At 42.4% G+C, this 72,089-nt stretch overlaps 1 long non-coding RNA gene and 1 pseudogene across 1 annotated transcript; one reads left to right on the top strand and one right to left on the bottom strand.

Annotated features, from left to right (window-relative positions):
- Positions 1-16,309: 16,309 nt before the first annotated feature.
- On the top strand, positions 16,310-16,825 carry LOC142382938 (uncharacterized). The gene is made up of 3 exons (XR_012769971.1): positions 16,310-16,428; positions 16,590-16,651; positions 16,744-16,825. It is a non-coding gene; the product is annotated as an uncharacterized LOC142382938 (long non-coding RNA).
- A 16,138-nt stretch (positions 16,826-32,963) lies between these two features.
- Positions 32,964-46,372, bottom strand: LOC142383026 (uncharacterized; annotated as a pseudogene).
- Positions 46,373-72,089: the final 25,717 nt, after the last annotated feature.

Consider the following 72,089-nt stretch of genomic DNA (forward strand, 5'->3'; position numbering starts at 1 on the left):
TGCAAATTAAGTCACAGTAGAAAGGTCATTGGTTTTCAGTAATTCTTAACTTTATCATGACAAACTAATCTAGTTCATCATATTCTTCATAGATTTATATACAACCATCAAGAATTAATCATTTAAAAGACATAAACTCATTACATTTATATTGAGCAAACATGTTTCTGTTTCTAAACAAATGCCTAATTTGACTTTTTTGAGTATAACACTTCAATTGTTAGACACCTACTCTGCTTCCCAAGTTACAGCTGCCCTTTTGAGGCCTATTACTGCCAGAAGATGTACAATCTGCTTTGTGGAGCTTGAATAAAAGATATTGACAGGAATAACCCTGCTTACATCTGGCTACAGGTGAGTGAAAGATATATCTTATTACCAGAAACATACAGTTATATATATATAGCACATGCTTTTAAAATACATATGGGTGTAATACTCACACACTAATATTTTTTTGGATCACCTTTAGCTTTCATAATGACACAAAATTTGCCATGGCAATTTGGATAAGCTTAAGCAACGTTACAACATGATTTTCATCTAGGGTTACAATAATTTCATGCCAGAAGCTTGTGTTGATGCTGGGAAAGTCAGACGGCTGCATTATATCTTCTCCACAACATACCAAAGATCCTCATCGAGGTTAAGGTCTGGACTCCATGATAGTCATACCACTGAGGTACAGTACAATGGTACCATTCAATGCCCTTGTTAGAGAAAAACTACATACCATCACAAGTTTGTGCTGTAAACCTAGGTTGGTAGATTTTTGGAGAGTGTATCAAATTTTGCAAATAATTGTGCAGTCAGTCATGCAGTCCTGCACTTGACTCTGTCTCCGATTTATGTTTATATCTATAGATCCAAACAAATATTTCATATAATCCTTGACATAGAGTCTTTGTACTCACAACTTTCATACATCTCTCTTCAAAATCAGCCTTATAGAGGAGACACAAAGCATATAATGTATTGATCCCTCATACAGTTTTCACAGTCATTAGACTACCATTCCCAGCAGAGAATCCATCGGTTTATATATTTTCTTTTTTTCTTTTCCATCAACCATTCCATTTAATATGTTTAAATGATAAAATAAAGAGAAGGCAAATGTCTACCCCAGTGGAAGCTTTGCAGCTCAACTTCACAAATCTCACACCGTTCTTGACATATGTGTAAGAACGGTGTCTCACCCACCACCCCACTAACTGGGTAAGTCTGTTTCTAGCCACAGCAAGGCCAATTCAAAACTCCTGTAACAATTAGATGGCACCCAGCCAAGTGTCATAAGAAACATACAGGTAATGAAAATTCATTTGCCCCCTATAAAGGAATCACTTTTCCCACAATGCACCTGTCACAGAGCCTTAAGTAAGCTGAAGTTCTTTCTTCCTACTGTCTGACACAATAATTGCTTATTAATTCCTTTTCTTTTTTAGTTTTGCACATTGCTTTTGGGAGAATTGTGATGAATCATGCAGTCAAACGTCTTTCCTTAAAAGGAATTAGACTTGATGATGCAGTGGGTAGAGAATGGATGGATATTTGATAGAAAAAGATCTACAGATGTATGAGTTAATTAACTCTACCACCTTAGCTGATGATGTGAAAGGGAGGGGCTGTATTAATTTAAATCAAACCAAATAAACTCCTCTGCTCTTTAATCTGTTGCTGGCTAGTGTCAGTCCATTAAAACCAGCTTATGGCACAATTGGCACGATCATGCTTGACTGTTGTTTTACTGTAGTTTCTGAGTCTTAGGTGGGGCTGGGCAGGTTTCCTGGGAGCCCGGGGCGGAGTCTGGATTCCTCCTGCTTCCACACCTGTTCCTTATCTGCCCTCATCAAGACACTCTTTTAGGAGCTTCAGGAGCAACTAGTCTTTGACAGATTTTCTCACTAGTCTAGTGGTAATTAGACTAGTGACTAGTGTTGTACTGTAAGTTTAACTCCTCTGTCTGGCCTTGCCTTCTTGTTTCCTTTAGCACCGTTTCCTTCATCCACTCTCCAAGTGTGGAGGGGGCGTGGTGCATCAGGTGCAGAGGAGAGGTGGGAAGGGCTCAGAGGACAGTGGGAGGGGAGATGATTGGCACACCTGCACATCGTCGGCTAATCATTCTCCCCTTTATCAGTAGCCTGCTGGTCCAGGCAGGGCAGGACCATGAGATGACCAGAACCAGAGACGGCAGAACGGACGAAAGCCAGAGACACGGAGAAGCCGGCGATCGTCTCCTGCATTCTGCCTTGTAGCCTCGGTCATCGTCAATAAAAGATTAACACTTAAGAAGTGGTCTCTGTGTGTGTGTTGGGAGAACCCACGGTGGCAACCAGAACTGCCACACCAAGCCTTGGATTTCTATGCCTTGACTGGCATCTATTGTTACCCTACTCATGCCAGCCTGTTCCACATACTTGCCTGCTCGCCCTGCCGCTGACTCAGAACATCTGCATATTTTGTGAGAGAAAAGCACCCCAATTCATTTACAATATTTTAAATTAAAATGCCTCTTTCACATAATTCTTTCAGCACACTTCAGTGTTGTATTTTAAACTAGTCTAATGTCCAGGTATCTAAACTCCCAGATATCAGTGGTTCTCCACCTCTTGTGTTCTCCACCTCTCGTGTGCTTTAAGGCAGACTGCAAGAAAGCTGGGAAGAAAATGGCATTCCACTAATTTAGAAAATAAAAAAAATCTTTCTTATTCTGAAAAGATAGTTTAAGACATAAAAAAGGCTCTTTTATAAAGGTAGAACAGCATACTATTCATCATTGAAGAGAATATGAACAATCCCAGGTTTCTTTTCAGCACTGTAGCCAGTCTGACAAAGAGTCCGAGCTCTGTTGAGCCAGGTATTCCTTTAACTCTCAGCAGTGATGATTTCACAAGCTTCTTTAGAAGTATCTTTACAACCTGATATGTTTAGACCGTTTCTGTCAAGTTGATCTCTGAGATACGAAAAATAAATTCATCAAAACCATCCATCCATTTTCTATACCCGCTGAATCCGTCAGTCGGGTCGCGGGGGGGCTGGAGCCTATCCCAGCGGTCATTGGGCGAGAGGCGGGGTACACCCTGGACAGGCCGCCAGTCCATCACAGGGCCACACAGAGACAAACAGCCACACACACTCACTCCTAAGGACAATTTTAGAGACACCAATTAACCTAACATGTCTGTTTTTGGACAGTGGGAGGAAGCCGGAGTACCCGGAGAGAACCCACGGGTACACGGGGAGAAGATGCAAACTCCACCCAGAAAGGCCCCAGCTGGGCGCTGAACCTGGAACCTTCTTGCTGTGAGGCGACAGTGCTAACCACCACACCACCGTGCAGCCCTTCATCAAAACCATTAATCTTTATATTAGACTTTATATTTCAGTCAGGATTCAGAGTGCATCATAGCACAGAAACAGCACTGGTGAAAGTTACCAATGATCTCCTCTTAGCCTCTGATAGCAGACTTGTGTCTGTGCTTGTCCTGTTGGATCTCATAGCTCCATTTGATACGGTCGATCACAGTATTCTGTTACAGAGACTTGAACATGTTATTAGGATTAAAGGAACTTTAATCTGTAGGAAGCAGGAAGAGCAATTTCCGGGCCACATGTCTTAGTGTCTTTGGGCAAGACACTGAATGTGTCCATCGGTGTATGAATGTGTGTGAATGATTAGAACATAAAAAGCACTGTATAGCATGTTGTATGAGTGTTTGAGTCAATGGGTGAATTTGACGTGTAGTGTGAAAGTGCTTTGAGTGGTCAGATTAAGTGCTATACAAGTACAGTCCATTTATAATTAGGTTGGTTTAAGTCATATTTATCTGAGAGATTCCAGTTTGTCCATATTAACAAAAAATACTCAGCTGTACTCATCTATGAAACTAGATGAACCCAATAGGTTGGTCAGACTACAGCATGTCCTAAAGACATAAAGACCTGGATGACTCAGAACTGGCGGATCCCAGGAAACAGGGGTGCCTGTTGCAGCCATTCCTTGGCTGCCCTCTCTGGGGGAGCCTATCTCCCCCGGTCTTCTAAATCCCCATACCCCTCTCCCTTCTGGCTCCTGTACACAGCACACATTCACACACGTAGGGTTTGAGGGCGGGTGTGTTCTGTGGGGGGCAGCGGATGGGTCCAGGTGGTCCCCTTTGCTGCACTCTGCAGCCCCCCGCCCTTGTTTTAATTACACCTTAGACATTACTAATCATGAGACACACACACACACATTAGGTTTTGGGGGGCGATAGCACTGAGTGGTATCTGGTGGGCGGGGCTCTTTGGTTATGTAGGCTGCCCGGAGGGCCACGCTCCCAGTTCCACAAGGTTGCTTGCCCCTCAATTTTAAATGCTCACTATTAGAAAATATCAAAGAGCCAGAGGGGAGAGGGGAGGGGTCTTCCCGCACCCCTGTTGCCTGGTTGCTGCCTGGGGCGGGGGGGCCAGTAGGAGGAGTCGTCCTGCTGGTTTGGGGTCTGTGGTGGCTGGGGGGCTGCTGGCCCCCGGATGTGCCCGCTACGCCACACTCCAGCGGAGGTGGGGGATGTATGTATTTATTTATTTAATTATTATTATTATTATTATTATTATTTTTTTTTGTCTTATATGATTTATGGGGTGACTGCGTCTGGGTCCTGCTGTCCTCTGGCCTGCTTGTGCTGTTCCTGATGGGGGAGGGGGGGGGGGGGGGGGGGGGCATTGCTTCTCCCCGCTGCTCGCGGCCTCACCCACCTGTGGGCACGTCTTGACTCCCGGGGTGCTTGCCCAGGGGCACTGGGGCAGGCGCTGGGGCGGTTAGCTGTCTGGGGCGCCTGGCCCTCTCGGGTGTTGGGCGGGGCCGCTGCCGGGGGGTTTTGGTGGCGCTTGGGCTCGCGGGGGCCGGTTCCGGCGCGCGGCCCATGTCTGGGTGGTGGGGGCCTGGCGAGGCTGGTAGGCTGCCACCTCTGGTCGCCGGGGGGGCTCTGCCCGATGCTTGTGGGGGCTCTGTCTGGGAGCTTCCTCTGCTGTCTTCTGGGGGATGCGTGGTTGTCCCTATGATGGGCTTCCCGGGTTCTGTGCCCCTTTGGGGGCTGTTGGTGGCCTGTGTCTGGGGGCCCTCTCGGCCTGCTTCTGATTGCTGGGGGAGGGGGGGGATTGTGACACTATACACTGATATTTAAGCATGGTTATTATGTGGGACCATCTATGTGTATTGCATGTTCATGCACACACACTCACACTCACACTCACACTCACACTCACACACATTCATTAGCCCAGTAGCATGCTCACTATGCTCACTAAGCAGTTGTTGTACTGTCCTGTGGTTTAAGGTCACCTGTGTATTATATGAGATTGCTGCTGCTTGTGTTTTTTTTGTTTGTGTGTTTGTTCTCTGCTTGTCTGCTTACAGGTGCTCCTGGTGCTTCTAAGGTTGGATTCTCCACAAAAGCCGTGAATCGTCTTCAGTTTTGTTTTTACAGGTGTAGCAGCTGGTTGTCGGATTTTTCATTGTTTTTTATGTTTGTCTGTACTGTTCTCTCTGTGTGTTTTGCTCTTGCGTGAACACAGATAAACAGCCAGCCAAACTCCTTTTTCAAAGAGCCAGGAAGTGAGCGGCTTGCTCCTTTAATATCTTACACATAAGTCAGCATTTCTGACTGCATTGAATTCGGTTTAAAACTAGAAAAGACATATACAAAAAAATGTCTTAATAAACAGCCATGTAAATATCAATAACAACGTATCAACTGCTTAAAATTAACTCAACAAATATTAGCACAGCATTCTAAAAAACAAGGCAAATTAGCTACGAAATTACTTTTATAAAAGTAACAGTATAATTACAAAGTTATAAAGTTATAAGTTATAATTATAAAATACTTCTATAAAGTATAAAAGTACAATAACTTAAAATTCCTTAACACATCTTATCAAACCTGTAAACAATTTGTAACACTTACAACCATTGCTTTCTGGGAGATTAACTGCATAACGGCTGTGAAACTACTATAAACTGCTGTAAACGGCTATAAACGTTTTCTTCGTTGTTACTTCCGGTTCGTCGAGGGATTTTCAAAATAAAGGCGCCAAAAATACATATAAAGAAAGAAAACTGAATCAACATTTCAAAGTGTATTTTAAACATATTCAGGGCAGAACACTCCCCGTCTGGCATTTACTGATGCCACTTAAGACTAAACTGTCTGAACTCTGGCTTTCCTTTGCCAGGAGTAAGACCAACTCAGTGATAGGCCTTAAGAATGTCTTTACTTTGTCATGTGATGTTGTCCTGACCTCAACTTTGCGGACCTTCCCATCACCGCTTGGACTGGTAAATGTGACCAGACCCATTGGCCATTCATTGCGTGGGGAATCACTCTGTTTAAGTAGCACAATGTCTCCGACTTCTAGGTTGCGACATGCTGTGTGCCACTTACGCCTTGGCTGAAGGGTATGGAGGTATTCGGTTCTCCATCGACTCCAAAACTCATTAGCAAGTGCCTGCACCTGTCTCCACTGACACTTGAAAAGATTCTTTTCCTTGAAAATGCCATGTGGAGCAGACACACCTGGTTTTTGGGTCAAGAGCATAGCAGGAGTCAGCAGCATTGGAGAGGAGGGGTCGGAGGAGACCGGGACTAAAGGTCTGGCGTTGATTATAGCACACACCTCTGCCATTAAAGTACAGAGCACATCATGAGTCAGGTGAGTATGCTTGGTTCGTAGCAACATGGAATCGAGTATCCTCCGGGTCACGCCAATCATGCGCTCCCACACTCCTCCCATGTGTGATGCATGCGGGGGATTGAATTCCCATGTGCAACCATTCTCGTGTAAGTACTTTAAAGTGCTGGTTTGCTTTGGATCATCCGGTCTCATGTCCAGTTCAGAACTGGCTCCGATAAAGTTTGTGCCTCGATCTGATCTCAGCTGCTTCGCTGGCCCTCTTACAGCGAAAAACCTTCGGAGGGCATTAATGCAGCTGGCTGCATCCATCGACTCTATGACTTCTACATGCACAGCTCTGGTACTCATGCATGTAAAAAGTATGGCCCAGCGCTTGCTTTGAGCTGCGCCACCTCTGGTGCGTCGGGTGAGAACCTCCCAGGGGCCAAAAACATCTAATCCTACATAGGTGAATGGCGCTGATGAGCTCAGACGCTCTGGAGGGAGGTCGGCCATCTTTTGGACCTCAAGTCTTCCCCTCAGCCTGCGGCAGGTGACACAACGATGAAGGACTGAACTTATCAACCTCTTGCCTGCAACAATCCACAGGCCTGCAGCCCTGATTGCTCCCTCTGTGAATTGTCGCCCTTGGTGTTCAACTTTCATGTGGTAATGATTCACTAGTAGTGTTGTGACATGACTTTGTTTCGGGAGAATGATTGGGTTTCTCACCTCTGGACTGATCGATGCATGTTTCAGACGTCCTCCGATCCGTAAGAGGCCATCATTCATGAAAGGATCGAGGTTCAGGATTGCGCTTGTTCTTGAAATTGCTCTGTCTTCTTGCAGTGCAATGTACTCTTTTGGATAAGCATCTCTTTGAACAGACTCAAGTATAACCCACTTGGCTGCTGTCAGCTCTTCTGGGGTACGAAGTCTGCTGCATCGATGCCATCCTTTACATGTAGCTGGTGTGTCAGATCTGAATGAATGAGTTTGATGGATCAAGAAGGAAACTGCCCTCAGCAAAGACTCCCAAGTGGAGAAGCGTTGGAAACGTCCTGAGGTAAGTTTACATTCATTAATGCAGGTAGCAAGGCTGGTCAGTTGAGGTCTCACATCTGCATCTGTTCCGGGATCCACCAACTTAAAGGTCTCCTGTGTTTCAGCCAGAAATGGTTTGTGAAGGAACTCTGGCCCTGTAAACCACATGCTGTTGGTAAGTTGAGACGCTGGAACAGATCTGGTGGCCAGATCAGCTGGATTTTGACCTGTAGGCACATAATGCCACTGTTGAGGGGAGGTTGTCTTGCGTATTCGGTGAACACGATTGTGTACATACACAAAGAATCGCTTTGTTTCATTGTATATATAGCCTAGGACAACTTTACTGTCACAATAGAACCTCACTGCATCTGGTTTGTGGTCAAGCTCGTCAAGGATCAGTTCAGCCATCTCGACGGCCAGCACAGCTCCACACAGTTCGAGGCGAGGGATGGTGGGCTCTGGTTGAGGAGCCAGCTTAGCCTTCCCGAGCACAAAGCCAACTCTGCACTGCCCATCTGTCATGACAACTCTGAGGTAAGCTACTGCCCCTATTGCCCAGTTTGAAGCATCAGAAAAAAGACATAACTCTGTGTATGTGGCACTGGAGAGAGATCGTTGTATGTATGAGCGTGGAAGATGGAGAGCACTCAGGTCCTTTAATGATTCTTTCCATGTTTCCCATTTGTTTAACTTGTCTGCAGGAAGTTCGGTGTCCCACTCGTGAATGTCGGCAGAAAGTTCTCTGAGCAAGGCTCTCCCTTTGATGGTCACTGGTCCAACCAAGCCCAACGGGTCGAAGAGGCTATTGACAGTGGATAGCACTCCACGACGGGTGAATGGCTTGTCGTTGACTGCCACTTTAAATGTGAAAGTGTCAGAATCTATGTTCCAGCACAAACCAAGACTTCTTTGCACTGGAAGCTCTTCTTTGTCCGGTCCTAGATCTCTCAGGCCTGCAGCCAGATCTTCAGGTGTGAAGGCTTGCATCACTGCGACACTGTTAGAGGCGATTTTATGCAGTTTAAGGTTTGATTCTCCCAACAAAGCTTGAGTGCGCTTGAGCAGATCAATGGCTTCAGTCTCAGACGGGAGGGAGATGAGCCCATCATCCACATAAAAGTGTCGCTCAACAAAGTGGCGAGAGTCAGAGCCATATTTTTGTTCACCTTCTTGGGCAGCTCTCCGGAGGCCATATATAGCAACTGCTGGCGAAGGGCTGTTCCCGAACACGTGTACTCGCATCCTGAGTTCAACCACCTCCTTAGTCAGATCGTTATCCTTGTGCCAGAGGAATCTTAAGTAGTCTCTGTGGTCTTCTCTCACCAGGAATCCATAGAACATCTGTTGGATGTCGGCAGTCAGTGCAACAAGCTCCTTTCTGAATCTAAGCAACACTCCCAGGAGCGAGTTATTTAAGTCAGGGCCTGAAAGCAGGACGTTGTTAAGAGAGATGCCACCTTCTTGTGCGCTCGAATCAAATACGACTCGTATCTGACCTGGCTTTTGGGGGTGGTACACTCCAAAAATGGGTAAGTACCAGCACTCTGAATTCTCAGGAAGAAGGGGAGCTTCTTCAGCATGTCCGTTTAAAAACAGCCTCTCCATAAAGGCAACAAACTGCTCTTTCATTTCAGGATTTTTGCTCAGTGTACGCCGCAAGGAGTGGAGACGGGAGAGGGCTTGAGCACGGTTATTTGGAAGGCGTGGCCTGGGTAACCTGAAAGGTAGGGGGGCGGTCCAGCTGTTCTTTTCATCTCTGTGGAACTCCTTTTCCATGACCTCAAGAAACGTTTCATCCTCGAAAGACAGGGCAGGTTTGTCATCATTCTCTGTTCTCATGAAGACACTGCATCCAAGTTTGTCTTGAGCTGCCACACCGTTGCCAGAACAGCTGGAGAGATGAGTTGAGGTGCCGGGTCTGTGCTCCCCGCCGTAGCTCATCTTTTCTTTGACGCTGATGTGTTTCTGACATGGTGTTAGATAGGATGGACGTCCGTTCTGCAGGACGTTGGTCTTATAGACGGATACAGTGGGTTTGTGAGCACTATCAATACAAACTTCTCCCACAATCACCCAACCTAAATCCAAACGCTGGGCAAAAGGTGCATTGTGGGGCCCACTGATTTGCTGTCTCACCTTGTGGACACGTATGAGGTCTCTCCCTAGTAAGATCAGGATCTGCGCCTCAGGATCAGGCTGTGGGATGTAAGGCGCCACGGGTTTCAGGTGAGCGTGGGAAAGAGCGACCTCTGGTGAGGGGATTTCTGAACGATTGCTCATGATGTCATTACATTCAATGAGTGGCGGTAAGTCTAAACACACATCACCATTTATTGCTTGTACCTGGAAACCGACTGCCTTCCTTCCAGTCATTTCAACAGTGCCGGCGCAAGTTCTCATCAGGTAGGGTGAAGGGGTGCCTTGGATACCAAAGAGCTGGAAAAACTCAGCTCTAGCCAGCGAGCGATTGCTTTGGTCATCAAGGATGGCATACATCTTGACTGAGCGTTCCTTTTGTCCTTGTGGGAAGACTTGAACCAAGCATATCTTTGCACAAGATCGAGCTGGAAGGCCTTCTCCACAGACCTCAGTGCACCTTGACGTAACCTCTGAAAGTGTGTTGTTTTGCTGCTCCGTGTCTGGCTCAGTCACAGATGACACTGCTGGTGAGAGGTGTATGTCTGGATGCATGGCTGTGCAGTGTCGATCACTCTCACACTCGTAGCATTTCAGTTCCACATAACAGTCTTTGGCCATGTGAGTAGCAGAGCAGCACCTAAAACATCGCCTGTGATCTCTTAGCAATCTTTTGCGCTCTGTCAGCGGCTTCATTTTAAAGGCTCTGCACTTTTCCAGAGGATGAGATTTATTGTGAAGTGGGCAGTATTTAGCTGGATCATCACTGTTCTTCTTCTCCATCTCTGCTCTATACATTGAGTTTGAACCTTCTGCTGCTGACAAGTCTGTCTTATGGACAGATATAGTCGTTCTCACACCATCATGCTTTAATATGGGCCTCTCAGTACGTAAATGAGTGCGGCTATTGTTCATCAAGACAAAGCTGGGGTCATTTCTAGCTTTTGCCTCACCGTTGACAAAGTCAGCAAAGAAGGAAAACGGGGGATAACTTACAGCATAATGTTGTTTATATCTTGACCCAGTATACAGCCATTTTTCTTGTAGGTTTAATGGCAGCTTTTCGACGATGGGGTTGATGCCCCGAGGTGTGTCAAGGTAACTGAGTCCAGGTAAATATCCATCGTCTTTGGCTGAGAGCAGCTCCATGAGCAGGTCACTAAGTTCTCTTAGTTTAATGTTCTCCCTTGAAGTGAGACGAGGAAAATTGTCCAACCGCTTGAATAGAGCACTCTCTATCACTTCAGGGGTGGCGTAGCACTCTCTGAGCCTTGTCCAAGACATCTGAAGTGCGGCTTCAGGGTTAGTGACATGTACTGCTCGTATTCTTTTAATGTGTTCAGATGATTCTTTTCCTAACCATTTTACCAGGAGATCTAACTCTTCACCAGCTGTTAGGTGTAAGTCTTGAGTGGCATTAAGGAAGGAAGACTGCCACGCTCTGAAGCTCTCAGGCTGATCATCAAACTTGGTAAGACCTGTGGTTACTAACTCCCTGCGTGCCAGATATTTAGCAAAGTCTATCATGTTAGCAGCTGGAGTAATAGCAGAAGTCTTTGTGCGTCTTGGTGTTGTGGGTGAACCAACATGGCGGTGGATGGGGCTTAATTCAGGGGCCTCCTGCCTTGTCAGTGGCTGTGTCTTTTTGATATGGGGATGGGACAGTGTGTCTGGGGCAGGTGTGTTAGGACTGAAGTAGGTCTGAGCTTGATGGTCCAGATATGCCTCTGTTCGCTGTTGAATAACCAGTGGTGAGACGTCACTCCTGATGACACTGCCTATATCCTCATATTCTGATCGTGCTGCAGCTTCTAAGATCTCAGCCTCTGCGTTAGCAGCAGCAGCTTCTTTTTCAAGTTCTAGTGCTTCTAGGTCCGCTTCTAGTGTAGCTTTTTCCAAATCCAATTTGGCTCTCTGCTTTTTCAATTCCAACTCTTTTTGTCCGTATGTGACTCTGGTGCGTGCTGCTTCAGCTGCGGCTCTGGCTTTAGTGGCAGCGCTAGCCACTGAATGCTTGGAGGAAGATGTGCGCTTTGAGCTGGCTACTGATGCTGCCTTGTCATCCTTTTGTGTTGTCTGGGCTTCCATAACTGCAGCAGAAGAATCCCTCTGATGATATGGTTTTTTACTGTACTGTTCTCTCTGTGTGTTTTGCTCTTGCGTGAACACAGATAAACAGCCAGCCAAACTCCTTTTTTCAAAGAGCCAGGAAGTGAGCGGCTTGCTCCTTTAATATCTTACACATAAGTCAGCATTTCTGACTGCATTGAATTCGGTTTAAAAAACCATTGCTTTGTGGGAGATTAACTGCATAACGGCTGTGAAACTACTATAAACTGCTGTAAACGGCTATAAACGTTTTCTTCGTTGTTACTTCCGGTTCGTCGAGGGATTTTCAAAATAAAGGCGCCAAAAATACATATAAAGAAAGAAAACTGAATCAACATTTCAAAGTGTATTTTAAACATATTCAGGGCAGAACATTGTCTCTTCATGTTTCTGTTCTTTTTTTTCTCTTCTTCGCTTTCCCTCTCTCTCTGTCCCCCGGTCCGGTTCGGCACTATTATCATATCATGTTAAATATTGTAACAAAAATAAATAAATAAAAATGAGGAGTTGATGGGCGTCAAGGGGAGCTTTACATTCATAAAGCTTCCCTTGGCATAGCAAATGTGTTTAGCATAAACGGTATTCAGATTACAATTCTGCTGCCATAATGCTGGACAGGACAAGGGGAAAAAAAAGAACTGTCCGCTTCTAAATTCAGACAAAACTGAAGTCGTTATCTTTGGACCAGAGCACTTCAGGGAGAAATTGTCTCGCTATATATGGAGCCATTTTCAAACGAGATAAATTTTTCGTACTCGCAAATCGTTGCTATGCGCTGGCCTTATCGGCAGCAAGTCTGTGTAGCTCTCAATTTTTTTCGTCGTTTATATGATTATTTGTCATTTTTAATATTTAGTTTTTATCTAAACATTTTTATTATGTTTTATTCATATTTCATGTGCACTGCTACTAGAGCAGTGTACACAAGAGAATAACTGTTGGCACTGTCAAGGATTGGACGCGGAATTAAACATCCAATTTCAACCGAGCTTAAAAAGCTGTACCGTGGATGCAGAGCTGGACCGAAACTAAAGGCAAAGAGGCACAACAGGAGGTGGAGGTACAAACCTTTTCTGCCCTCGGTGATTATGGGAAACGCTAACTCACTACCAAACAAGTGTGATGAGCTAGAGGTGCTTGTGCGGAACCAACGGCTGTATAAGGAGAGCAGTTTGATCTGTCTGTCTGAGTCCTGGCTAAACGACAACACACCAGACTCATGTGTGGGCACACCCGGCTTCACAGCCATACGAGCGGATCGTGACCTGAGTACGAGCGGCGGTAAACGGAAAGGCGGGGGTGTTATACACTTTTTTTAATCAGAGATGGGTTAACCCCCGCAATGTGAGGAGAGGGTTTGTTGTCCAGACATCGAACTACTGTCAGTTGGTTTCCGTGCGTTCTATGCGCCCAGAGAGTTCCCATACAGAGTCGCCATCGTTATTTACATTCCACCGAGGGCGGCACCTACAACAGCGTGTGGCGTCATCCATGCCACTGTTGCTAGGATACAGACCCAGCATCCTGAGGCATTCATTGCAATCACAGGAGATTTCAGCCACGTCTCTCTATCCTCCTGCCTGACTGGCTTTGTACAGTATGTGGACTGTCCAACACGTGGAGAAAGGACATTAGATTTGTTCTATGCTAACGTGAAGGAGGCTTACAGGATAGTGTCTCTTCCACCACTGGGTAGATCTGATCACAGCATGGTCTATCTACAACCCACATACAGACCTTGTGTACAAAGACTTCCTGTTACTTCCAGATCTTTGAGGAAGTGGTCACCGGAGGCGAGTCATGCATTGAGAGACTGCTTTGATGTCACAGACTGGCACTGCATGAAAAGTGGGATTTTCGTCAGTATGCGGCACTGTAGATTGTCGTGAAATTTCAGGTTTACGGCTGTTTACGGCAATTTGCAGGCAATGCAGAAAACTGCCGTGAATTTGCCGGAAATTGACGTGGGCCTGGCTTGGCAGTCATCCCCCTATGACCCCCCTGCTCCTAATTCTAGGGGAGGCTATACAAATGCAAATCAGGGTTGCAGGGGGAGTTATATCCCAGGTGAGATTTTTCTAAAAGGTAAAATCTCTGGTACAAATAGATCAGGCTAAGTATAGCCTAATTATAGACTCTTACATTTTAGCTTGAATTGATTTATTTAATGAAAGTATGCTAGATTAACTACTGTGTATGTCATTAGCAATGGCAAATATTATGTAAAAAAAGATACACAAAATCAGAATTAGCTTTTTTGGCCAGGTTGGCTTAAACAAACAAGGAATTTGACTCTGGTTAATCTTTGCTCTCAAAGTACAACACTCAACAATAACATAAAAAAAGAATAAAAAATACAGAACAGTAAGAATAGAATTAAGGCTACACATAAGAATAAGACGCTACGGGTGGGAATGCAATTGCCTGGAGGGGGAGTGCAGCTGGGAATGTCTGCTTTCTTGTTGTCCCTGTCATCCTAGAGCTCAACCACTGTGCATAGTGGCATGACTACAGTGACCTTTTCTTTGGTCTTACTTAAATGCACAGTGGATGTATTAACATCCAAAATATTAATGAATGCTTTTGGATTTTCTCTCCCAAACTCCATTTTTGAAATAGCGCCTTCTGTGGTCATAATACTGTGAATGAGAGAGTTCATAGTTGCAATGTTCACAGAAGCGCCGAGGTCTTTCCTTCCATCTTGGGACTTCCATCTTTCAACAAACAAGAGTTTCACAGGCACACCTTTTTTATATCATAGACGCGAGCCAGGGCGAGCTTGTCTCGCGAGTCCTTCCGTATAACAATAACCTCGCATGTGATTGGAGGAGCCCGACGAGCCTTCTACTCCTCATCACGTGAGAGGTCATGGCCACGGCTACTTGCACGACTAGCATATACTAGTGATGGCAAAATGAGGCTTTGTGAACCAATAAGGCTTTCCGGCCCAAAGGTTCGCCAAAAGGTTCATTACCCGAAGCCTCATTGAAACGGTCTCTCTAGTGACACCTGCTGTGCAAAAGGAATATATGACAGACTAAATTAACCCTGAGTTAGAGCATCCTGCAATATAAAATAAATAATTGTTGTCACTGTGTCTCAATGAAAATAAATGTGTGAAAACTGCATATATGGAAGTATTATTGAGTGCTATGGTGTTGATCACTCAAATGAAATATATCAATGATGTACACTGACTACAGTGCTTACGGAACTGGGAGTATGAAAGTGCTTATGGGACCGGGAGTCAGGAATAAACTGCAACAGAGCAGTATGGGCAACAAGACAAATATAAGTTATTGGTTTTTATTTTAAAAAATGTGTGTCAATAACGTTGCGGTTTAATATGCCCAGAAGAAAAAAGAGCGACAACAACTACCGATAACTATGTTCTTCTCTCGAAAAAACACACACTGCACCGCGGGCTTTAGAAGAAAAAAATGCTGAGCCAGGATGCAGCGGCTCAGTCAGAAGAGCAATGAAATACACGCGAGTCACTATTTGTCCTACTGTAGCCTACTTTGTATTTTTTTTTCATAATCATTTTTCATTTTCTCCCGTTCTAATCCAATGACTCGGGTCGCGGTGCTGATCTCCGCAATTTGAAGCCTTCAGTTCGTATTGATTCAAATTATTATTTTACAGTAGGCCTACAGTAGTTATTTATAAAAAAAAAATAAAGGTTACTACTTCACGGATTTCGCTTATCACGGGTTCTTTTTGGAACGTAACCCCCACGAAAAACGAGGGTTCACTGTATATCCTATATAACTATTCTAACACTATTCTAACCTAATTACGATATATTCTAATGCAGTATAATAATAATAATAGATGATATGACTGATATAATAACTGAACTTAACCACTAACTCTGATACAACCAACGCACACTCTACCTCTCACCAATACCAAACGCCAACTCAAAACCCTCGAAGTGCCGCAAGGTTCAAACCCTTTTTATGCGATAGTGACGCTCAAAATGAATCAGTGACGTGTACACTGAATCCGAGGCCTCGTTTGTCATCAGTCACGTGATTTTTATGGAAACGATACAAGCCTCGAACCAACGCTTCATCTGGCTCGCCCCTTTTTGCTCGACACATGCTCCGAGGCCTCGCTTCAAACGCCACATCACTAGCATATACACAAACATTATCGTACCTAGCTAGCTCTCAGACCTTCATCCCCAGTTCCTGTGGTTTTGCTGCCTTGTCTACACGCTAGTAAGGATTTTTGCTACAATGGCTGGACGGCGTCTCGCATTTAGCTCTCCCGCCTCAACTCCTCTGGTTGAACGCGACCAACTTCCAGCCAGTCCGCAGACCGACCACAAGAAACTGTTGGTGGCCATCAGCGGACTGTCTCGTCAGTAGAGTCGGGTTGCTACTGGCATGAACGAGCAGTTCAGTGCCGTTAACTCCAGGTTGCTGTCCAGAGGCTAACTCCAAGAAAAGAAGACGGGTGCACAATCCTAAGATTGCGGTAAGAATATGTTTGATGACTGCTAGCTAAGCTAAACGTACTATAAAACCACGCCTTTGTTGGTAGCCCAAGCTAAAAGTAGCCTAGTAGCCTTGCAAAAGAACAACAGAAGCAGTGTAAGTTTCTTTATTAAAGTGTATTTTTTGTCTTGTAATTTATAGGAAGCCGTACGCCGACTTCACAACTCGGAGACCAATACTAGGCGCTACGATCCGGAGCAAGGGTAAGATTGAAATAATATGCTTTCATTCTTCTGTATAAGGACATGGACACGTTAATAGATACCGATCTTAACTGTATAATTTGTTTTCACAGGCTAAACTCTCCTCACAACGAGGCCGTCACCTCTTTTTTTGTCCAGATTTACACGATGCTGATAATGACGAAATTGTGTGTAAGTAACTTCTTTTTTTTTTTTACTGGTTCTCCTTCCTTGCTTGATGTTACTGTGACTTACGTTTGATTTTTATTAATTCCACTCTCATTTAATTTTTTTCCAGTGGCCTGTAAGACGTACTTTGAAAGCATACGCCAGAGTTTCCGATATAACCAGCCAGACTTGCAGAGCAGGCGGAAGCTGCGAAGATTTCAGCTCGGAGTAGGTCGAGAAGAAAGAGGGTAAGACTTTTTTGTTGACTATTTTTCAGATGCATTGATAGATGTGTTGTGTCCATACGCAGTGCATAGCACAGTGCTGATTGCCTTTTATTTATTTATTTTTTTTTTTTTACAGCTGTTGGAAGCGAGACAGAGTGTGCTAGCAGCGACCGAGGTGGAACTCTGGAAGTCCGCTACAGTCGACCTGATGTCCGACGAGGAAGACGGCACTGTTGGCGGGGTGTCTGGATGGATAGTTCGTTCTCCCTCCTTCCGTAGCCAGGACCTCTCCGAACTCTGTACTACATTGCAGTCGCGATTGGAGGGGACTCTGAAGTACAGAGCGACATTTCCTATCATGAAGACCTTGGAGAGACTCCTTGTTCATTGCATGATAATTCAGGTTGCTGAGGCTCTTGACCCCCTCCAGTTTACCTACCAGAAACACATAGGAGTGGAAGACACGATTCTGTACATGCTGGCATATGCTTATCTGGATGTGCCTGGTTCATGTGTGAGAATCATGTTCTTTGACTTCTCCAGTGCCTTCAACACCATACAGCCTCCCATACTGAAAGACAAGCTTCTAGGTATGGGTGTGGCCCCCTCCCAGACATCATGGATTATAGACTACATTTACATTTACATTTACATAACGGCCATTTTGCAGACACTTTTATCCAAAGCGACTTACAATAAGTGTTTTCCCACATCGGTAGACAAAAGAACTTCAGGTCACAATCTATTTGTCTGCCAGACCACAGTATGTCAGGATGGGGAAATGTGTTTCTGGAACACTGGAATGCAGTACTGGTGCTCCACAGGGTACTGTTTTGGCTCCTTTTCTTTTCACCCTGTACACATCGGACTTCAGGTACAACTCAGAGTCCTGCCACATACAGAACTATTCTGATGATATGGCTGTTGTGGCCTGTGTGCGCGGTGGACAGGAGAAGGAGTACAGGGACCTTGTGGAGGCCTTTAATGACTGGACCAAAAAGAACTGTTAGCTCCTGAACACTACCACGACCAAAGAGCTGGTGGTGGACTTCAGGAGATCTAAAACTCCATACCAGTCAGTCTGCATTGATGGAGGGGAGATAGAGACTGTTCAGACCTGCAAATACCTGGGGGTGGTGCTGGATAATAAACTGGAGTGGTCTGCCAACATAGACGCAGTGTACAGGAGGGGACAGAGCCGTCTCTTTTTCCTGAGACGGCTCAGGTCCTTCAATGTCTGCAGTGATATGATGTGCATGTTTTATCACACTATCATTGAGAGTGTCCTGTTCTATGCTGTTGTTTGCTGGGGGAGTTGCACTACAGACAAAAACTGTAGGCGTCTGGACAAACTGGTGAAAAAGGCTGGTTCTGTTGTAGGCAGAAGGCTGGACCCTCTCAGTGCTGTGGTGGAGAAACGGATGAGGAGGAAGTTAGATTCTGTTTTGGAGAATAATAAACATCCTCTCCACAGCATCCTGGCAGGGCAGAGGAGCAGCTGTAGTGAGAGGCTCATCTCGCTGTGCTGCGCTGTTCAGAAGACTGCTGAGTTCTTCTCAAATTGATTGATTGATTTTTTTTTTATGTATATTTATTTATTATTAGTAGTAGTATTTTTATTAGAATTGGTATTATTATTGTTGTTGCTAATATACAATCATTGTAAATATTTATAATTTTTTTGAGCTACTTGACTAATTTGAATTTCTCCCATTGAGGGTTGAATAAAGTATTTTTCTATTTCTATTCTTCTATAAAACAGGTCTCTCACCTTTGTAGTATTTTAATTCCTCTGTACACATTTAAATTTACATCTCAGGTCAATTTCAAATTTCAATATGGTTACTGTGTTAATTCTAATGTTCAATGTATGTTATGTTACTGCTACTGGATGCTTGAATTTCCTTCAGGATCAGTAAAGTATCTATCAATTGCCAAAATTAGCAATATCTTCTGAGTGGTACTGCTCCATGCAAAAATACTGTCTCAAATATTTTTATCGTGAAGCAACAGTAAATCTGATTCATACATTTGTTACTTTAAGATTGGACTCCTGTAATTCTTTCTTATTGGGCTGTTCTCTGAAAAGCCTCCAGCTGATCCAAAATGCTGCAGCCAGAGTTCTAACGTGAACTACCACAAGAGATCATATTTCTCCAGTTTTAGCTTCTCTTCATTGGCTCCCTGTTATATTCAGAGTAAAATTTATAATTCTTCTCCCCATTTATAAAAGTCTTAAAGGTAGGGTAGGAGATCCTGGATTTTGAGTCCAGCGAAGCTGCATTTTGAAAATACACAGGTAAAAAGTCCCCACCCTATTCTTCACTTTCCCCCCGAAGGCACGCCTCTAGAGTACATGAACGCGCACGAGCACGAAGGTGCACGAGCGCTGTTCTGATAGCAAGCATCGATCGTTGCCGTATTTAGTATTTAGTATATGATAACTATACGTTTAATAATGCTAGGTGCTAGCCAAGCTGGCTCTAGTTTAGCTTCCTGCCAAGCTTCTGGACGCGTAATTCGTTCGCGGAGCAGGGTACGCGCACAGGGGGAAGGAGGGGGAGGGAGGAGCAGATTGCAGTTTGATAGACGGCATCAGAATCCAATCATTGTTAACGGTCCGTTCAGTGTGATTGGATAGTGTTTTTCCTAGATTGTACGTTCTAGAGGCCACTAAAACTTTTCATATTTGTGTAAAAACTTTTAATTAATTGGTTGCAATGGGGGTGTGAACAGTATTTCAAGCAATATGTAAAAAAATGTTCCAGAAAAAGATCCCCTACCCCACCTTTAATGACCGAGCTCTATCATATCTTAAAGATCTCATGAGATATTTTCCCATATATATTTATATTCGTTTTTTTTTCTGGTCGACTCACATTACCAACACCACATTTAAGCACGAGATGGCAAGATAAATATTTTCCCTTTAGCCACATACTAGCAGCAATTTAAAACACTGTATATATATATATATATATATATATATATATATCCCATATTGTTTATACTGTTATTTTAATTTCCTTAACTATTTTGGTATTTTTTCTTTTTCTTTATCTATTGCAAAATCAAAATTATTTCCCCACTGTGGGACGAATAAAGGTATTCGTAATCATTTTACGTTCAAATACCTTTGAACACGGAGAGAGATATCTGCTTCACCATTAATTAAGACAGGGACTAGATACAAGTTGAAAACATGTATCTGCAATTATTATTTATGTACAGTTTTTGACTTTCTATTAGCATTGATTTCCCATTACAAATGGTTACAATTTCTGTTAATCAAACCACCCCACTATTTGCATTAAATTTAATTAATTAAAATTTAATTTAAATTTATATTTCTTTTCTCATGTGTCTATGCATGAAATCTGCATGCTATCTTTTAACTTATCTAGACTGTTACTTGTTTTTAAATTCATTTAAATCATTTTATTTGTTTTTCTTTATATTCTTTCATGTATTTTAATGCTTCTTCCACTCCCTGGTGCAATGCTTTTATTTTATGTAAAGCACTTTGAATGGTTTTGTACATGAAATGTGCTATATAAATAAATTTGATTTGATTTGAAATTAAAAAAAATCAGAAGCATTGGATGTTTTCCGCTCTTACCAGCTCCGCGAAAAACCTCGGTTGTATGATTTCCCTCTCTTAGTATAAATTTGTTTTACATTTAAATTTGGTCTGGGAGGTCCTGATCGTTTGGTTGCCAATCTATCCTCATTGCTACGCCGACTGAAGGGGATTTCTTTCAATGAAACAATTGAGTTACTCCGTACATTCGAGCATGTGGTGGCTACGCTTGCTATCTTCATGTTACATATGATGTAAGCACGTTGGGGCGAGCCCTCCTTGAATTAACTTGAAGTATACCCTTTGTTATATGAAAGGTTTTACATATTAGGATATAATTTGAAAATAGTGTGTTTCTTACAGTTCATAAAATTAGTTGAATACAACACATGACATAACACACTGGACAAAAACTAATCCAAAATTCAGAAGTAGTGTGTGAATAATTAGGTCAACCCCTAGTGCTTTGGTATGGGTTAGCAGCAAGGTGCTGCTAATCAAATGCATTTGAATAACTTATCATCAGCAAGTGGGAGCACCTCTATAAAAGTAGAAGTTGACCGTCTTTTAAAGGGCCAACCACTCCTATGGTCAATTTAGGATTACCACTTCACCTGACATGCATGTTTTTGGACTGTGGGAGGCAGTCAGAATATCTGGAGAGAACCTACACATGTACAGAGAGAACATGCAAAACTAGGATACACCATATACAGACACTAAAGCTCCTCAAGTCTTATCTCGGAACCTAAGCTCCATGTCATCACTCTTTCACCGTCTTGTCAAGCAACTTTCAAATAAGGGTAACTGGAGCCCCTGAAAAATCCTTAAAATCTGGGGCAGCCATGGCTCAGTGGTTTGAGTGGGTCGTCCAATAATGGCGGTTCGATGCCACTCAAAAAGATTGGTGAACTGACAGCTGAAGGGGTGTCAGTCCACCTTCTTGCCACGGCCGTGGTGCCCTTGAGCAAGGCACTACCCCCATGCTCCCCTGGCGCTGTGAATGGCTGCCCACCACTCTAGTGTATGACCTTGTGCATTCAACAGGTGCCAACCTGGATGGACCAAAAGCAGAGGAGAAATTTGATGTATGACTGTACATGATAATAAATCTGATCTTAGAAAAAAACAAAAAAGGGAAAGGGCCAAGCAAAACCAATACATTTCTTGGTGTGAGGCAACAGTGCTAACAATATCGCAATATCAATATCTATTGTGGAAACCATGAGATATTTAGTCACTCCATCTGAGTTACTTTCTTTAGTGACTGATAATGACTCTGGACCTCTACTAAAATTTGTCACATTTTTCCCCTTGCAGTGATATGAAAGTTGACCTTCGAGAATCCCCATCATGCCTGCTAAGAATCTTCACGGGGATTATGTTCAGTTATGCACACCGTTTGTTGTATTCTACTGGAGCAAATTACTGTGGGAGGTTGAGATGGATGGCATCCCAATCACTTTGGTATCACTGTCCTAAAAGCACTGACCTCTCACACACATTCAGCATCATAACTCATCCTAACATGAAATATTTCATTTTGCATTACCCTTTTCACCCTCTAATGGCCCTTTCCCAAGACACCGTTTGACATGAATACAGATATCTCTAAAACTAAAGCAAAAACCTTTTTGAATTACCATTATTGACTAAGATTAAATTAAGTGATCATCTAATGGGTAATGGAATGGTAATGGTAAATTGTCAAGATAAGGTGAGGGCTTTAAAACATATTTATTGATTCCACAGCTTTGAGGGTGATTTCAGACATGATTAGATATACTTTCTATGCATTGTCATGCATTTCCTTTTGGCATTAAAGAAACAATGTTTTACATCTGCTTAAAAGGAGTTAAACTAATTTCAAATACTTCATGCATTGTCAATTACTTTTTCTAAATTGAAGAATGGCTCTCATGATTTTCAGCAATTGGAAAACAAGTTGGGGATGAAAACAAAAATACAATTCTAACCTGTAAATATCAAAGCCAAAAAAAAAAATACAATTCAAACTGATGAATTGCAAAAAACTTAAGTACAATATACTTTTATAGTTCCTAACTATAGTTAACTGTGACCGTTTGCATTAGGGAATATTGGTTAGGTCAGAAATGACAACAATGAGACATTGGAGTTTAGATTTAAGGTGAGCCTACCATTATACAATACCCATATGAACAATAGTATTAGTATGCAAGTGGTTAATAATACCATCAAGCTAAATATCTGACATTTAGTTAGCCAACTATTTAGACTTCATCATGAGACTACTTCCCTGGATGCCACAACTGGTATTTCAAATTTTAAAAAATAGCCCCTTAAGTTCTGAGGTTAATTCAGTTACAAGATATGTTTAGAAATAGAAAAATACTTTATTCAACAGGTGTATTTAGGAATCAAAAGCAGCACTCTGGAAATCAGGAACAGTTGATGACTTATTTTTACATCAGCAAAACTGGCACTCATTCTAACTCCTCCGAGCTTTTGATTGTTTACCTCAATCACAGGCGCTGAAGAACAAGCTACAACTGGTGGATAGATTTAGAACGGAGCCACACTGATGGAGAGCTGAGAATCACCACCAACATCTGCCTCTTCTCGGTGGTGATGACCCTTTTACATCCAGATTTTTAAACAATATGCTCACACAAAGACCATATACTAAAATTCTTTCCTGCCCACAAACTGGTATTTAAAAATGGAAGAGCGCAGGGTGGGAATGTATGCACCTCAACTATTTTTAAGTCCATGAGCACACATGGTTTTGGAGGAACAAAGAATCTGATATGAAGTAGAGATAAAATAAAGGCAAGAGAATTTAACATAAGACCCAACAATTTCACCAGAATAGTGTGAATAGTATGTTTTTTCTGTTTGTGTCTTTTATTAGTTTTTTTCTTACTAAAATTTAATGAAAAAATACTTTATTTCCAAAGGGAAATTATAAATTTGTAGGTTTTTTTTTGGAAAATTAGTGACATATTGAAGTGGTTAGCATATGTTTTAAGAATTTATTACTAAATGAAGACTTTTGATAGTTGAGGAGGTGGTTGGAGTTAAAGCAAAAATATTCAAGTTAAAATGGCATGCAATTTATATTCACCTGCTGAGTTATTGACTAGTTATTGTCATTGTTTATATAATTTGAGCTTGTCATTATTTGTTTGTTGCAGTCTTACAAGAAATAACTTTTCAAGGGAGGAGCTGAAACAGAATCCTTGTTCTCCTGGAGTTATTTTAGTAGATGTTTAAGCTGACTTGATAGCAAAGCACATAGACCCCTAGCAAGCACCTTGGTGGACATTCACATGGAACATCACACATCTTGTAGGAAAACGGAAAGCAAGCCACATTTCACTTCATCATGGCAGAAAATCAAGGTCAAGGTCATGTTTATCTATAGAGCACTTATTTAACAACCTAGGTTGACCAACGTGCTTTACATGAAAAAAAAAAATAACAATAAAATCCAAAGATAAATTAAATAAAGACAATTTCGGCAAAAGATATACACACGAAGCACAATGACAACTTTCGTCTCACCCAGGACTGAAACCCTGGGAGAAAAGGTGAGTGATAAGAGAGCATTTAAAAATTTCCAGAGATTCTGATGACCGAATATGATATGCAGCTTATATTCCACAGCTTAGGGGCAACCACTGCAAAAGCTTGATAGCCTTTCGTTTTTAGCCTGCATTTAGGTACATCCAGGTATAGTTCATTTGCAGACCTCAGAGCCCTGATTGGTCTGTGAACATGTATTCAGTTCAATTCAGTTTATTTATATAGCGCCATATTACAACGAATTTCGTCTCAAGGCAATTAAATAGTATAGTCCAATTCAAGCCAATTCGAGTTCAATTCATTGTAATCATAATTAATTTCAAAACGATCGAATTCATTCATATAGAGCCAATTCAAAAACAACGTCCTAGCTAAGGAAACCAAGAGATTGCACTGAAACTTGTCTTCAGTCCAATCTCCCATCCTGAGCGTGCCTGAGGAACAACTGTGGAAAGGAACAACTCTGTGGAGGGGGCGTGGTGCATCAGCTGCAGGAGAGAGGTGTGGAAGGGGCTCAGGGAAGCAGCATCAGGTGAGTGATTAGTGCACCAGAAACAAATTGTCTAATCACTCTCCCTTTTTAAAAACAGTAGCGAGCTGGACCTGGAGGGGAAGAAAGGACCAGGAGCATGTGGAGTCAGACACAGGAGCGGGAAGACTCCACATGAGCAGTATAAACGTGTCTAAAATAAAGATAATTGAGACTGATAAAGAAAGGCTCTCTGTGTTTAATAGCTGACGAAACCCACGGTGGCACAGAACTGCCACAAACTCCCTCTGGCAGAACCAGACTCAGGAAGGGTGGCCATCCGCGTCCACCAGCTGGTGTTTGAGAAGACAGAAAAGAGGGGACAACAAACACTGTAACACCATTCAAAGGATACCTGTTGGAACAGGGAAACACGAGTTAAGGACCACAATCATGTCACATGTACACTGTAAACCTGAATAAGTTCAGAAAACTCAATTTTTCTCGTAACTGATTACATAACAACTTTTAAGTTATCCTGATAAATTTTTTGAGTTACACTATACTTTAAAAATACTTGTTCAGTTGACTTGATTTATATTCTTAGTGCAATATATATATATTTTAATTTCCTTAACTTAATATTTATGTCTTCTTCATACTTAGATGATTTGATTGAATATACTTGTAAAAACTAAATTACATGGACTTGAAAAAATTCACTGAACACAATGTATATTATATCAATAGTATCTACTCAAAATATTACACCTTATGAACTTATATAAAATATAAAGTATTTAAAAAAATATTATTTATTTTAATAAAATATATAAAAAAAGAAAATATTTACCATTTGCCAACTTAAAATGTACAAGACGCCCTGTTTTCAGAGAGCTGTGTTTTCTGAGAGGTTCTGCCCCCCAAAGACATGCCAAAAAAAGAAACTGTGCAAATTCATGTAACTGTAAAACTGTAACCATATATGTATGATTGTGCAAGAGAAACATCATCCATACAATAAAAGGTTCTTGACTAAAGTGTTCCTGTCAGAATTCCAATTTATTATGGTATAAAACAGCACCTTAAAACCAGCCTCTTAAAAAAGGCATTAAGAACTGTTAAATTTAAAAAAATAAATAAATCTTTTCAGAACAATATATCAGGCTTAGTAAAACTGTGAAATGTCAAATAACATTTAAGTGCAACACCTGGTGTCAAACTTTTTTTTTTTTTTTTACAAATATATATTTTAGCAGCCCATTTTGAATCATTGGGGATGAACAAACTTCCCCTTTTCATCACTGTATTTTCTCAAATAATAATAAAAAAAAATATCTTATAAAAGTAGCAGCATAGACATCTAAATCTGTGCAAATGAGGAAAATGAGAAACATACCTAAAACAGAATAAAATACAATAAATAAAAGAAAATATAATATAAATAAAAAAACTGAATTGCCATTAAAAATGAGGGCATACTGATCAATGAGGTCAAGGAGGCAGTACAATAAAATAAACAAAAAAATGTACCTCTCATTCTAAAATTATAAAAAGCCCACTAGGCATACGCAAAAGTGCTTGCTGAAAGTGAAAACCAATCCTATAGATCATTAGCAGGGCGATCAACATTTAAAAAAAAAAAAAGAAAAATCACTCATTAGGTTGTAGAAACTTAAAGTGGCCCCGTGAAGTAAAAGTTTTCCTCACTTCACGTAATATATACGTATTGTGTCGGGTTTGGGTGGGGTGGTAGGACACGGATGTGGACTCAGAGGTAAAAAGCAAACAGGGTTTTATTTCACAAAAACAAAGTTCAAACAAAGGGATGAGGCTGAGCCGGATGACAAAAAACCTAAACTGTGGAATAAAAACTTGAGATAAAACCAAAACAAAAGACTTGACGTAACATGGAAAAAACACTTAACTTTGACGTGGGGCCATGGCATGGCACGAGGGATATTGACGGGTAAGGAGGGTAAAGATCCGACAAAGAAACAGGGGAGCCTGGAAACTAAATAGGGACTGAGTGATAGGTGAGTGATTGCAGCTGGGGGGGACAACACAGGTTAAGTGAGTGAAACTAATGAGCTGGTAAGTGAAGTGAGGGGAAAAGCAAATGGCAAAACATGAACCCAAGACATAAAACCTAAAACATGATCAAAAATAAAACTAAAAACACGGGGAAAATCCCATGGGCGTGACATATTGCTGTAGAAATATGATACTGGAGTGGAGCATGAGGAGGCAGATTGAAGCCTAAGTAACTTTAAATATCATAGAAACAGAGATAGAGGCTCGCTGAAGAAAACCTAAGGAGTACTGAAAAGAGCAACGTGAGCTAGAGTCAAGCCAAGCACAGAGAGATCAGTCACTGTGTGTGTGCGAGTGAAGCATAGCTCTGGCTGCAGATGTGTAGGCTGTGTGTGACTGGCAGATACTCGTCTGAAACCCCAATACTTACGTTACAGGTTTTGAAGAATTCAGTGTCATCGTCCCGGAGATACACTGGAAGTGCATGAAGAGCCAGACTGTGTCGCATGTTGATGTCATGTTCTTACTAGATTGAGAACAAAGAAAAAATCTTTATAGAAATATTTTGCCAGCATGCCCAGTCCATATCACTGGTATAACAATGTAATGCTTTAGTTATGTTAAAAATAGTAATCTATCTATGATTCAGCAGGATGACTGACTATCAAGGCATATGTAATCTGTAATGATAACACATTATATGATCAGCATTGTCCCCACGGAAAACTAGAACATAAACTTATCTCCAAGTCATAAATTCTCAGCATCTCTCGCAGTGCTTCTGCTCCCTTTCCAGTCATTGAGGACTTCTGTCGATACAGTGCAACTACTTTTGGTGTGTATCGGTCAAGTTCACAGTAAAACCGTTTGCGTAGATTCTGGTTTGTAATGCGATGGAACTCTGCAAACACCTGTACACATATGAATATTTAGGTATAAAAACAATGTGGAGTTGTCAGATATTTTCTACATGAAATGTTAAATATCAATAACTTTTATTAACTACTATATATTTACCTGTGACTGCATTCGCAAGGCCGGCCAGTTCTTCAGGAATTCCCGAACCCGTGGACTTCCTTGAACAATGTGTTGGCGGCGTAGAGCAAAGGTTGTCTGCATAAGCTTTTCTATCAGTATCTGGTCTCTCTCAGTCTTTTCAGTCTTTTGTATGATTTGTGCTCTCATTTCCTCCAAGGTTGCCTCATTCTCACCTCAGCTCTTCTGGCTCTTTTGATGTTGGAATGAGGATGATCATTTTCAGGGTTGGTTCGGCTCCTCTTGCCTGCATTGATGGAGACTTCTGCACAACCAGATCTGGCCAACTTAGTGCGAAAATTCCCCATCTTGAACTTCAAGGCCACCTTCCATCCATACCATCCATACTCACTCCCATGTTCTTGGAGGCATGGATGAGCTGCTACTAGAGCTTCAGCAGCCATACCCACTTCCCTGTCATGTGGATATGGCTTGAAGCTGTACATTGTTTCAGCCATGTTTTCCAGGATATTGTGTTTTTGGGAAAGTCTTCCCAGAACTTTCAAAGGCAGCATTTCCCTATGCACATACATGCTCAACTTCAAAAGAAAAAGTTGGCACAGGGAAACAATCTGGCCAATTTTTCTGACGCTGTCTTAAAGGTACATGTGGAAGTATGTCTGTGTCGGAGCTCCATTGGAGGATACATCACTTTCAGATCTCATCACTTTCAGTGTTCCTTTTTCAGGGAGTTCCTGAATATCCGTAAGAACACTGAGCTGTCCATCAAAATCAGGATCTTCATATTGAAGGGTAAAGTTACAGTGCAGCCTTGGCTTAAACTTCTCTTGCATTATATTCTTGAGCTCTTCTACTTACTGTGGTCGCTCGGTTAGAATGAGCTTCATGTCAAGATCTGTTGCAACACATACACGGAGCACAAATTCTGCAGAACCACGTGTTGATATACTTCAACAAAAAAAAAGTCTAATAAAACATTAACTTCCACATATGCAGCAACTGCTTTTATTTAAACATTTCTCCGATATTTGAAACAAGTTGTCCTCTGCACATTTTTCAAGGCAAAGAACGACTCTTTCCACAGCCCTTAACGTTACGTTGTTGATAGTAACGAAGTAACGTTAGCGACCTGGGCCCAGTAGCGACACTGCCGATAATTACAAAGTAAGCTTTAGTTTAAACCAGTTGGAAATATGTCAGTATCGTAGCATGTAACTTCATTACACACATTCACAGCGTCTAACAAAAGATAACTACCGGTATATGTATTGAACTTTTGCTGAACTTTTGTAATGTTACGTTACTCAACTTCGCACGAGAAACTTTCAAATCCTGAAGTCGGGGTGCCTCGGAACACAAAACACAGATAAAAGACAATTTTGCAACATTGTTTTTGCAAAAATGTTGTGCAGGTTTGATGAAAATGAATGTTTTTCCTTCTTTCTTCGCTCAGTTGCATCCCTCGCTAAGGTTCAGCCATCTTGAATTTTCTTGATGCGTGCCCTGAACAGTTGGATGTAGTGACGTCAGACGTCCCGTCCCCTCATGTACGCCTGTTAACTAAGACGTTTCAAGTAAAGTGACAGTGTTTACTTAGACATACAAAGCCCTGTGAAATCAAAACGATATTAATTGTTAAGAATACTTAATGTGCACAGAGGCAGATGTAGGTGGTGATTCTCAGCTCTCCATCAGTGTGGCTCTGCTCTAAATCTATCCACCAGTTGTAGCCCATTGCTCTTGTAACTCCGGTTCTCTGTATACATATATATGTATCCAGTATGTATGAAACGTGAGGGTTTGATAGGTGGTAGATAGTCATTCTTAATGCTAATAAACAGCAGAATCGATTATCGATTATTCATTCTGCAGCACTTTACTCTTCTTCTGCACATTTTATCAGTCTCCTCACATTTCCTTGTTCTTCAGCGCCTGTGATTGAGGTAAACAATCAAAAGCTCGGAGGAGTTAGAATGAAAACCTATAGATAGTTTTATAGATAAGTACAGCTGAGTATCATCAGCATTGCAATGGAAATTTATGCCATACTGTCTGATAATGTTACCTAATGGAAGCATGTATAAAGTAAAAAGAATCGGTCCAAGCACAGAAACCTGAGGAACTCCATGACTTACTCTGCTGTGTGAGGAATGTTCTTCATTTACAAGAACAAACTGAAATTTATCAGATAAATATGACTTAAACCAGCCTAAGGCAGTTCCTTTAATCCCAATAACATGTTCAAGTCTCTTTAATAAGATACTGTGCTCGACCGTATCAAATGCAGTACTGAGATCCAACAGGACAAGCACAGACACAAGTCCGCTATCAGAGGCTAAGATGAGATCATTGGTAACTTTCAGCAGTGCTGTTTCTGTGCTATGATGCACTCTGAATCCTGACTGAAACTCTTCAAACAGATTATTTCTGTGGAAATGATCACAAAGTTGAGCTGCAAATATTTTTTCAAGAACTTTAGACATAAAAAGGAGATTGGATATAGGTCTATAACAGCCGCGACCGCTGTATTTGGGCAGGATGGGCAGAGCCCCGCCTTCCACACCCCCAACCTTTCTTTTATAGATAAAATATAGATAATTATAAATTATAGATAAAATATTTATTTCAACTTCAATCACAGTGGGAATCGTATTAAACCATATTGTGGCTTGTGATGGACTTTGCGAGTGGAATTTGTTTTTATTTTCGCTGAAATATAGCCCACCTCCAGTGTGGCTGCTTAACGTTAGATCTATGGCCACTGGCCTCAGCTAAGCCCGGCCCCGCCGCCCCTTCTTAGAACTCTCGAGCACATTCTACCAATCAGAATCACTGTAGGCCCCTACGTAGCATAATATCATGTTACATTTAGCGCGCCTGTATAGATGCTATTGTGGCAGGTGTATGATCTGCCCTGGACATGGAAAGGACTCAAAGGGTTTAAGAAATATATTACTCCGCCCATCTAGCCAGTGGGAACTTCAGTGCCGCCAAATTCCCCTACAAACTTATATAAAACGGATAACTATGTCAGATTTGATGAAGGATATTGGCTGTTTTATCCGGATTCACGTTTGTGGTAGGTAAAGATTTTACTTTATAGTTGCTATCTTACAAAGTTTAAGTGATTGTGAACGAAGTCTTTGCAAAATGGGAAACTGGGAGTGATTTAATGAAATATCTTAGCTTGATGAGCAAAGCAATGTTGAGACAGTAAACAATGTGTTGACAGCTTACATGTACAGTAGGTTACTTGTCTGCTAGCTTAGATTGGAGCACTGTCGGTGTGTGTGACATGAAGCATTTTTCGGAAAAGGCAAAAAAACACGAGTCCAGCAAGGCGCATCTGAATTGTGCCATGAAATTAGCCATGTTAGGTAATGCTTTGCGACAAGTTTCCCTCTAATTGAAACGTAGGCAGTATTAATTCCTTTCACAAACTTTCTCTTTGCTCATTTTCATGGGGCTTTTGTGTTTGTTGTATGGCAGACTTTTATGCGAGTGCGCACATCCCCCCCTGCGTATGGTTGCATAGACTATTGGCCTATTGCGTATGCTCCATAAAAGCTTGCATTTTGATAACGCAGATCATCTGCCCCGCCTATTTTCCAGACCACGAGCCGCTACTGGTCTATAATTAACTAACGCTTCTGAATCAAGAGTAAGTTTTTAAAGTAAAGGTTTAATTACAGCAACCTTAAAAGGCTGAGGCACATATCCTGTCAACAAAGACAGAATGATCAAATCCAATATGGAAGTGTCAATTAAGGGGAAAACCTCCTTGAACAGTCTGGTTGGGATTGGGTCTAAAACACAAGTTGATGTTTTAGAAGAGACTATTGCTGTTATTAGCTCAGAGAGATCAACTGGGCAGAAGCCGTCTAAATACAAATCAGGTTCTAAAGATACTTCTAAAGCTGCTGTACTTGATGATACATCACTGATAATAGTGGGAAGGACTCCATCAATCTTCTCTCTGATAGAAACAATTTTATTGATAAAGAAGCTCATGAAATCATCACTGCTGAGAGTTAAAGGAATAACTGGCTCAACAGAGCTCGGACTCTTTGTCAGTCTGGCTACAGTGCTGAAAAGAAATCTGGGATTGTTCTTATTCTCTTCTATCAATGATGAATAATAAGCAGTTCTAGCTTTACGAAGGGCTTTCTGATACGTTATTAAACTATCTTTCCAGACTAATTAAGACTCTTCTAAATTAGAGGAACGCCACTGTCTCTCCAGGTTTCTTGCAGTTTGCTTTAAAGCACGCAGCTGTGAATTATACCAAGGAGCCAACCTCTTCTGACTGATTACCTTCCTTTTCAGAGGGGCAACATTGTCCAGTGCTGTACGCATTGAAACTATAGTGCTGTCAACAAGAGAGTCAAGTGTTGCTGGAGTAAAGTTTAGGTAGTCGTCTTCTGTCATATCTGCACATGGCAGTGAAAAAAAGGATGATGGAATTAACTCTTTAAATCTGGTTACAGCATCCTCTGGTAGACACCTTCTATATGTAAATTTCTTCTCAGAAACTGTATAGTCAAGTAATGTAAACTCAAAGGTTATCAGAAAATGGTCAGATAAGACAGGGTTATGAGGGAACACTGTTAACTGTTCACTCTCAATGCCATAAGTCAGAACAAGATCAAGGGTGTGATTAAGGCAATGAGTCTGTGAACACTCTGAGAAAATCCAATAGAGTCCAATATAGAATTAAAGTTCATATTCAGGCTATCATTTTCAACATCTACATGAATATTAAAGTTACCCACTGCAATGACTTTATCTGTACTCAGCACTAACAGAGATAAAAACTCTTTTTGTGATTTGCACTTCGGGAAAAACTGAGAATCAGAGATTCAAAAGAGCTCAAACTTATCTTGGGTCTGGGACTGATGAGTAACCCTGATCTGAAAATAGCTGCCACTCCTCCTCCTCTGCCTGTGATTCGAGGAATGTGAACATTTAAACAGTCAGAGGGAGTTGATTCATTACAATTCATCAATCAATATGATGATCTCAAATCAAGTCATTCACTAACAGAGACTTGGAAAGGAGAGCTCTAATATTCAGCAAACCACATTTAATAGTTTGTTTTGGTTCGGTTAAAGTTTTTATGGGTTTTTTTTGCACATGAGGATTTGCTCCTTTTGTGTTAATTGATTTATTTAATTTGGGTGGTGTGGGAGCAGACACAGTCATTATGGGGGTTTTGGGGGGTAGCAGCAGGTGGGAAGCTGCAGAGAAGTGTGTCAGACTACAACTCTGCATCCTGCTCTGAGCCCTGGGTTGTCATGTTTTAGGGTGACTAATAAATTCGTCCATATTTCTACAAATGAGAGCCGCTCCTTCCAAAGTGGGATGGATGCCGTCTCTCCTCATCAGACCAGGTTTTCTCAAGAAAGATTGCCAATTATCCATGTAGCCCACGTTGTTTGCTGGACACCATCTAGACAGCCAGCGATTGTAGGACGACATGCGACTAAACATGTCATCACTGGTCAGATTTGGCAGGGGTCCTGAGAAAACTACAGAGTCCCACATTGTTTTGGCAAAATTATAAACCAATGCAACATTAATGTTAGTGACCTCTGATTGGCAAAACTAAGTGTCATTAACGGTGACATACATAACTATTTTACTCTATTTACGCTTATCCTTAGCCAGCAGTTCTATGCCACATTTCTGACTATAGAGCTGCCAATTACCAGGGTTTTGTCCTCAGCGGGTGTGTCGCTGAGAGGGGAAAATCTATTTGAAGCGTGGACAGGTCGATGGTGAACAACGGGCTTGACTTTAGGGCTATGCCTCCTCTTCCTGACAGTCACCCAGCCAACCTGGGGTCCCGGCTGCTCGGGTTTGGCTTGGGGGCGGCTAATGGAGCTAGCTACGCTAGGTGGCCTTTGCACTGATTAAAGGGACCTGGCTCACTATCGGTTGATTTTCAACAGTGCAGAGCTGAGCTTCCAATTCAGATAACCTCGCCTACAAAACTACAAAAAGACTACATTTGTTACATGTACCATTATCGCTAAAGGAGGCAGAGGAGTAACTAAACATCTAACACATGGAGCAGGTGAAAGCAGGAGATGGAGGGAGAGAACTGGTTGCTATGCTAAGCTAGAGAACCAGACACACCGCTAAAAAGTAAAAATAAAGACTAAATATCTATAGGAGTGAGTGTTAGAACAGAACGGTATGCTATAGAGTTAACTATGCAAAATTGTGTAAGTTATAGGGAGAAATAAAGTGATTATCAGTAGTCCAAGAGGAGCAAGAAATTCCACAGTCCACAAACAAGGTAACAGGAAGTGATGCAATACCTCCTACTGCAAAGCAAAGCGTCAGTGTATGAATTCAGCTAAATACTCCGGGGGGCAAACTGTTCAAAATTTTAAAAACAAACATCAGGATTTAAAAATAATTTCTGAACTGGACAGGAAGCCAGTACGGAGAGGCCAGAACTGGGGTTATATGTTCCCATTTTTTTGTACCTGTTGAAAGCCGAGCAGCAGCATTTTGCACAAGCTGTAGGTGTCACAGAGAGCGCTGGTCTAAACCCACGTACAACGAGTTGCAATAATCCAGTCTTGAAAAAATAAAAGCATGAATCGCCTTCTCCAGGTTACTAGGAGAGCGGTAAGGTGTACCCTGGCCAGAAGTCGCAGCTGGAAAAATACACTTTTGACTACAGAGACAATTTGCCTGTCAAATTTAAAATCACTGTCAAGAGTGATACTAAGGCTCTTCATGACAGACCAGTTCTTTGAACCAAGGGAAGGGGGCAGAGCACAATGCAGTCACTGTAAAGTCCATGACGCCCAAACACTGTGACTTCTGTGTTACTGTCATTTAGGTTTAGGAAGCTGAGGCTCATCCAAGTTAATCTAGAAAGTTAGAAATTAAAGTTCATTTGTAAGGAGAGATAAATCTGAGCATCATCAGCGTAACAATGAAAAGACACATAATGTTTGCGGAGAATGGATCCAAGGGGCAACATGTACAGTGAGAATAATAAAGGGCCTAAAATAGATCCTTGAGGCACCCCGGAAGTTAGAGGGGTCAGAAAAATCTCCCAAATGAACATAGAAGCTCCTGTCAGTCAGGTAGGACTGGAGCAGCATGAGGGCAGCACCCTTTATACCAACGTACCGTTCCAGGCGTGACAGCAGGGTCCTGTGATCTACCGTGTCAAACACAGCTGTTAAATCCATTGTAAACATGATGGCAGCACACCCAGAGTCAACAGTTAAAATAAGGTCATTGAACACTATTAAAAGGGCAGATTCTGTACTATGTCGAGGTCTAAAACCAGATTGGAATTTTTCAAGATTGGAATTTTTCTCCAGAAATCATAACAGCTGGGTGGCCATTACTTTGTCCAACACCTTTGACAGAAAGGGAAGTTCAGAGATAGGCCGAAAGATAGCGAGGATAGATGGGTCAAGGCTAGGCTTTTTGATTCGTGGCTGCACTATGGCATGCTTAAAAGGAGCTGGAAAACAGGCTGAGCACAAGCATGAAACAATAATAAAATGAATGAGCCCACTGAATTAAAAACTTTTTTAAAGAAACAGGGGAATGCTATCTGAAGGGGAAATTATGGTGGCGTAGTTTCTGCACTACCTCCAACGGCTGAGACAGCGGTATGGGTGTAAACTGGTCAAAGACTGCAGGGCACATCGGGGGGCCGGAGGGGTCAGAAGCAACAAGAGGCTGTACTGACTGTAGAGCAGAGATTTTGTCAACAAAGAAGTCCAGAAAATCATTACAGAGAGCAAGCGATGGTACAATGGGATCAGTGGCGCATGGGTTTAAAAGAGAGTCCAGAACATTGAACGAAACGTTTGGCTTGTCAATGTTGTTTGAGACGAGGGTTGAGAGGTAGTCAGCTTTGGCAGCTTTTACAGCATTCTGATACTCCTATAAACCGTCATGCATAATTCCAAGAGATATGTGTAGCTTGTCCTTCTTCCATCTCCTTTCAACACGCCTATAGGAGCGCCTGAGAGCTCGGATAGAGTCATTTATCCACAAAGGGGCCTTGGAAGATTTGTTCCTAATAGGAGCGATAGAGTCCAGGATGCTAGTACATTTTAAATCAAAGAGCTACAAGGTCTTCAGGGCACAGAGAACCAAGCTCATCCATAGATGAATTTACAAACTCATCGAAAGCCATGGAAGACATCAGTGTGGTGTCCAAGTTTATAACAGGGTAACAACGAGGAGCAGGAAGAGTTTCAACAACAGAGCAGGGGATAGTAACAGAGAACAAAATAGGCAGGTGATCAGAAATGCGCTGCTAGAGATCTCACCTACATAGAAAGGCACCCCAAGAGACAACACCAGGTCTAACGTGTGACCTTTTTCATGTGTTGGCCCAGAAACCCAGAGATAGAAAGTCATTTACCAGAGGTCTGGTCTCACAACACATTAAAACATGTTCATAGTCAACCATCACACCAGAGAGGAAATTTTCAAAATCCTGTATGAACTCCTTATTATATTTCGGAGGATGGTACATCACTGCAAACAACATGGGAGGAGAGCAATTGAGTTCAAAAAGCTGCAGCTCAAAACTGGAAAAGGTGACAGATAGAATCTGCCGACAGTGGAAGCTGGATTTATACACACAGGCTACTCCACCACCCTTTCCAGTGGTCCACGGGGAGCTAAGAAAAGTACAGCCAGGAGGGAAAATTTCTGAGAATGCTATGGACTCACCAGCATGTATCCATGTCTCCGTCAGGCACATAAAATCCAGCTCACAAAATGTGAAAAAGTAATTTAACAGGAACGTTTTATTTGCTAGCGATCAAGCATTTATCAAAGCTATCTTCAGTGTGAACTGGGGAGTCACGGTGGTAGATGCCGCGGCACGTCTCAATGGCCTTAGTGAGGTTACTGTACGCAACGCCACCTCTGCGCACTCGGTGATGTCCAGGAGGAAGCGCCGTCATCAGGTCATGGAAGGTAAGAGCCATCAGGGGTCCGAGAGAAGCAGCAGACTGGGCGCCAGCCTCAGACCGGGAGAAGAGTAGCTCTGCATCGGCGGCAGGCCCAGCGGTGTAGAGATCATTTGAGGACCGGGAGACAACATCAGCTTGGAGGCACCAGCAGGAGGGCTAGGAGCTAAAGCTCGTACCAAGGAACTCGTGAGCTACAGTGAACATCTGACAACAGAGGAATAACAAAAACCCTCACGTTGGACGACAGGAAGGCCTTGAGTTTTACCAGAGCACCGCTCCGTTTCACTCGTTTTCTTCGCCGCTTCTTCCAGGGAAGGGCGCAAGGTGTACGGTGCAGGTGAGCTGGGATATCAGCCAGCAAGGGAAGGAGATTTTCGGTCCAGTCCGCCAGATCGTGTCTGCTCAGTTCCGTCTCAGCCGACACGAGTTTGGCTATCATAAACAAGTAGTGCCGAAACATTCGGACAGCAGACACAGATGAACGGAACAACAGCAAACAATAAAACCAACCGACCGACGAGTTGCCAAGCAAACTGGCGCCATGAAACAATGTGATATGATTATATTAGTCAAAGTAGAGTTTCTGTGCTGCAGACCCACATCATAGCTGAGAGACTTTCGTTGGATTTTCGTTCCAGCGCAGTCTTTTCTAAATCTTTTAGAACTTCTCCAACCAAATTTTCTCATTTTCCAAGAGGTTTTCAAACAATGTAAATGAGAAAAGTTTAGGGAAAGATGACAGATCACCAAAAAGGGATGACTCTGCTTATTTATTTACTTATTTCCTTTGTTTAGCCAAGAAGGTTCCACTGATATACAAGATATCTTCTTCTGGCCAAGAGGGCTAAATTTAGTAAAACTAAATTTAACCATCTAAGTTTCACATAAAAGACAGTTTCAAATGTTAGTAAAATGTGAAGCAGTTTTAAAACTATATAAAATGCAGCAGGTTCTTAAAACACTTTTAAAAGTATGTAATATTGAGGGGAGTGTTTGTGAGCTGATATTTTGAAGATCATTCCATACATAGGGAGCATAGAAGGGGGAAAGCAGTGTCACCCAGCTCTGAGTGATTCCAACGATCATTTAGAAGAAGTCTTGTTTGTATTATACTGGCTGGTGTGATATGACACAAGGCTAGAAAGGTAAGTAGGTAATTTACCTAAAAATGTCTTTGCAATGAAAAACAACATGTGCATTTTTCTTCTCTCATTTAAAGAAGTCCATCCTAAAGAGTAATACAAAGCGCAATGGTGAGTGTGTGAGCCTGCATCCGTTACAAATGGTAATGCAGTGTGATGTGCCAAATCCATTTATTTGAGTAAGGATGAAGATGACATATATCCGCTATAGGTCCGCCACCATGTAAATTAGATAAGAATATAATATTTTGATTATTTCAGTTGGTCATTAAAAAAAGGATTCAAAACCTTTAACCAGTACTGATAATCTGGAGATAGGACTGTAGTTATTTAAATCTAAAGGGTCTCCAGCGTTTGACAGTGGAAGAACCAGAGCTGATTTCCAGGTACTGGGAATAACACTGTAAGGGAAACTCAGATTGAAAGTAGAGGCAATTCTAAGATCAATATAGATATATGATCATGAGAGAGAAAATAAGAGAAAAAGTGAAAAGACAAACAGGACAACCTGATATAAGCTCTTTTCCAACTTGTAATCCTATATTAATGGAATCAAATATTTAACCTGCGAAAACAAATGACTATTAAAAGCATCAGCTGTTGTTGATGTTTGCACTTTGATTCACTTTTAGAAGATTTGGATGAGTTGTGAGCAATATGGAACCGGAACAGGATTTAACTGGCTTCCAAAGCTTAGCAAGATGGCAAATTTGTGATTACTATGGGTGGTTACACATGAATCAATTATACTAAACATTGTAATTTTTGTAATTTTACAGTTTGGTATAAAGACATAAATGTAAATACGTAAGACATTAATACACACTCACTCATTCATACCAACGCCTGTCTGTCTTTTTGCTCTGCCCACAGACTTCACCACTGTTGCAAGCTCCTAACCTCTGAATTTGACCCTGATGGTGTGGTCCTGGTTTGTTTACACTTTCAACACACCAAGTGAGAGTTTCTGCTGATCTTTTCCAAGCACACCAGCTTCCACACTGTTCTGTACTGAATACATAAAAACAGCTCTCAGACATGAACCAGCTCCCATTGTTCACGTAAAGGAGCTGGCTCACTGAGGCTCAGTCTCAAACGACACATCACTGGAGGGAAAGCTGTTGAAGATGGCTATTTCATTTGAATCACTTGTGTTGTTGAGGGGAAACACCTAAAACATGCAGAGCAGTGGCCCTAAAGGGCCAGTGGTGGAGAGTGCTAGATTAGCATTTGCCTTATTGAAAATCTAATTATTGTTCACCTCCATTTACTCTTCTACTTAGATGAAAAGTATTGGCTGCAAAAATAAAATGCATTACAAAACCCAAAATACTAAATAAAATGTCAGTTAGTATTCATTCACTACTTACTTCATCCATAATTTACAGCTCAAATGTCCCACACTGGAAATAAGCAGTGTGTCAGCGGCACCCTTAGTGTTATTGTTATCCATGGTGCCACTACTGTCACAGCCAGAGAGAGAGAGATAGCCTTACAACCTTTAATTCTCTTGTTTTCTTGTAAGCAGTTTTGGGTAAAATTTTGCATATTCTGTGGATAGTATATATGCAAAATTTTAATTGGCAAAATAAAAAAAGATATGCATCATCCTAACAAAGTTATATTTCTAATATCTGTGACATATTTGCCATACATTAACACCAGGGTGAAAGGTGTATTATTGGTGATTTGAGATCAATATTTCAAATAACTTTTTTTTCTTTCTTTTTTTTTTTAAAATTTTGCTGTAAACTGCTTCCCTCATGCTTGCCTAATGTGTCCGAAATAGGCACCAATCTCAAAACACTGTTGATATTACATATATGTCAAGTAAAAAGGGCCTTTGAGAACCTTCCAGAATTACCTTGGCTGTTCAGGAAAATTTTGCCATTCATCTTTGAAAAGTGATGTAAATGAGGCAAAAAATAAACTCAAACTGTGACTATGATAGTTAGTTGAAATATTTTAGGTGTCTTAAGATGGAAAATTTACCAACTAAAACAAATTTGTGCATATACAATGTTTTAAGAATTTTTCTATGATAATAGTGGAACAAGGAATACAAAATTTTTGTATTATGCATCTTGTAGATCTACATGTGTGCTTCAAAATATCCTTTAGGTGTTATTGGCCCTCAGAGAGCATAACATTCACTGATGATATCAAAAGAGATCCCCCACTTAAGAGCATCTTTTCTGAACCCAGAGCGAAGATGGACAAAAAAGCAGTTGCATAAATTCACTAGGATTAAAAGAAAACCTGTCCTACTGAGCACATTAATTCTAAAGTACAAAAGAGGCAGGTAAGTGTCGAGATGAGGCTGGCTCTAGTCTCTACATAACCTCTTGCCCTGACACAAAGCAGTGGTTTGAACATCTCAGAAGAGCCACATTCATACAGATAAGCTTGTCTGCATACTAATTCAGGGGAGGTAGCATTTGAAGCACTAAAACCCTCAATGTCACATGCAAATCACATCTCTATTTTATTCCACAGACACAAACAAATACTGCAGTGATCAGCCTGTCTGAAGACTGACAACTATACTGATTAAAAGGAGCATGTGGGAAAAGCACTGTTACAGAAGAAAAACAGTAACAATACTATACCTACAATAGACAAATCCCCTTTCTGTCCATTACAGTTTTTTTTTTATATATATATATATGATCTAAACTAGTCCAAAGCAGTACCCATGAACTCAATGAAGTGTTCAAGTCTATGTAATTATATGCAATGGTATTAAAAGCTGCACCAATATCTAGCCTTAGCAGCACTACAGCCAGTTGTTGTTATTAGTAGCAGTTTGTTGTTGTTGTTGTTGTTTTTTTTACATTTTTGAACATGTTTTGGACTGCCATGGAACTGTAGACTCATATGGAAGATAGCTGATCCAGATTCCTTAAAAAAAAATAAAAAATTAAATGAAAAAAAACCCACCCAGATCCTGGTGAGGGAGCTAGTTGTCACTCCTATTGAAATTTGCTGGTATTGTATGGCTTATGTGTGGACTGGCTTTTATCCCCCACTGGCCATTCTTCGTGGGGGAACCCCTGCTCCAAAAGCGGTCCAGGTCAGTGCATGCCAGGTACAGTGGTGCACTGACAAGTTTAACAACTACATAATAAGTAAGACAACAGAGAGTCATACTAGTAGAAAATAACAGTAATAGAGAATGAGAACTATAGAGTATAATGGAATAAAGAGCAAGAAAATGATGGCGTTAAACAAATAATAAACATTGTGTTAATATCCGATAATATTTCATCAGAATGATATAGTGTTAACTATATAGGACATACAAATTTGTCACTCTCATGTCACATGGTAATACTGAGTAGTATTATTATTATGATTATATAAAAACCATGATGATAATAATGATAATAAATTAATTCGTTATTGGTTTTTTTATAGTAGTGGTTTTCCCGCTGTCACAGTAGCAACAAACCATGAGTCGTAATGTCAAAATGGATGTCATGGTGTGCCCAGGAGGGCAAATCTTCAATATTCAACATCTGGTTTCGTGGTCCTGATTATTTTATGTTACTCTATCCTTTTTGTGTGTGTGTTTTGGGGTTATTGATATGTTTAAAGTAAACTATGTTATTTTTTTGTTTGTATAGTAAAGAGTTTCATTTTCAACTGGCACTTATCCATGCACATACTAAGGATGCATACAGAGCCACTGTCATTCTGTTCACAACCTGCTCTTGTTAACATCTCTATATTGCCACTTCTCTGTTTGGCCACATTGTACAGTACGTGACACCTATGTATGCCTAGGTATTGGTAGTTGGCATTTTATTTTCCACATTATAGTACGACCACACACACGCACACAAACTGATGGTCTTTCTCCCATTGCTTGTCTTTTTTTCCCCAAATAGTATTAACTTAGTAGATAATAGCATTTATTACTGAAAGTACCATTGATTTAATCTGTTACGGGCCTAGGCCTCTGGAGAAGTCACTCAACCTCCCTCCTTCATGCAAAGTCAAGTGTGTCATCACCCAGCAAGGATTGGCTCTTTTGACCCCTCTGCCTGCCTACTTCAAGAGCCCATTGGACTGGCCTCAAGACTGCTCCGATTAATCATGGCTGATGGCACGCCTCCTTCTATAAAAGGATGCCCAAGAGATTCATTCAGGGGGCAGCTGCTGCTGGAGTGCAGTTTGCTCTCTTTTCTTGTATTGTGTTGTGTTGAACTTTTGATGGTGCAGCCATCTTGTTTTGATCCAGAAGGTCATGGCTTGAAGAAGCCAACAGAACCACATCATATTTAAAAGCAGAAGGACAAAACTGATGTTACCAAACCAGGCAGCCTTCTCTCCCCAACTATAACTTTAAATCCTGTCCATGAAAATCACAAACAGGCTTGGTGACAAGGAACAGGCCAGGTGGAATTCAACAAGCACTGTAAACGAGCTTGGCTTTGTTCAAGAATGTGGATTTAGCTTTTGCTTTGGCTGTAGAAGAACCAAATAGCCCTAACTGGATGGTCAAACTCCCATAACCCCCTCAGTAACTTCGACAATCTGTTGGAGCCTCCTCTCCAACACTTTCCCAAGGGAGACTAAGTGGTGTTATCCCCCTAAGGCTGGAGCACATTCTCCGGTTCCCTTTCTTAAATATGGTAACCACCACAGCAGTCTGCCACTCAAAGGATGTTGTCCCAGACCTCCATGCTACACTGAAGAGTCGTGTCAGCCAAGACAGCCCAACAATGTTCAGAGCCTTCAACATCTTGCAGCAAATGTTGTCCATCCCTAGCGCCTTACTGCTGGGAAGCTTTTAAACTACCTCAGCCACCTCTGCCAAGGTTATAGGCGAGTCTTCACCCATTCTCAGACTCTGCCTCCTCCAAGGGGAGCATGCTGTCTGGATTAAGGAAATTCTCAAAGTGTTCCTTCCACTGCCCACAACATCCTCGATTCAGGTCAGCAGTTTTCCACACAGTCAGGTCCTGAGATGCAGGTAGATTTAGGAAATAAGGTTGTTGTTCCCCAGGAAATAGCCTCAACAAATCTAAGGCCTGATAAAGTCTTGTGGTCTAGGAGTAGAATGAGAGCCTATTTCATAGAGCTGACCGTTCCTTGGGAGGAGTTAATAGCAGAAGCATATGAAAGGAAAAAGCTTAGGTATGAGGAGTTGGGGGCACCAAGAATGGAAAGTTAGGATATGTCCAGTGGAAGTAGGATGTAGAGGATTTGTTGCAAAGTGTGTTGTTTCATTGTTGAGGGAGCTGGGTGTAAGTGGACAGTGTGGGAGGGTAAGAGGGAGGGTCTCCGTAGGCGGAGAGGGCTCTCTGTAGGCGACCATAAATCAGCCTTTAATCTCTGTGCAAAAATAACCTGCAATGCCTTTTCTCCCCACACAGAGGACCAGTGATTATTGAAGCTCACACTATGTACAACTGCAGGACTGCAATAGTATCTCTATTTTGATTTTGCTTAGTGGAGTTACTTTGATAAAGTCATCAAAATAGCATTCCGTAACTCTTGCCTGTGTAATGGAACCGGAAGCAAATGCATCCCCTTTTGTTTATGTTTAAGTACAGTACGAAACATTTTATCACATAAACTCACAGTAACATGTAGGTATAGAGTTCTGACCAGTCATGACAAACAAATGAATAACTAATAACATTATGGCAGAAGACGGACAGCCACACAAAAAAGAAAGACCGTCAGCACAGAAGCCCATAATCAACCCATTCTCTCCAAGTGGTGTATGTTGTGTACTGTGTAAGCTGTGCTTTACTTTGCTCATGTGCTCATTAGACAAAACATACATAATGAAAATAAATTTGAGAGTTATAATTTAGGGATTCTTCCCTTTTCCTCTTTTAAATTGGTGTAAAGTCTAGTTTGCTGATTTGAAGAGTGAAATGAGAGAAAAACATGGTTTTCCATCAATTAATTAAAAAATCATTTACCAACAATCAAACAGTATACAATGAAATAATGCATTGTATAAACTCATCAAATGTCATTTTGGAATGTGAAACATTAGACAAAAGAGCAGAATATGTTGGTGTGTTAGTGAGATGACATTGGAAATATTCAATCTTTCTCTGAAAGCAAAAAAGATTAAGCCTCAAAGTCTTTAATTGGGGAAGTGTGTGTTTAAATTTGAAATGCTTGATTTAATTTGGCAAACTTCTTACACTGGCATTTTTCTGGACTTTGAATGTGCAATATCTTCGAAATCAAGGGTACTAACAAGTTCATGTTCGATGGCAAAGAGAGAAAGTGCTTTAGCCTACATCAAGTTTGAGACATTTTTTAATATGGCCAACTGGGGAGACAAGGAGGTCCGCGAGCTCCTCAGCCTCCGAGCAGAGGACGTTATTTACCGCCACATGTCGGGGACTATAGTGCTCTTGTATTCTCCGCATATGTTCTTCGGCGGCATCCCACGTTGTAACCATCCACACCCCATAAAATAACATCTCCATGAACTGCATATACAATTGCAAAAACGAGTCCTCAAGGTGTATTTAACCCTACCTCCGACGCATGGCTTGTGCCTACGTCATTGTACACGCCCAGCATTTTATGTGTTTCGTGTGACGCTCTGCCACTAGGCAACGCCCCCTGAACTCGGCTTCAGGCGACATGGGGGTCACCAACACGCCAAGCGTTCACATTGCTCGACGCGGGTCGAAGGTGCAATTTGGACCCGCTAAGGTAGCGGGTCGCAGTGTGAAAGGGGCTCATGTCTCTCAAGAGCTTGCAGCAGCTGTACAGATGAAGTCTCATTCTGCACGAAGTGCTTGAACTGAATAAGTTCGTCTGACAAGGAACCATCTAGATCTGTCGGATAAGTGGGGCACAGCTTAGCAGCTCTTTCACGCACATCACAATCATTGCACTCCCTCTCAAATAAAACTCCAAAGAGGTCACACACGTGTGTAGGCTTCTATGCGCTTGGATAGGCACGAACAAAGTCTGTCGATGATGAGATATGTTTTAACCTTAAATCTCTGACTACTATCAGTAAAAGCTACTTCACTGTCATCACCAGACTCGTCTGCAAATTTCTTTCTTTTTCTCACACGTCGAGTGTCAAATTTATAGTTTTGTGTGGCACTAATAGTGCATGCGGATTCTTCCAGCGCTGCAAATTGTTCTCGTAGAGAGCCAACATATGAATGCAGTGACCGCAAAAGGCCAAGAGCAGTAGCTAAATCCATGTCGCTCCTTTGGAGTTGGTCACTTGTTGCCTTAAATCTATGCAGTACCCGGTCCCACAACATAGTCATTATTACCGTTTCAAGTTTATCAAGTTTGGTTTTCTCATCACAGTCTGAAGCTAATTTGGCTAATGTACCTCTGATTGCCCTGTAATTTTCATTGAGAGCCTGCTCTGCAACTCCATCGAGTGCTGCTGAGGGATTTTAGGGTGTATCTAATGTAATGTTTGCTGTTATGGAAAACTGTATTCCAGCGGTGTGTTGATGCGCTACAAAATGTATACAGGGACTGCACACGGCGTATAATGAATTAGTGGGTTTTGTTTTTTGAAGTGCGGCTGGAGGCCGCTGTATTTGCCAGACATATTGCTAGCATTATCAAAAATTTGGCCACGACAGTTTGACAAGTCTAACCCCAAGCCTCGCACCATTTCAATCACAGATTCAGATAGGCTTGTACCTGTGTGGCTGTGGATGGGCTCAAACCCATTGAATCTTTCCAAGGCTCTGCCATCTTCACTGACAAAACGAAAAACAAATGTGAGCTGATCTATGTGTGCTAAATCTGGTGTTGAATCAATGATTACAGAGAAATTTACCGTGTCTGATTTCCTCTGCTATCACTTGCTTAGTTTTGTCACACATTAATTAAATAAATTCTTCACACATAGTTGAGGGAATGTAAGATGGCCTACCTCTACCCTTATTGCCATGCTTCTCAAGGTGCTCCTTTAAAAAGGGGTCAAACTCCGCGATCAGTTCAAGCAGTCCCAAATAGTTCCCATTGTGCGCGGAGCCCAGCATTTCGTTGTCGCCTCGAAATGGCAGTCCTCTCGCTCCCAAAAATTTAATAACGGCAACCACACATCGAAGGACTTCTTTCCAGTACTGCTGTTCTGCCTCACACTGTCGGGCAAGAGAAGCATCAACTCTGCATGTGAATTTAGACCGGTGCAATAAAGAAAGTATGTTTTGTCTGTGTTCTGCACTCTTTTCATGGTCACTAATCCTCTCTGGATATTTCCAATCACAGAATCCGCTGACAAATGCATGCTTTTGGGATGACAGGAGTTTGCAGGCATAGCAATAAACTGATCCAGTTGATGGCGAGTAAAGAAGCCATTCCCTTGGCACAATTTGGTTGTTTGGGAGACGGCAATTAAGCACATCGTTGGTGAGGGAGCGTGTCCAATTCCCAAGCCCGGACTCTCTTACCAATGCCGGATACTTAGCAGCCCGGTTCTGGAAAGCTGCAGGCCCCCGGGAGATCGCCTCTTCCCGCAGCTGCTCCGTAACCGGTCCCAACAGTGCAGGATCCCCAGGGAGTAGCAGAGGCGTTGAGGTACAGGGGCAACTCTCAGGCTCAGATGGCGGTGAGACTCGAGGCCCATCACCGCTTCCCTCAACGGTCGCACTCGCAGCAGAATTCGGGCCGTCGGTTGAAGATGCCTTGGGCTCTTCGCTAACCTCTTCACTCTCTTGGCTGTGGACATTAGCTAGCGCCAGCAGTGAAGAAATATCCTGGCTAGCTGAGCTGTCCTCGTTGACGGAAGCTACCTTAGAACAGTTGGTAACATTTACTGGAGTGAAGAAGTTACCTATTTTTGGAATATACTTTAAATTTTCTGTTTCTGATGTCCTTCTCTTTTTTTAATTTCCATTTCGCGCTCCCACTTAGCTTCTCCATGTTTGCTAATTGTGAACAAGTGCTTGACATCATGAAACCGCTCAGTGCACGTTGATTGGCGTCACCTTTGACCCGCCTCATACGGGCTGACCAATCACAGCTCATGGTCACAGGCAGCCAGGGGCAGAGATTCTGTGCGGCGCATAGACCACAGATGCAGCGCAACGGCTCAATAAGCGAGAGATAACCAGATATTTTGCTTGTGCCCTCACTGCCCAGGGCCACTTAGAAGTCGAGGGCCCCTGGGAAATTGCCCAATTGGTTAATCCGGCCTTGAGCGTAAGGGGGCTGAGGTGGCTCCATTTTGTATGTTGGTGCACTACGAGGGTGGGCAAACGGGTTTACCTTTGGAAAATGTGGGGGGATGAAATCACCTTGCTGTAAAAGTGGGGGTGTTGAAACACCCCCATCTCCCACGGGTGCAACGCCCATGGCGCCTGGACAAACTGGTTAAAAAGGCTGGTTCTGTTATAGGCAGAAGGCTAGACCCTCTCAGTGCAGTGGTGGAGCAACAGAAATTGTATTCTGTTTTGGAGAATAATAAACATCCTTTCCACAGCATCCTGGCAGGACAGAGGAGCAGCTGCAGTGAGAGGCTCATCTCTCTGTGCTGCAGGACTGAGAGGTTCAGGAGGTCCTTTGTTCCCACAGCCAGGAGGCTTTATAACAGTGACTGCTGACATGTTCTTCTCCAATTTATTCATTTATTTAGTCATTTATTATTATAGTTGTTAATATACAATCATTGTAAATATTTATGATTTTTTTGAGCGACTTGACTAATTTGAATTTCCCCCTTTGGGGGATGAATCAAGTATTTTTCTATTCTAAAGATTGTCAGAATTTGTATAGTCACAATCCAGTGTTCTGAGTAGAAATTCTTTTTTTTTTGTCTTTATGAGTCCATTAAAATCGGATTGGATTGCTGGCACATTTGTTCGTAGACTCCACTGACAGCGTTGTTTAAACATAATTTTTGTGAAAATCTTGTGCCAGATTTGCACATTTAGTTTGTTTTTGAGGTAATTGTGTGTGCACTTATTTCTTTTTCATTTTAAGGCTTGAGACTAACTGTTTTGGAAAAGCTTTCTTCATCACTCTAACCTTCAATTAATTGAGTTAACTTGCAAAACTGTTCCTGTGAAAGCATTCTATTGAGAGTTGTTCTTGTTATGAGCTCTTTGCTCATAAGGCCAATTATTGCAGGTTTCAAAATTACAAAAATATTTTTTGATCAGGCACTCTGACATATTTAGTAAAAAAAACCATTGATATTAAGATCAGATTTATTGTCATGTACATACACAAAATTTCTCCTCCACTTTTAACTCATCCAGTAACCCTGTTGAACACAAATGCACAGTCACACACTCAGACAGATGCCATACACTGGAGTGGTGGGTAGCCAATCACAGCGCCCAGGGAGCATGGGGGTAAGGTGCCTTGCTCAAGGGCACCTTGGCAAGGAGGTGGATGACACCCCTCCAACTGTTCACCAATCTTTGAGTGGCGAGAGTGGGAATTGAACCGCCAACCTTCCGGTTATTGAACAACCCACTCTAACCACTGAGCCCATGGGATGTTTGAAATTCTGTATTGTGAAATGGTGATCCAATGCTTTTGATATTAATTTGAAGCTTTTTTTTTTTTTGCTTTTCTTTTTTAATATCACTCCTTATGTTACATTTTGGTTTAAAAATGCATATGCTTTTTATTATTTCTACAGGATTGGGATTGAACTTGCATATTTCTGCTTATGTTGTGTTACTGTATAAAAGGGATATTGGGGATTTTTTTGGTACTAACGATCTTACCTACAGCGGTCAGTGCACTTTAAAGAATCTGAAAGTATACTGATTTATTTCTTCCTTAAAACTCTGTCTGCATGAATAATGCAAACAACTCAACAGACCACAACCCCAATTTGGAAAGAAATATCCCTTTAAAACAATGGGCCTCATGCAACAACCGTTCCTACGAACAGATTTGTTCTTAAGTCGTGCGTACGAGTGATTTAAGAGAATTTGGGCATTCACCAATTTTTTTGTGTTTTAAGTTTTCTTTCAGAATTTAGAATTTATGAGTGATCCGGACCTGTCGTAGAAGTTTCATAAAATAGTCTGCTGTTATTCTAATCAAGTTTGCTTGACTAATGGATTGTATTACTTTGAAGCAATCATAAATAAATATATACATTAAATATATACCTCATAATGATGCTGACATTCTGTTTTACTTAAATTATGCACTAATTGAAGGTTAATTTGACTCTGTAACAAGGTCAATAGGAAGTGTAACCTGCGGCTGACTTGCTACTTTTGGATGCCTTAGTGTGTCAGGCTCTTGGAAGAGAGCGTGTGTTCCAAGACCGTGTAGATATCCTTGCGGAGACAGTCAAATGGCTGACATCGCGATTTAGATTGCCAAGGACTTTGCTGCTGCAAATCTGCAGCTTGCTAGAGCCACAACTCCAGAGAAACACGCTGATCAAACCCAATTCCACCACACGTCCAGGTCCTCACCACCCTTGGATTTTTGGCCACTGGAACCTTTCAGAGGGAGATTGGAGACAGATCGGGGGTGTCCCAGTCCTCTATGAGTCATGTGCTCCCCTTGGTCATCAAAGCTCTCATCAGTTTATCACCCATGGTACATCAGATTCCCATACACTGCTGTCCAACAAGTACAAATTAAGAGGGACTTTCATGCCGTGGCTGGACTGCCAAACATAATCGGAGCAATAGACTGTACACATATACGCATCAAAGCACCCGTGCTGTTGTGCAGCTCACTGAGCTGAAGTCCAGGTGGGTGTGTCTCTATACAGCGGGGGACAAACTGCTCCATAGCCCAAAGAAGGCATGCCAGATTTGCACAATATTGCCATGAACGAGGGTCTTCTACTACCTGAACCAGGCAGACCAGAAGGTGTGGTGCCAGAAGACCCCCCCTCATGGACCGCCCCATCAAAGAGCCATCATGATGAGGCAACAACTGATTGCACGGCTTTAGTTGCAGTCATCGAGCGCCTGGCCATGGAGAGACGTTTTTTTTTTTTTTAAACCATTTTCATATCAAAACATTTCTTCTTTATTTCGGTGACATTACGAACTACAGGTGACACGGAATTAACAGCACTCGTAATAACTTCCCATTTCTTCGCTTTAGCAGGTCCCGTAATTCCACTGCTGACACTGCTAAAAATAACAGGTTTTCCTTTTTGGATCTCTGAAAGATTTAGAATTTAGAAATTTAGAATAAAAATACGGAAATGTTCTTGCATGAGGCCCATTGTTTTGTGTTGCTCCTGTTCTTTAGTTGCTGTGAGTGATGTGTTAGTCAACTGTCTGATCACAACAGACTTGAATTGAAGTAACAATAAAATGATCATATATAACTTCTCTGCCTTTTTTTTGTGTCGTGTATTTGTGAACAAAATTGGAAATGAAATCACATTTAATAAATCAAGTGAGATTTGGAGACAAACCTGGTTGCATGTGAAATAATTCAAGTACTTTAGGGTAACATGATCTCTTTCAACATTAAACGTAAAAAAAAAATCAAGATACACTAATTAAAAACAAGGTACACGGGACATGATAAAATTACTTAAATTTAACACCGTACATTTGGATGAAGGTAACTCAAATATATAATGTTAACTCAATTTATTTAAGACAATGTGATGTGAATAAATATATTGGCTAAACAAGCAAACATCATGTCAAGTGGGACGGATGTACATATTAAATTAAGGAACGTGTAAATATATATATATATATTTGTTTGTCTTTTTTCTTTCTCAGCAGATATCCCTGGTCTGGTATTATGGTACTTGTTGAGCCCTGTTTCCTGTCCTTTCAATCCCCCAACAAGCGGCAGAAGGCCGCTCTTCCAGAATCTGGTTCTGCTTCAGGTTTCTTTGTTTTTAAAGGGAGTTTTACTCTCCACTATCAACTTGTGTATGCGCATCATAGGGGAATCCAATCTAAAATTGGAGATACTATCAGTTAGGTTTTTTAAAAAAATAAATTGGACTAGATTCAATCCAATTAATTTGATTCCATTGTATTTTGAATAATTGGATTGAACTGGACTGTGTTTTCAAAGTACCTTGAAATGACTTTGTTGTGAATTAGCATTATATAAATTAAACCGAGTGAAACCGAATTGAATTTAATTGAATATGTAAATTTGATTATATTATCAGGTGAAATTGCAAAAATATCTTTGCAATTTAAGTGTTATTTAGGAGAAAATTTGAGAAATAACTACAATTCCATTTAATAAAAGGATTCATTAGTAGGGTAAACAGTCATTAATCGGTGTTATGAAATAGAGAATAAGAGAAAGACAAAGAGAGAAAGAGGGACTTTCAGTGATAAGAATGTGAAAATAATGCTTTTTTACTATGAACATGAGAAGGATCCACATGACACTACAATCACGGTGAGTGCTCTCCTAACAATAAATCACAAGTCCTCTTTCATCTATTGCTTTGGTTACCCTGCTCTGGACAATATAGTCAATCCTCCTCTTTTAACTCTCATTCCATGAATTTATTCCCATTGTGTGGAAGGGAGCAAAATCAATCAAACCCCAGCAATCAGCCTAGGACCCTTCAGCCTGAGCATCTCATGTGCCCCTGCATCCTGAAAATAAAGTTACATGCTTAGATATATCATGAGCCTTGAGACTTACAATAGCTGCTCCCAGCTTCTGAAATGTAACAAAAAAATAAATAAAAATGAAAAAAGGAAGTGGAATGTAGCCATCACGGATACCTTCAAATGGATACACTACTGTACATACAAAATTCCATCCCTACCCTTAATTAAGACATGCTCTGTCTATGGCAAATAAACTGTGATATTTGTTGACCACTCAGGGCATTTTAGATATCAAGCCATGTTCATCCATGCATACACTCATGCAGCACTTTTTAGTCTACAAAATCTTGGTCAACCTACAATCTGAAGCTTTTGTCACAAAGTCTAACTGATAAATGTGTAAAAGGTCAGTCTTGGGTTCACTATCTTGCCCAATGAGCTTTTGACACATCAACTGGGAAAGTCGAGGATTGACTCACCAATCCCCCAACTGGTAAAAAAAACAAAAAACTATGAACTGAGTGACAATAGCATTGTTGTTAAGAACAATGGGCCTCATGCAAGAACATTTTCGTATTTTTATTCTAAATTTCTCTCACTTTTTTCGTACAAAGGTCTTGTACTAACACGCCACGTCAGATTCAACAAACGCTCTTAACTTGGAAAAAATGTGTGTAAACGACCTGCGTAAATGATGAATGCCACCCGTGCGTATTTAAGTGAACGTGCACGAGGATAGTAGATTTGCATACTCCACGCCCCAAAATAATACCATATAAGGCTATGCTTCCTCTCTCCTGTGCCAGGAAGTGTTGAGTCATGAAAACGGCATCAAGGCGCAAAAAGAACAACTTTACGGGCTCTGAGACTGAAGTTCTGCTTTCAGAGATCCATAAAGGAAAATCTGTCATTTTTAGCAGTGGAATTACAGGACCTGAAGAAATTGAGAGTGAGAAATGGGAAGTTATTACGAGTGCTGTTAATTCCGTGTCACCTGTAGTTCGTAATGTCACCGAAATAAAGAAGAAATGGTTTGATATGGAAGTGGCTTAAAAAAAACGTCTCGCCATGGCCAGGCGCTCGATGACTGCAACTAAAGCCGTGCAATCAGTTGTTGCCTCATCATGATGGCACTTTGATGGGGCGGTCCATGAGGGGGGTCTTCTGGCACCACAGCTTCTGGTCTGCCTGAGCTGGTTCAGGTGGAGACCCTCGTTCATGGCAATATTGTGCAAATCTGGCATGCCTGCTCTGGGCTATAGAACAGTTTGCCCACCAGCTGTATTGAGACACATCCTGGTAGAATTGGGTTCTATCGCCGTGTTTCTCTGGACTTGTGGCTCTAGCAAGCTGCATATTTGCAGCAGCACAGTCCTTGGCAATCTTAATCGCGATGTCAGCCATTTGTCTGTCTCCACATGGGTATCTACACGCTCTCTTCCAAGAGCCTGACGCACTAAGGCATCCAAAAGTAGAAAGTCAGCCGCTGGTTACACTTCCCATTGACCTTGTTATATACAGAGTCAAATTAACCTTCAATTAGTGCATAATTTAAGTCAAACAGAATAATGTCAGCATCATTACGGGGTACAATGTATATATTTATTTATGTTTGCTTCAAAGTAGTTAAATATACAATACAGCAAATTTGATTGGAATAACAGCGGACTATTTTAGGAAACTCCTACGACAGGTCTGGATCACTCGTAAATTTTGTTCGTACCTGAAAGAAAACGTAAAATACGAAAAGATTGGTGAATGCATAAATTATCTTTATCACTCGTACGCACGATTTAAGAACAAATCTGTGCGTAGGAATGGTTGTTGCATGAGGCCCAATGTGTTACACCACATTGCCGCCTACTTAACATTTATGTGCCAATTCAGCTCTGTGTATGGTTTTGTTGCTGGCTCATGAACTTCAACCCCCAGTCTCCCACGTCCCCATTCCCACTAAGGAATACATTTGAATACATTCTGCTTTGGCACCATTACAGTAAGTTGTAAAAACATAGTGAAATGGTGTCATTATTCTAAGTTTTGAAACAGTGTAATTTGTCTTAAAACTGAATCCAAAAGTAAATGAGTGAAATGTAAAATGTAAAATAAGGAAGCAAAAACCATTTTTGTCAAACTCAGGTCTCATGATTTTGACTTTTTGCCACATGCCTCGAAGCCGCCTTATAAAAACCTTGTCATTTGATCATAGACAAACATTAGAGGTGTGGAAATTGATCTGTTTGAAGATGCATTGCAATATAGACCTGAACAATTCTGTATTGTTGCAGTGACAAATTGTAACTGATCATTTAGACTCTGCACAAGATTGTAGGATACAATTGTTAATTGGTTATTTTCCAGATTTATCAAAATGATAATGTTGCAGAAGAGGTATTTAAATTAAGTTGGTGCATCAAATAAAAAAAAGGAAGTGACAATATGTAGCTCTAAAATTATGTTAATATACTGTTATGCGGTATATAGCTAAATAATACAGGGGTAAGAAATAAGTGATTAAGAAATTTTTTATGTTAGCGGAAAAAAAAGCGAAAATCCTGCTAAACTTGAGATTTTAAAAATATGACTTAAGACATAAACTAGATAAAACTCATTCAGTGTGCAAAATTTGCCTTGCAAAAATTTATCATGTTTGTAATTGAACTAAAATGAGTGCTCAGACAGGGAGCGGCAGGCTGAGAGGCAAGTTTGCTGGAAGCATGGCAGGTTTGGCAGTGGCAGCAGATCAATGACACAAAGAAAACATATATCATTAAAACTTGGCCTTAATGTTAACCAACTTGAGCTTCCAACAATCTAGTTAAGACTGGAGAGAAGACCAGGGTAGATAAACTGTGCAGTGATGATATACAGCTGTGTTTGGAAGACTGCCAGTAATCCAGGTTCTAAGAACAGAAGACAAAGACACAGACACATACACAATGGGAAAAGGCACACTTGCAGCAGCCACGAAACAAACTGTTTAAAGCAATATCAAGTTTTTCTTTCTACATTTGTGTTAGTAAACCTTTTTTCTCTTTATTGTATGTTTTGCATTCCAACAATACATGCTTGATAGTTTCTGGCTGATTGCAATGTGAACATAACCCAGGTCGATGCTGACCTTTTCCATGAAATGTATTCAAACATACAGTCCCGCCCTGTGTGTTCTATGCTCAGGTGAGTTATATTTGTTTCTTATCTATGCCTTCTGCCCTATGCTTCTGTTAGCCCGATTCTTTCATTGGAAGCCCAAGAACAAGCTGAAGAAATCTTAAATTAAACAACGTATTTATTCGTGGTCACATGTGAAGTTTAGCCGCGCTGGACTCGGAGGGACAGAGCCCTCGCAGGGCCTCTCCGTCAGACAGAGCCCCGATATACGGAAACATTTCATATTTATGTTCACCTTTATCTCACAGAGGTTGAACTTACACTCGACAAAGTATAATTGGACATTTGCTAGTGATATGAGCAGGCCATCCACCGTCTTTGTCATGTTTTTTGGATGTGATAAACAATGTGTGTGTGTGAGTGTTGTTTCAGGCGTGTATCTGTACGCTTTATCTGACCCAGTTATTTTATCCAGCTACGTCATCTTAAAGTCTTGGAAATACATTGCGTTTGTATGAGCAGAATGTAAAAGTAGGAACAAACTGGGAACATAGATTATTTAGTAAATTACAGAATATGAATACATAAAGTCTAAGAATAAAACCAATTTATAACACTTCCCTTATTTGTTCAGCTGCCGAAAAAATAACAGCTCTTGTCTTGCTCTCCTTTTCTGTCATCTCCGTTTTCAACATCTGTGTGTAGCAGCAGGTCTGTGTTAGAGCTGTCGCGATAACCGCAAAATGCAATCACCGCGGTGCTGAGAGGACCTCCGCGGTGCGTGTCCAGGCCACCGCCACCACCCGCTTGCACGCGCAGAACAACTCGAGAAACTAAAAGAGTTTTTAAGACTGCACAGTACAGAGTACACAGATACAAAGCGACTGACAGAACTGATACTTTTTTAAAGCCAGCACAGTAATAATGATACATTGTATATTCCCCGCAAGGCAGGAGAAACACATTAACACAGCGAGGTGCCGCGTGTCTGTCGTCATCTTTGCATATAGGCACCGCACACGCACACACGTCTGCATGCTACTCGTTGTGGTCTCATTCTCCCTCAGCAGCTGATATTACAAGAATATGCCTACTCAGTGTCGTAGCAATAGAAGTTAAAATAAAATGCAGTGGCCTACCTTTATCTCGGCTTTACTCCTCTGCCTAGTCCGGACACTTTATGGCTTTGAATCTTCCCTTATTATCCATGTTTAACGTTGTAAATGCGACCGTCTAATATCAACAATAAACTAGCTTCCACAGAACCACAGCTTGGTGTGCACATTTGCTGTTGGGAAATACCTGATCATTTCAACAAAACTGTGTAGGTGAAACTATTTAAAAAAAAAAAAAAAAAACGTTTAAAAAATGTGCCGTGCCAGAAATAAGCTCTAACAACTTCGCGGAAACAGTTAAAGTTCAGCTTGGGTTGGTTGGTCGGCGGCAGTCTGTTAAAAAAAAACTGTATCCCGGACACGTGAGCTCAACTGCTGCGCTGATCTGCTTCGTTTTTCTCCGTCATTACTAAACGAAACGTGCAACAATGTTGATATTTGCCATGTGGCACTGGCAACAATGCAGAACTGGGGTATGCGCTGCTTGATCTCTGCTATGTTGGTCTGTGAGCGAGTAAATGACAGGCAAAGCAAAGTGAAATGTCAGAATCGCTGGGAAAAAAAGCCGGATTATGCGCTCGATTTTCATCTAACATTGTGTGTCGTGGAAAGTAGCCTAATGAACAAAAATGCGATATCACCCATACCGCGCTGTTGAGTCACCGCGGTGGGAATTCCCTCACCACGACAGCCCTAGTCTGTGTGCTCAGCAGAAAAGCCTTCTCTGCAGACTCCTGGCACGAACTGAACACACAATCTTCATTGCAATATCCATCACTTCTTTCATATTTAAAATCTTTGCACACAACGCTTGCTGGTGAATTATACAATGATAATTCAGGAAATCCAGGAAAGATTCACTGTCTTTGCACAGTGCAATGAACCCACTGGTGCGGCCCAACATAGCAGGCGCCCCATCAGTTCTGATGGATATCAGCTTGAAGAGCGGCAACTTTGTCTCGCTAACAAATCCCATGAAGGCACTGAAAATATCCTCACCTCTGGTGTGTCCTTTTAATGGCAAAATGGTGAGTAGCTCTTCCTTGGTGCTCATGTCTTCAAAAACCATCCTGATGAAAACACACAATTATGCCACCATATCAGTCGACTCGTCAAATTGGAGGGAAAAGCACTCACATGCGCAAATATCCTTCCTCAGTTGCTCCTCCACATCCACAGCCATTCCCTCACCTCGCCTTGTGGTAGTATTGCAGGAGAGTTGCACTTCTTTAATGGCCTTCACAATCTCTGTTTTATTTTTAAAGTCGTCAAAAAGGCTATCCGCTGCCTCGAGAAAGGCTTCCTTCACAATTTCGCCGTCTTTGAATGGCTTCTTGTGTTTAGCAAGAACGTGACTGACTTGATAGGAAGCAATAGTTGCGGCCTTAACCTGGGTCTTCAGCAGTGACGGACTGGGGTAAAAAAACGGCCCTGGCATTTTGCACCCACAAGCGGCCCGTAGACCAGCATTTGCCAACCCCCCCCCCCCCCACATACACACACACACACACACACACGCACACACACTTCGCCACATGACGCATTCTGTAAGCATTTATTGACGCGCAATGTCATACTACATCAATAGGCAAAGAAGATGGAATGATGTGGCGATTCTCAGTAGTAATTACTTGCAACACACAGACATAGGCCTATAGAAAAATGGTGACGCGCACCTTCAATACAAACATTGGTGACAGCGCACCACATCCACATCTAAACTCAAGTTTCAGAAACCAAAATTAAGCTTCAAACTAGAAACAACAGGCACCGGGCATCAAACTTGCCTGCACGCACGCACGCACAGACATACACACACACACACACACACACACACACACACACACACACACACAATCGTCCACTAGTTTTTGATGTCCACTTCGCTCCTGCACCCTGTGTTTATATGCAAAAGTCCCTTCTTTAGATCGCTGTCCACTCGAGAGAGACCCAGCTAATACTTCATGACAAGACAGTTATGGTAGTCCAACTAACCAGTCCAGAGCTAAATACAAAGCAAATTGTCAGCAAGACAAGCCGTCAAATCGAGAACCCATTGTCATGAAGTTAGTAATAGGAATAAGAACAACTGCAACAGCCCTGCCATAGATTACCAGGCAGTTACCACAAGCTAAACAGGTTTACACATCGTGAAAAGTGTGCCTTGTATTACTCTTTAGGTTAGCCAGACTAGCCACAGACTAGCTTATGACAGTAGGCTACACTGATATAGAAAAGTGAGTGACAATACAGACAGACCCTACGTCAAAGAGATGAGATGAAATATAAAAATAAATAGTGCCACGGCGGACACAATGATTAGTGGAAATCCTTCGGCCCCTACCTTGTCTTGTTCGTAGCGTCTGTGCAACACATCTTGTTAATATCCATATTTGTGTAGACTCGTTGCTATTCCATTGTGAACGTATTTCTTGGCGATTGCAGAGACAAAACTTCGTCATGTTCTTTTTTTCAAGCAAGCCAAGAAGGCATACTACAACATAGATTATAAGTTATTTATATTTACTTAGTTATAACTCTTTTCAATTTGTCCCTCTTTTTCTCCGCTCCGGCGGGAGCCGGGTAAATGAAATTCCCACAATGCATTGCTTTACTCCAGTTGTCTCAAAAACATACAGAACATAGATAGGTATACATTTCTTTTATTTTAAACATTTTTACATCGTACGAAGATATATTCAGATAAAATAAAATAATGGAATGTAAATTAACCATAATAAAACACATCATCAAGGTCCCACCGTCAGTGTGTAATGTATAGCGATTTTAGTGGTATAAAAAGCGAAAAGGTTCCACTGAAGGGTCAGTAAGAAGGAACTTTTAGGATGACTAGGGAGCGTGGTGACCGACCGTGACTGCGGGCCCGGGATGGGTATTGTCGGGCCCGCGATCAGTATTGTCAGGGCCGCGGCCCTTCGGGCATGTGCCCAAATGCCAGACCGCTCAGTCCGTGCCTGGTCTTCAGTTTGGTGAAGACTGACTGCCGTGCTGCAAGCTGTGCTTTCAAATCCCGCACTTTTGTGGCGCGTAAAGGCGTTTTTGCAGGGAAATCTCTCTTGTAGCTCCCGTGTACCATTTTCAAATGCCAGTAACTAAAACACTGGCTTTGAATGAAGAATAAACAAAAAATTAATCTTCTTCCCATTCTGGGTGAAAATGGAAGGTCTTGGCGCGTTTCACCTCAGCCATGTTTACCTTTAGGAGTGATAACCGCTCTGATTGCTAGCTCAGGTTTCTCAAGTTTTAAATGCAGGTAGGAGTGAGACACACCCCCAACCCGTTGAGCGGGCCAGTTGGACAGGTCGCAGGAATGGGGATCTTTCATTAATAATATTATCATTAGTGTTGTTGTTATTAATAACTGCTCTGCCCAGACTCATGGGAGATGTGCTGGTTTCCTACCGTTTCCATAGCGATAGTGGTGTGCCAGAGAAATTTATATTATAATTTCTTTTCAGCTTAATTTTTTTTCCTTCACCCCTCGCGTCGACTTGGGACCAGTCCGCGATCGACTGGTTGGGCAGTACTGGCTTACTGTGTGTCCAGGAAGGTTTCCAACACGGTGAGGGTAATAATGACACTGGCTGTGGTGTAGTTTGTCCGAGATGGCGGCCGGGCAAGCAGGCAGGTATAAAGCCAGGAAGCAGAGTATGATGCAGGTTATAATCCGGACACAGTGAAGAGGTCAACAGAGGTATCCAAGGATCTCGAAAAAGGCAAGGTTATAATGGGGAAACGAGGTAAAGACACAATAGGTCATAGGAAGGTTTTACTAGTAACACTGAGACACATTGGTGAGCCTGATTACCAACAAAGACTGTAACATAGTCACTGGCGAAGTCTGGAGCTCCTTCTGGTCCTTAAGAGACCAGCTCTAACAAGTGCAGATGAGCAGCGGGTGTGCTGACAGGAGCAGTCCAGACTCCGCGCTGGACTTCCTGGATACCTGCTCAGCCCCGTCTGGATGTCACGGCTCAGACAGACGACCAGAGGACCACAATTGCGTCACACAAGAAGGTTTATCAAACTTCAGGGGAAAGGGAAGTTGGGAGTGAGTTGAGGAGAAAGTCTTAGGGGCTCCAGGGGGTCCGGGGGTTCCGAGGGTTACAGGGGTTATGGTGGTCCGTCCAAGGTGCCGTAAGTGTGTCTCCCCCAGTGGCAGTGATGCGTCCTATGGAGCTGGTGGTGGATGGTCCTGAAGTCCTGGGGGGGGAACACACAGACAACAGGGCAGATGAGAAGGCAGAAGTGCAGTTCAAGGAGAATCCGAAATCGTAGTTGCAAAGGCAGAAGGCTGGTCAGAATTACCGGAGCAGAAGAGTAGTCAGCAGTTGTCAAGGCAGAAGGCAGGTCTGGTTTTCCGGGGCAGAAGAGTTGTCAGGAATCAGGCGGGTCCGAGATCACAGAACAGGAGTCAGAGAGAGTCACAAGCAACCTGGTTCCAGGTGTGAGCTTTGCAGATGATCTGACAAGATGTGGCTGAAAAACAGGGCTTTAAATACAGAGCATGATAAGCTGGAATGAAGTGCAGCTGGCAGGTTAACGAGAGTGGAGCAGAGCAGAGCAGGGACAGGTGGAGGTAATCAACCAGTGGTAGAGTATGGCAACCCGACCGAAGCCCGATGGGCCCGGTCGGAACCCGACGGGCCGGGCCGGACTCGGACAAAAAATTAGAATGTCTTGTCGGACTTGGGTCGGGCTCGAAAGCAAACAGACATCGTGAAAATTATAAACAGCCAGAGGACAGGTTTCAGTTCATTGCAAACGTCAGTTTTTGTGATAAACATAAATAATTGAATATGCATAAATGAAAATGTTGGTAGGCTATTCGTGCCTCATGCCGTGCAGCATGCATCTGTGTGCATCTGTGGTCTGTGCATGCTCGGTGCGCGCGCACGCACGCATATCGAACATTCGAACAACTTTACATTAAACACGTGCGATCAGTGCAGCCGAGCTCAGTTGGCTGGAAGCGCTATGGAGGACATTAAAAGAAAAATAGTTTCTGGAGAACTGAAAGTCGTGGAAAATGAGAGGGGGAAATCCACTGTGTGGCAACGCTTTAAACTATAATGGATTATGGTGGATTATGGTGGATAATGGTGCGCTGTCACCAATGTGTATTTACTGATTAGGGTGCGCCGTCTTGCGTTGGTCACTGGTCTCGGGCTTCCGGCGGGCTTGGACACAAATATTTTAATTAATCTCGGGCTCGGGTCGGATTTGAGAACTTTTCTGTCGGTTGAGGGCCGGGCTCGGACAGAAAAATCCGGCCCGAGCCAGGCTCTAACCAGTGGTTGTTACCAGGCAGATAGAGAGAGCCCATGACACTGGAACTCAAAACCACAACCAAGTGCAATCATGACAGTCTTCCCTATATTCTGATCTACTTTTCAATTATACACAGAAAATATCTGGAGTTTAAAAATTTGAGATTGGGAAATTAGAGTTGGGAAAACAATTGTAAAATTGTTGCAGTTTACTCCTTAACTTTAGGTTGTGTTTAGGAATACCCTTTGGTTGACTAATATTTTTGTTTGAGTCTGATGTCCATGAATATGTTAAAATGAGCATGTTCATGGGTGGCATACATATTTTCAGTAATCTTAAACTGAACAAGACTTTTTTTAAACTGATAAACAGGAAGTGAGTTTAATTGTTTCTCGTGCCATTAAATTATACTCTTGTTGATGTAACAGTGCCGAAAGGTAGACACTACTTTAAGCAATCAATCTGTGCAACTCAATATTCCTTTAAATATACACAGATTGTAGGGGATGAATGACAGAGACGTGGGTTACAACAATTACAATTCTTTATTTTTCTTTAAGGATGAACATGTAAAATACCGGCATTAAAATCACTCACACACACACACACACACACATGCCAGACACTGGCTTAGGCTACAGGTTGGACACTCCACCCTAGTGGAGCTATTCCGACAGACAGGACCAATGATGCTGAGGTAAACAAAATAAACACAAGAAAAACACTGCAAACCAATAATGAGAAAGCGAAATAAATCACAGCAAAGAAAATGAGGACGGCAAACAAAAGAACACACAAAAGCAAAATACCCAGCACACCAGGTTCAGCAGAGGGAATGCACCATTAACTGGCGGGTTACAAGCTCACTATAAGCACATACAGCCAGCGCACACAGAGAAGGGTAGACGTTGATCAAACAGACAAGACAAACACAACGGTAACAAATCACGGGACAGATGATGCAGCCTAGCGAGCAAGCTCAGCGCCATGCACCCGCACCCAAACCTACAAAGCGGCCAAGCCGCCGAGGCTAGCAAGCAATAGAGGGCGGCCGTCACCGTGAGTGGACGGGAGGAACGAGAAGCAGGGGAGGACACAGAGGCAACTCTAACCGTTATTGGTTGGAAGCCCCACGGGCCTGCTGTAGCTGGCACACGCTGTCAAGGAAGCGACTTCGGTTACCGAATCGTCTCGTGATGTATGCCGAATAAAGGTAAACCGAGCGCGTCGGAGGGATAAAGATGGAGCCGTACGGCTAAGCAGTTGGCAACAATTAGCCCGAGCGAACAGCCAGGGGCAAGAAGAGTTCCCTTCGGGGCACAAGCAACGAGGAGCGTACAAAACCAGAGCCGCTGACCTAGTCTGTTCCTCTCAGCAAAAGCAGAGAGCCTGTGCGCAGCCATGTTGCTTTAAGCGGGTGTGACTTACAGTCGCCCAATCGTGAGCCCAGGTGAGCCCCCGCTAAGGGACAGTCACCAAAGTGTCAACAACACACACAGGGAAGGTGCAGATGTAATGGTAGCCCAATAAACAACTCTACTGCTACATTGACACTGAATGTGTCATGACTCCCTACCCCCCAGTGACTACACTCAGTGGAAGCCGAAGACCCTGTAATGCTTTCTACACCAGTCACAGGTATAGTTGCCATCTATTTAACTTATCCAATTGTATTAAGACAGTTACAGACATTTTTTAGTTGTATAGTGCCCCATCTGCCGTGAAGGGTGCTAGATGGAGCCATCTCTTGACCGCCGCTCTGACTCTCCTGTTCCCCAAGGAGAGCTGGTCCAACCAGAGCGTGGTCAGCCTGGTACAGTAACCAAGGCAGGGCATAGGTTCTGAGCAAATCTACTATCTGAGAGGGTTTGAGGGGTGCTCCTGAAATTTTAACAAGCAGATCATTCAGGGTCGCAACAAGAGGGGGCTTTAGGACGCCCCGAATTGGACTCACCTGGACGCCCAGGTATTTCATAGATCCACCTGCACTAAGCAGGAGAATCTCCACGCCATTAAGAGTCCAACTCCTGCAGCGGTTGAGTGAAAAGCTCCTACCATGATAGTCCAGAAGAAAACCATGGCATTTCTTTGGATTGACCCTCAGCCCAGACAGTTGGCAAAAAGCTCCCAGGATCGCCAGATTCTTTGCCATGCCACCCCAGTCATGGCTTATCAACACCAATTCGTCTGCGTACGCTAGGGAGGTCAAACAGACATTTCCAACCATAAACCCTTCACCCCTGTTCTCCAAGATGTGGAGGAGGGGATCCAGAGCCAGATTAAAGAGAAGAGGAGACAGCGGGTCTCCCTGCTTAACTCCCACTAGCAATCGGATCTTCTTCGTATCGCCCTCGCTGGTGCTGATTCTGGTGAAGCAGCCTCGGTATGAGTCTCTGATAAGGTCCCTTACCAAGACATCAACCCCTCTTCTCGCAAGCACTTCGTCAATGTGCTTGTGAGAGACTGAATCAAACGCCTTGGCGAGGTCAATGAAGACAACAACCAAGGGTTTACATTGATTCTTGCTTCGACTTATCAGCCCGTTAAGGGTGATAAGGTTCTCGGAACAACCTCTGTCCTCAGAGAAGCCTGTCTGGCTCCAGTGAGTGACACAAGCCTCCCTTAATCTGGTTGTCAGCATTATTAAAGAACGCTCTCAATATCACTGATCCAATAGTTATCGGTCGCCATTGTCTGATGTCTCCAAGCTCCTCCACGGTGGTACCCTTGGGAATAAGGGTAGTCTGAGCGCCCTTCAGGGACCGTGGCATCCGGCCATGAAACAGAATGGCATTGAATATGTTGGCCAAGCCCGTTCCATTGGGGTCCCTTTGAAGCAAAACAGATCTCCAGACACCGTCAGGCCCTGCCGCGGAGTTGGGCTTCATTTTACACAGAACGGAAATTACCTCGCTAGGTGAGATGGGGTGTCTCAGCAACTGGTTGTCGGCGGCCGGAAGGTCTCCAAACAAACCGAGCTGACTGAACCTATCATCTCGTTCCCAGATTTTACGGTAAGCCACCAGTACCACCGATTTTGGGACAGAACAGGTTGCCATTTCCTTGCCGTCCAAAACAAGCCTCGCCGCTTTACTCTTATCTTTAGCCCAACTTATCTGCATTGTCCTGTATCTATTTAGTTTCGCTCCCTTCTTCCTGGGAAGAAACATACTACGGACAGAGATCCTCCTTCCTACTGGTTTAAAGGGGGTCAGTCTTTTAACCAAGTTTTTCACGTGACTGTTGATTTCTTTAACGGAATCAACAGTCGGGGAGATCTCGCCGGGAGATACGAGCATCTCGCTCAGAGGTTTCCGGAGAAAATCTTTCAATTGTGAAACTTCCGGGACGGGCGGAAGGGCCACCATCAATTCTCTCAGTGTTTCCGACTCGAGATTTTTATCATCACTAGTTTCCTTCCCGGCCTCAGGCTTCCGACCTGACTTTCTAGGTAACATCTCTTCCTTGCCGCAGAAGTAGGCACAGGATGTTTCCTTCTGCGGTGGAGCGAGAGCCCCCTTTGGGACAGGAAGGAGACGGGGCAGATCTCACAAGCAAAATGTGGCTGAGAAACACCTCTTTGCTTATTGGCTGTTAAATCCTTCAAGGTTTCGGGTATGGACCTGAACTGGGGTTGGTCCAAAGGAACCGCCAAATGGTCATTGCTCGTCTCGGCGGGTGGGCAAAGTCCTTTCTGTTCAAAAACGTCAGTATGTTTGACATTTTCGTGGCGAGAAAGTCCCTGCTTAGACAAGAATACTTTTGGGCACAGGTTACACTCGATCAGTGGGGCATAGGGGTGGGCGATATGGAAAAAATGTTATATCACGATTTTTTTGCATAAAATCACGATTTCGATTTTTTAATCACGATCTTCCATCCAAAAAAAAAAAAAGTTAAGTCGACATGCTGAACCACAGAAGAGCTAAGGACTAAAAGAAAGAATTTGGCAATCAACACATTGTAATTCAACTGTAAGCCAATTCAAGATGAAAAATAATGATCTAATTAATGACATCTGACACAGTGAGAGTGAAGCAACCGGAACTAGAAAAACAAACCACTGATGACGACTTGACTCCACCTGTTAGAAAGCCCATGTTGTTTGGTTATTTTCAGTTAAATACATTAATTACCTCCGCCAAGGAGGTTATGTGATCTCCCGAGTCTGTTGGTTGTCTGTCTGGATGTTCGTCTGTTCGTGCTGCAATCTTGCGACCTGCCACAAGGTGGCGCGACCTGGCGGAGGTCTGCACTCTCTGAGTACATTTCTAGTTTATATTGTGTTTTACGGTGAGTTTTCATACGTCCAACGTTCGTGAACGCACCATAGACGTTCCGATGTTCCTGAATATACCGCACCTGTGCGTGAGACGATGTCGCTGTAAAGTTTCGTTTCTCCTCCCGATGCAGCAGTGAACAGCTTGTAATTTTCCCTTTGCTGTTTTCACCTAACATTAGCCTGTACACCCTGGGTTTATTGTGTGTAAATGCCAGAAGAACCACAGCCAAATAAATCCACCACAAACTGGACATCTGTAGCCTATCCGTGTCTTTTAACGGGGACACACACCATACACCAGCATTAAAAAAAAAATAATAATAAATCATTGCGCTGATTGGCAAAGGCGATCTATACGGTTTCTCTAATTTGGTAGATCGCCTGCGATTCTCCACTCTTCCTCGCCAGTCACGATTTTATATCGTCAGATCGCGCACCCCTAGTGGGGCACCCTCCTTTTTGACTTTTCCTGAACTGCATCTGGTTGCGTGACCGGTGGCAGCTCCCAACGAGCTAAAGGCACCGGAACATCTGGAACACAGACTATGAATCCGCCACGGCATATGTGACTTCTTCAAGTGAACCAGGGCGTCTCTGGCCTTCAGAAGGGAGATGGAACACAGGGGGCATAGCTGTTTGCTCCAGGGGACTCGATGTCCAACGGAGGCAAAGCGAGGCAATCTGCCCTTACTGGATTCACTCTTCCAACTGGCCGAGAGAATAAGGAATATTATACCGGGTTTTGCCTTTGCCACGGAAAAGAGTGCCCTCCTAGCTGTGATGCCAGGTCTTGGGCGTTTAGGTGTTGAGGGAGCCCCTGGATCAGTGTCTATCCACCTTTTGCCTAGTAGTCGACCGCGCTTGCTGGCATTTCCCTGACTACTTTAGTTGAATTCCCCCTCGGAGTAGAGAAATTCATGTTTTCGTGGTAGTGGGTCTTGCACCCTAACCTACCACTTGGGCTTTCCTTACTCATGACGTAACTGATTACTTTGAGCTTGGAACCCCCTGCGCAACCAGCATGAGCCAGCCGCACAGCAAACACAGCCACCCAGACACCCCCATTCAGCCACCAACGGGCGGACCAGACAGGGAGACCAAAATGCCATTGGTTCATTCAAAAGATCCCTTCAGTGGTTCATCAACCGATGTCTTGTTACATCTTTCTTATGTGGTTCGAACCTACTGTTAGAAGGACCCCTGGGAAGGTCCAGTCCATTGGCGGGTTAGGGCCTCTCACCAGAATGGAACCTATTTAGATATGGCTTGAACTGCTCCAGCTCCGGCTGCTAGAAATTGCAATCCCCAATCCCTATCACGAGTGGGGTTCAGCGGGTTACCCACGCCTCTCAGCGAAGGGTAGACACACTCTGATCCACTCAGTGTGGCGCGCGTGCAGCCCCGGACATCTAAGGGCATCACAGACCTGTTATTGCTCAATCTCGTGTGGCTGAACGCCACTTGTCCCTCTAAGAAGTTGGACATATTGCTTGAAATACTCTTCACACCCCCATTGCAACCAATTAATTAAAAGTTTTGACACAAAAATGAAAAGTTTTAGTGGCCTCTAGAACGAACAATCCAGGAAAAACACTATCCAATCATACTGAACGGACTGTTAACGATGATTGGATTCTGATGCGTCTATCAAACTGCAATCTGCTCCTCCTTCCCCCTCTGCGCGTACCCTTCTTCGTGAACGAATTACGCGTGCCCAGAAGCTTGGCAGGAAGCTAAACTAGAGCCAGCTTGGCTCGCACCTAGCATTACTAAACGTATAGTTAGCATATACTAAATACGGCAACAACGATTTAAACATTATGGCAGAAAAGGTGCCAAGAACGGGCCGAAAACGAAAGACCATGTTTGAGAAGGCTACTGCCAAAAAAAAGGCAGACGAAGACAGAGGCAAGACCCGAGTGGCCATCGGTGCTGCTGCATTTGTTCGATGGCGTCAGCTAAAGGAACAGCAAGGGCTGCGAACGGATGCCATGGTGGCCCTATTTCTACTGGATAGGTAAGATTACATTATGTCTTTATAATGTTTGAGAGCACTTATTATTGCTTTAGGACAGTATGTTGTCGTTTCTAACAAGTATCCAGCCAGTGAGAGGATAAAACGATGTAGACAAACTGCAATGCCCCGGCATGTTTTGCTAAGTTAGCTAACACCGAAGTATGTCAACGTTACTGCTTTCAATCGCCAATCAAAGTTATTTGTATATGTCCGTGAAGATTTTTCCCCTATGGCATTTATTTCATGCTTCTAAACGATTTACTAGCTTAATGACTCTTATTTATTGTTTTGTTAGTTACGAGAAGGGCATAACATCTACACCCGTGAAACAAGGTTTCAAGAGACCCCCTCCTCCCCCTGTATCCACAATTCTGACAGAATCCCCCTCTGACCCGTGAGTATCCGAACTTTATGTTGACAACAAGCTCTTTGATAGTCAATGTAGGCTAACGTTTTGAAAAATATGTTGGTCAGTTTATGTTTTACTTAGAGTACCGCTTCCCTAGGCTTACTGCACCTGTCCAACACAAGTTTTGCCTTTTGCAGTTGTTCGCTAGCTCGTATTTATCCAACATTATATACGTGCTAACATTAGATTGCTTAGGTTTCAAATGCTTGCTGTCTAAGAATGTTGCAGTGATACTGATATAGGTTTTGATTGTTGTTTATTTCTATTGTCAAAATTGATTGTTAGACCAGGGCTAAAGCTAGCCTTGAGAAACTAAAAGTATTATCTGGCAATGCCAGCTGTACACACCACATCAAGCTTTTTGACTACAATGTTTGTTCACAAGACAGTTTACTTCACCTGTATAGGATATGGTAAGGTTTTCCTTATCCATGCCTAGGTTGTAGTCTTTCCATAAATAGCTTTCTATCCACAACTGTATATTTACACAATGTCAATCTAAATTTGGTGTCAGTAAGAGGAACATTTTCATACCTGGTGAATAGACTGTATTGACAAGAAATTCTACGATTACTCTCTGTTGGACAGAGGTGATGATTTCTCAGTAGCAGGGATTGAGAAGTTGGACTGCAGAATCCAGGAAGCTGCTGTTGAACAGCTGGACACAAGGTATTGTTTTTAGAAACATTTTTGTTCACAATTCAGAGAAATATGGAATTGATCTCTAGTGTAAATTTGTGACATGAGGTCCTGACGTTTTTTTTTTCTTTTCTTTTCTTTGTGTCTGTTTAGTATGTCTTCATTGGATCTGAAGGTTGATGTTGTCGATGAGGATGAGTTCAACAACATCTAAAATTCTATGCAAGTCATGTTTTCACAACACTTTGAGTAGGCGGTTCCCTTACCTTACAGGCAACTTTTTCAGTATAATTATCTGTTTTACCAATAATGTGCATTGTTCTCTAGAATTGACTGGGATGATGAGACCTGGAACCCTGACAATGAGGCAAAGTCTGTGTCATCCTTGGAAGAAGCTAAAGTAGACACCTACAGTGACGACAGTGATGATGATGATTATGTGCCTCGTGTTTGTTTGTGGTATGCTCTATTCTGTGTCTCAGCTGATACTACTTTATTTTTATTCATTTATGTATTTTTTGTTCTTCAAATTTATTTTCTGTATTTCTTGTTTCTACTACAGGGCAGGTGGTTCTCTGACAACAAACATATGTTTGGAGTCACTGCCAATTGTCAGCATGGAGGAGTCAGTGCATGATGCTGTTGACCCCTCCCATGATTCGACGAGCAAAGAGCCACCATTGCCAGAGGCAATTAAAATCATTGTGGACGATGATGTTATAGGCCATCCAGCATCAATCGTCTACCATGATTGTCTGAGGCAGCTTGCGGAGTACATAGTCCTACCAATGTCCAAGTGCACAGCAGAAGACCCAGTGACGAAGCAACAGTGCTGTGCACAAGCACCATTTGAAATTTACATAAAATCCAGAGGCACAGCAGCTGTTGTTGAATGGGTGAGTTGGTAATTACTTTGACTGATTTCTCTTTTGATCATACGGGGAAGGGACTGCTTTCAGAAATGTCATAAACCTTTTTTGTTTTTTGTTTTTTAGACGTGTCACTCAGGGTCACTCAGTATGGAGATGGTCCTCACAGTCCATTTTTAAGTATGGGATGTTGGTTGGAGATTTTATGCTGGCAAGCAATATACTGCTTTCAGGCAATAATTATGCCAAGATATCACTACTTTTTAAGTTCATGAATATGGGGATGGTCGAGAGGTCCAATTTCTTCAGGATCCAGGATTCCTTTTGTGTTGACAGTATAAAGGAGTTCTGGAATGAAAAGAGAGCCAAAGTGATCACCCAGCTTCAGCCAAAAGGGCCTGTTGTAGTTCTTGGTGAGTTTGACACACACACGCACGCGTACGCGCACAAACATGAAGTAAATATTTCTCTCCTGTCTTTTCTAAGGTGAGGCTCGAATGGATAGTCCAGGGTTTTGTGCACAATACTGCACATACACAGCCATGGATAACTCATCCAAGCAGATAATATCGATGGTGAGCCTTGACAAGCGGGAGACGCAAAGAACCACTGTAATTATGGAGAAGGAGGGCTTTGTGCGTACTTTGGAGACACTTCGTCAGGAGCTGAATGTGACCGAAGTTTGCACAGATGCCCACAGTCAAATAGCAGCCCTATTCAGTAAGTGGGTCTAATGTAATTTCTGTAGGATTTCACAGCTCTAATACATTTCTGCTACACTACATGAATCACCATATTGCTATGAATGTCCATTGGTTTATTTACCATGATTTCTTTTTTCAACCCTAGCTAAAGGACCGTTCAAAGACAGTGGCATACACCATTCTTTAGACATCTGGCATGGATCAAAGAACTTGAACAAAAGACTTGTAGCGGTATGTTCTGGATCTCCTTTCCAATTGTATGCTTTGTACGTTACCTACATCAACCTTTTGATATGAACTTTTGTTGACATCCTTTTAAAACCTTTGTTGTTCAATGTCCAGGCAGGGCAGCAAAAGGGATGCTCTGACTTACTGATATGGAGCAAAGACGTCTGCAACCATTTCTGGCATTGTTGCAAAACTGCAACCTGTTATGAAGAGTTCATGGTAAGAAACCCATCACAGATGATGTAATTTGCCTGTTGTTTCTGAATGGAGTAGTAATATGAACTGTAACATGGGTTACACAGTCATACTAATAACCAACTGTCATTTTATGTCTTGAACAATCTCTACTTTGGCCAACAGCTTGGACCCCTTGTCAGACTTGTCATTATGCACACTCTGTGTTTGTGAGATCCCTTATTTAGAGTAATTTTGTAACTATTTCTCCTCAGGACCTGTGGATGGGACTCCTGCACCACGTCACAGGAGAACATGAGTGGGCCCTTGGTACCTGCTACCATGGTCCTTTGGAGGACAGCAGAGAGAAAGACTGGATACAACAGGGCAGTTTGGCACATCAGAGATTGCGGGAAATTATTCTTGAGGCACGCTGGCTGAAGAACATCGACAAGTATCTGCATTTCAGGTACACCTGCAAATATTCACATGACTTCCTTTATAATAATGTCCCTTTGGTATTGTAATTGGGGAGGGGGTGTATTAGTGTTTTAGGTGAAGGTAAATAGGCTTATGAGTATTGTTGACATTTCACCCTCAGGTCAACTGCGGACTTGGAGTCATTTCATAATCATATTTTAATGTATGCCAGCAAGCGCTTCAGCTTCTCCCCAGCTGTATATGAAGCCCGAACCATGTTGGCTGGCCTGGACTACAATCATCACGTCCATAGACCAGCCAAGAGAAATAAGGATGGCTCAATTCAGTATGTAGTGTTATAAGCATCCCTACATTATGTAGTTAGATAAATGTACTTGAAAGAGTCTTGACAGCCCCTTTGATAAAGTGAATGTGATTACATTTGTGTTAGAAAAAAAACTGTTGCTTATTACAAATCTTTGCCTTGTGCAAAACTGATTTGTAACTCGTCTTTTCTGCCAGGTATGGGAAGCTATACAACAAGAGGTCCAAAACATGGAGCCTGTACACTCTGAAGGTGGATAAGGACTACAGTTATATCCCCGACCTTCAAAGTGCCATCCTGCGTGCAAGACTTGCTGCCCCAAGAGGGATGGAACAGAGCAGACCTTCAAGACCAGAGGATCCAAGAAGACTTAGCGTCCTATCAGGTGTCCCTGCCCCAACAACCCAGGAGCTGTTGCAGAAGCAAGTCAGCAGAGGGCTTGGTATGTTTCATAGAACAACAACAACTTACAATTTGCAAATGTTATTACTCTCAGATATGTGGTTGTGACTGTGGTATTTTTTGTACAGCACAGGCCTCTCCACCCACAGACTAGGCCCCACAGTGTTGCAGCATGTGCCTGACCTACCAGCCAGCACTGACCAGATGCATCAGCTGTGAGGAAACGTTTTCCCTAAAATTGTATATAGTTGTATATAAGATTTTGTATTTCTTTTTTGGGTGTTTTTTTGTTTGTTTGTTTTCCCCAAAATATCTCAGTAAATTGTTGACACAATCTTGGTTGTTTGGCTTTTTTGATAATATCTAATGAATGAGCAGGGATGGCAAGGTAAAATGTATGTTCAGAAGAACACAATCAGATAGTTCTTTGAAATAAACAGAGATTTATTGCCTGTGCATTGATGATTTATGAACGATGACCAAACAAAGTCAAACAGGGTGCAGAACAAAACTGAGACGTGCATGATAATAAATAAAGAAAGCTAACTATGTACATATTTACCAGATAGGTTTACTAGTCTATACTCTACTTGGGACAAACCCTTTATATTGCCCAAGTGGATCTGGAAAACACTGCCACACAACATACTGTCTGTGTGCTGCGTAACGGAACTGATGGTTGCTCTCTCCTGCTTCTGAAGCATCTGCCTCTGCCCGGATATCGTTCCAGATTCTTCTGGCAAGGCGAAGAACCCCCTCCGACAAAATAAATAGGTCCATGTGTGGCAGCATTGAGATGCATGAATCTGGATGTTGTCCACAGC

The sequence above is a fragment of the Odontesthes bonariensis genome, chromosome 6, assembly GCF_027942865.1.
Source record: "Odontesthes bonariensis isolate fOdoBon6 chromosome 6, fOdoBon6.hap1, whole genome shotgun sequence".
Classification (NCBI taxonomy): domain Eukaryota; kingdom Metazoa; phylum Chordata; class Actinopteri; order Atheriniformes; family Atherinopsidae; genus Odontesthes; species Odontesthes bonariensis.